Source organism: Lynx rufus, unplaced genomic scaffold (assembly GCF_022079265.1).
Source record: "Lynx rufus isolate CCGP_SWC_20201006 ecotype Redwood Valley unplaced genomic scaffold, mLynRuf1.p SCAF_2, whole genome shotgun sequence".
NCBI lineage: Eukaryota > Metazoa > Chordata > Mammalia > Carnivora > Felidae > Lynx > Lynx rufus.
The window spans coordinates 137371911-137443999 of NW_025814834.1; the positions used below are offsets into that span (position 1 = coordinate 137371911).

General features: G+C 38.5%; 1 protein-coding gene across 1 annotated transcript; it reads right to left on the reverse strand.

Annotated features, from left to right (window-relative positions):
- Positions 1–6177: 6177 nt before the first annotated feature.
- PALMD (palmdelphin) lies at positions 6178–38153 on the reverse strand. The gene is made up of 7 exons (XM_047085113.1): positions 37992–38153; positions 32034–32158; positions 14226–14340; positions 14052–14085; positions 13820–13933; positions 11124–12221; positions 6178–6477 (listed from the first exon to the last, which is right to left on the reverse strand). The coding sequence occupies exons 1-7, from the start codon at positions 38094–38096 to the stop codon at positions 6434–6436; spliced, it is 1635 nt and encodes a 544-aa protein (XP_046941069.1). The 5' UTR covers positions 38097–38153; the 3' UTR covers positions 6178–6433.
- Positions 38154–72089: the final 33936 nt, after the last annotated feature.

Here is a 72089-nt window from a genome sequence, read left to right on the forward strand (position 1 = left end):
TTCAAGATTTAGCACAAAGTGAAGACATTTTTTGGGTGAAAGACAGCTAAGAGAATTTGTTGCTAGCACATTTGCAGTATAAGAAATGCAAAAGGAAATTCTGCAGGCTGAAGAGAAGGGATACTAAATGAGAGCATGGATCCTCAGAATGGAATGAAGAACACTCAAATGAATTTACCAATGGCAAATATTGGTAAATATAAAATTCTTTTTGTACTTTTCCTACTTAAATTCTTTATAATAAATATGTCCGTTTTAAGCAAACAATTGAAAAATACATTGCTTCAATGGGTTTGTAATATATATGGATGTAATATAATAACAAGTTAGTGTAAAGAATGGGAGGGGATAATAGACCTATATAGTTGTAAGATGTCTGCATTTTATTTAAAATTATACAGTGTTACGTCTCCAGAGGCAAGAGAAAAGCAAAAATGGAATATTGGGACCTCATCAAAATAAAAAGCTTCTGCACAGTGAAGGAAACAATCAGCAAAACTAAAAGGCAACTGATGGGAGAAGATATTTGCAAATGACATATCAGATAAAGGGTTAGTATCCAAAATTTATAAAGAACTTAACAAACTTGGTACCCAAAAAACAAATAATCCAGTGAAGAAATGGGCAAAAGACATGAATAGACACTTCTCCAAAGAAGATATCCAGATGGCCAACCAACACATGAAAAAATGCTCAACATCACTCATCATCAGGGAAATACAGATCAAAATCACAATGAGATACCACCTCACACCTGGTAGAATGGCTAATGTTAACAACTCAGACAGAAACAGATGTTGGCGAGGATGCGGAGAAAGAGGATCTCTTTTGCACTGCTGGTGGGAATGCACACTGGTGCAGCCACTCTGGAAAGCAGTATGGAGGTTCCTCAAAAAATTAGAAATAGAAGTACCCTGTGACCCAGCAATTGCACTACTAGGTATTTATCCAAGAGATACAGTTATGCTGTTTTGAAGGGGCACATGCACCCCAATGTGTATAACAACAACCAACCATAGCCAAAGTATGGCAAAAACCCAATGTCCATTGATGGATGAATGGGTAAAGAAGATGTGGTATATATATACAATGGAGTATTCCTTGGCAATCAAAAAGAATGAAATCTTGCCATTTGCAACCACGTGGATGGAACTAGAGAGTATTGTGCTAAACGAAATTAGAGAAAGGCAAATATGATTTCACTCATGTGAGAACTTTAAGAGACAAAACATGAACATAAGGGAAGGGCAGCAAAAATAATATAAAACAGGAAGGGGGACAAAACATAAGAGACTCTTAAATATGGAGAACAAACAGAGGGTTACTAGAGGGATTGTGGGAAGGGGATGGGCTAAATGTGTAAGGAGCATTAGGGAGTCTACTTTTTTTTTTAAATTTTTTTTTTCAACGTTTATTTATTTTTGGGACAGAGAGAGACAGAGCATGAACGGGGGAGGGGCAGAGAGAGAGGGAGACACAGAATCGGAAACAGGCTCCAGGCTCTGAGCCATCAGCCCAGAGCCCGACGCGGGGCTCGAACTCACGGACCGCGAGATCGTGACCTGGCTGAAGTTGGACGCTCAACCAACTGCGCCACCCAGGCGCCCCAGGGAGTCTACTTCTGAAATCATTGTTGCACTATATGCTAACTAACTTGGATGTAAATTAAAAAATAAAATAAAATAAAATAAAATAAAATAAAATAAAATAAAATAAAATAAAATAATGCAGTGTTAGTTCTTCGAAAGTTCTAAGTTCTAATGCAAATAGAATGCATATTGTAATTCCTAGAGAAAAAAATAGGACATATATAAAAAGTCAATAGAAGAACTAACATGGAATTCTAAAGTTATTTAAATAACTTAAAAAGGTAAGAAAGGAAAAATAGGAGCAAAAAACGGGATAGGGAACAAATAATAAAACAAATAAATAAAACAAATAAAAAAAATAATAAAACAAATAATAAAATAGGCCCAAACTCAACCATAGTAATAACTACATTAAGCATTAGTGGACTAAATACTCCAATTAAAGAGCAGAGAATGTCAGACTGATAAAAAAGTAAAAAAAGTAAAACCCATGATGTGATTTAAATATAAAGCGGTTGGTAAGTTGAAGCAAATCAGTGGACGCTTACCATGAAATAGTAAGCATGAGAAGGCTGAAATGTTTGTGTTTGTACCAGATAAATTCATTTCCACCCAAGAGTATTATCAAAGATAAAAGGAGCCCTTTCTTAATGACTAAAGCATTCATTCATCAAGAACACTACAGTCATGAATATGTATGTGCCTACAAACAGACTTCAAAACACATGAAGAAAAAGTTGACAAAATTAAAGAGAAGCACTAATTCATGATATAAAACACTCAACAAATGTGGATAAAATCATCTAAGAAAAACTGACAGTTAACATCATACTTGATGGTGAATGACTGAACATTTTCCCTCTAAGATCAGAAATGAGACAAGAGTGCCTGTTTTCACCACTCTGCATCACCATTGTATTGGAGGTTTTAGCAAGGGCAGTTAGGCAAGAAAAAGAAATAAAAGGGACCCAGACTGTAAAGGAAGAAGTAAAACTGTCACTTTTTACAGATGACATAACCTTATCATATATGTAGAAAATTCTAAGGAATCCAGTAACTATTAGAATAAATGAGTTCAAGAAGTTTATAGCTGCAGGATGCCAAATCAATATACAAAAATCAATTGCATTTCCAAACACTAGCAATGAACAATCTGAAAGTGAATTTAAGGAAACAATTCCATTTACAATAGCATCAAAAAGAATAAAATAGGAATGGGGTGCCTGGGTGGCTCAGTCAGTTATGTGTGCACTCTTGATCTCTGCTTGGGTCTTAATCTCAGGAATGTGAGTGCAAGCCCCATGTTGGGCTCCCTCCACACCAGGCAGGAAGCCTACTTAAAAAAAATAGTAATTTTGGGGAAGTGGAAGACTGGCACACTGAAATCTACAAAATATTGTTGCAAGAAACTAAAGATCTAATGAAATGGAAAGACATCTCATGTTCAAAACATTTATGGGTGTACATCAAAGGCATACAGGAGCCAACCGAAATGGCCCAAATTGAAACAATTTGAGCAGCAAATTGTGTTGAATTGGATTATAACTCAAATACAAAGTAAACATTCATGAGTCCATACTGGTTTAAATTAATGATTGAAAATAAATAAATGAATAGATGGGAAGAAGAGACAAATCTGTGCAAAAGATTTGGAAGTGATTTATATAGATACTCTGCCTTCAAGGAGAAGGAGCCTAACTCCCTACTCCCTTAAGTGTGTAGGCTGTGCATGGTGATTTCCTTCCAAAGCATACAGTATACGAAGGGGAAGAAAATAACAATTTTACAGTGGAGCAACCTGACAAACACATTAGCTGGGAGATCAAGGGCAACATCATCAGTAATGAATCATTGAAAGTATGTACCCTTGATATGATGTGATGAAAATGTCACTTTACCTCTGTGATCTTTCTTCTCCAAAATTCACAGCCCCACTCTAATTATGAGAGAAACATCAGACAATTTGCAATAGAGGGACACCCTGCAAAATACCTGACCAGTAATTTTCAAAATTGTCAAGGTTATCAAAAACAAGAAAAATCTAAAAGGAGCCTAAGTAGATACGATAGTTAAAAGTAATGTAGTTTTCTCTGTGGGATCCTGGAACAAAAAATGGACATTAGGTAAAAACTGAGGAAATCTGAATAAACTATGAGATTTAATAATGTATCATTATTGATTCATTTAATTATAACAAGTTTACCATATTAATGTAAGAAATTAGAGGGTATGGAGTATGTGGAAACTTTGTATTATCTTCTCAATCTTTCTGTTAATCTAAAACTGTTCTTAAAAACAATGTCTAATGTAGTTATCTGTGGAAACAGTGACTCCTGAGAGTGTGTGTCTCCTTTTAGGGACAGGGTGAAATCTTTGTATAAAGGATTGTTGCATCTTATTAGATGGAAACAGTTGTTTTTTGGTTTCTTAAATGTTCAAATGTATGTGTAAGGATAAATCTGGAAGCTGAGTAGAAAAATGGGTGGAATAGGGTGACTTGGGTAGCTCCATTGGTTAAACACCTGACTCTTGATCTCAGCTCAGGTCATGAGTTTAAGCTCCACATTGGGCTTGGGCCCCACACTGGCCATGAAGCCTACTTAGAAAAAAGGGGGGAAAAAAGAAAAAGATAAAAGAAAAATGGATGGGCTGTGTTAGTGTAATGCTTCATCTTTTATTTTAAAGTTTATGTTGAGAGAGAAAGAAAGAGGACAGGGGAGGGGCAGAGGGAGAGGGAGAGAATCCCAAGCAGGCTCTGCACTGTCAGGACAGAGCCCGACATGGGTCTTGATCCTACCAACCAGGAGATCATGACCTGAACTGAAACCAAGGGTCAGATGTTCAACCAGCTGAGCCACCCAGGAGCCCTGAGGTTTCGTCTTTATCTTCACCATTTAATGCTTCATCTCCAAATCCATCTTATGCCCTGCTTATGATCCTGACCCTGCCTTTGCCAGTTGACGCAATGTTAGGTTTGCCAATAGAGGGTGCTGGAGGGCTGCTGCGAGGCAATAGTGCAAGGCACCTCACTCCCATTTTTCAGTTTTCCTTCCTTTTCACTGAACACAGGAGTCAGTGGATTGGTGTGTGGGATAGTACAGCCTCACCTCAGCTGCCTGGACTGACCAGCTTCAGCTTTGTACTCAGGCCCCCTTTGCCCACCTGGCAGCCAATTCCACAGCAGCTCCAGCTTCACCCATAGGTAAAAGACCAGCTCCAGCCTTCTGTATCCTCTGGCCATGCTGGGCCACTTCTATGCACCAACACTGGCCCATGCCCATTGGGAAGGGGCCAGAGATCTGCCGGCCAGATTCTGGCTCATGTTGCCTGAGGCCAGCTGGTATTACGCAGTCCCTCCTTGCAGACTACATCTCTTCCTTTCTGAACCATTAGTTAATTCATTCTTTATTGATCACTTACTAGGTGCCAGGCAGTGTTCTAATAAACACTTGTGTGCAAACAAACAAAAAAACAATGCTTTAGTCACAAGGATGGCAGACCTACAAAAGAATGTGCAGATGTGACAAGTCACTTATGGTAAACTCAGAGCCATGGGAGGGAAGGAATGGGACCATTGGATAGGGTGTTTGTGTTGAAGTGTCTCTGAACTTTGAACCTCCAGATTTCCCAGATCCCAGTCTCCTCCAGGAGAGGAGCTGTCTCCTGCTATAGAACAACTGCCCTTGCAAACAATCCATCTGAGGTTGATGTTTGGCAGGTTTAAGCTTGTCCTCATTAGGATCTGCTTCTTTACCTCTCATTACTTCCACACCAGTAACCAAGATAAGGTCTCATCATAGCCTCAAAAGAGAAATTCAGTTTCTGCTCTGAGAGGAAACAGACTAGTCACTGAAGGACTTGCAAGACCTGAGTAAAATGCACTGGTATGATCCAGGGAAGATGTGTGAGGATGGATTTTGAGAGCGTTAGGTGGAGGGCAGTACAATAAGGCAGAGTAGGAGAGAATTGGCATAGGAATATTCTTCTTCAAATTAGGGTTTAACATCTTGGCAAGAATACTTAGAAATGACATACTGTACACATTCTTATCAAGTTTTAATATTAGGATTCTAACATGTATACAAAAATTGGTCAAACATTAGACTAGATTTATCTTCTTTGAGAACATGTGAGGTCCTCCATCCAGTAGTCTCAGGTCATAATCAGTCATTGCACCATGCAGTTCACACTGAACTGAATGAAAGAAAAGGTAATATTTCAAGAAGAATGAACATGTCAGTTATCATATGCAAAGTGATGAGGACTATCAAGATACTACAAATCTAGTCCCAAAATGTGAGGATGATTATTGTATGCACCTTTGGGATGGATGTGAAGAATTTGAAGTCTCTACCAAATCAACTGGTCCTTAGGAGAAGAATGTCTTAATGCCTTGTTGACTTGGGATATCATGCTTATTTGTTAGAGCTGTAGATGAATAATTCTGTGATGAGGTGTAGTGGCTTCCTATGATCTTTCAATTTTTGTATTAGCAAAATTACCATGTCAGTTAAAAGAACATAGGCTATTTTAAATAACTTTATTCTTAAATTTAACACACTCTTATTAGAAATGCTTTGGTATCAATACAATAAAAATATGCTGGTTTCTCCCCCCACCCCCAACAAATTGTGTCAAGTAACTAGAAAAGTTAAGCGTTTGTTCTCCCTAGCTGTTTTGGAATTTTTCACAAATAATGATTACTGCTTATCCACATGGCTTACTATGGCTATAATTATACTTTTTTTGAGTCTCAGGAAAAAGAAACAAAATATCCAGAAGGGAAGTTGGCAAATGTTTCTTAGGTTCTTCTCCAAAGGATGTTTGGGTAGATGATACACCTCTCAGATAACTTTTTTCCCCAGTTTTGCCATTCTCATCCTTAAAGCTGAAAATTGAAAAAAAAAAAGTTATAAAAAAAGCTTTAGTTTTCACTCTAAATGACCATTTCATAGAATGCAGGAAAGTTTGAAACATACCTCAGATGATTTTATCCAATAATGTGAGCATTGTTTTAGTAGCACAAAAAGATAGTAGAAATAATAAGCTATGGTTAACTTAGGACTGAAACAGGTTCAGAACTAGAAGGAACCTATTTCTATAAAGATTAGAAAAATTAGTAAGGCAAACACAGCATAAGTTGAGTAAATATAGGATTAGTGCACAATTTCACTATTAGCCTTAGATAAATTCCTATATGTCAGTGACTATGTTTTGTCATATTTCTGAGCTATGCACTACTAAAATTAAAAACATGACTTTAATTCATGATTGAGTTATCTTTTAGGTCATCAAAGTTGGTTATCCCAAGGGGCTCCATTCTTGGATATAGAATGACAAAAACAAATTTCTTGTGAGTGAAAAAATGTGAACCACTAATTAAGAGTTGGAATAATTATAAAATTATATCTTTGTCGAGATATGTTATAAGTATACTTTTGGGGCACCTGTGTGGATCAGTTCATTAAGTGTCTGACTTTGGCTTGGGTCATGATCTCATGGTTCAAGAGTTGGAGCCCTGCATTGGGTTCTGCACTGACAATGCGTAGTCCACTTGGGATTCTCTCTCTCTCTGCCTCTCTCTCTGCCCCTCTCCCACTTGGACTCTCTCTCTCAAAATAAACTTAAAAAAAGATATACTTTCAAATTACAGTATACCTTTTGAGCATATTCCATTGCTAATAGTAAATATGAAGTAGAAACCATTTTTTTAAATGTAGATTTAGAATTCACAACACTGCTCTGATGTTCTGGTATCATGTCCTTAATATTTAGGACTTTAAAGTATACTGCCTCAGTCATATTCCAAAAATTGAAAGATGCTTTCAAGGCACTGATCATTATATTCATGTGTAATATGGCCCAAGAGCCAGCTCTTTAACTGATTGCAAGATTTTATTTAATGAAAAAAATATAACAGGGAAGACATGTGTCTCATTTTCCGGTCATATATTAGTTGTCTATTAACAATGAAATGACCCCATCTCTAAGGAGCTCTTTTTTTACAAATATGAGAAGTGATGGGGGATCCAATAATGTAAAAAGACTATGATAATTTTTATTGTTATTCTACTTATATGAAATGTTTTCATTTAAATGAAGTCAAGGAGCATTATTTGCCATGAAACCTTAAGGAGAATGATCATTTCTAGTGTCAGGGTCAAGAATATTTCCTTGAATTTAGGGCTAGCTGAGAGAATTACCTTTGCTCTGTAGCCAAGAGGATGGTCTCTATTGCTGGGAGATGTTGGATGGTCAAGCCTAAGGAGATGCCTATACTTCAACAGCAGGAAGTGAACTGAAGGCAGAAAGCAAGGCTTTATATTTTCTACTCTTGGATTTTATGGACCTCTGCCTTGGCCATACCAAAAAAAGAGAGCAGGGGAAAAGTCCATTTTAAGGGACTTTTTAAAGGTATCTTTTAAGGCAGGGACAAAGTCTTCCTCTTTACAATTACTCCTCAACTTGAGATTCAGTAAATCAGGCACAGCCTTGGTGCTATGGACATTCAGTGAAGTTCTTGAAAGACATCCTGGATGTGCACATCCTCAGGAGTGAGGTAATCCAGTAGCTCACTGTCCCATTTCTTTAGGGGTAAAAAAAAAGAATTCTAGATTGTAACTGTCTGCTATTTTTTTTTGTGGCCTATGGCAAGTAGATGGTGTGAGTTTCAAGTGGATGTGTAGGGCTGGAGCATGTTGACAATAGGAAGGTGTAGCAGGTAAAAAAAATCTGGGCCCTTAGCTCCCCTTTTTATTCCTCCTTTCTGCTCTTTTCTGATCTTTACTTGCTCTCCCCACAGCAATTCAGACATATAGTTTTGGCTGGTTGAACGTGGTGGAAGAGAGCTTGCCTCCTTACACTCAGCATTCCTTGCTTCCTAATGATTGCCACAGGTTGGCAATTTTGACACCAGTAGCATGTGAATCCCTTAGAGCTGAGGTCCCCCACCTCTATCATCCTGAAGTGATGCGGACATATCTAAGAGGGGTGACTAGATCTAGGAGTACAAGAAGAGGTTGGCAAGGACTATCAAAGAAAGCCAGCTGCCTAGTTGGTGGGAATAGTAGAGGAGTCCCAGTAAAAGCGCACTGGGGCCACTCACTGGTGGATGTGTGTGGCATTAAGCTATACTTTAGAACATGACCATTTTATATTTACATTAGCCAATGGACTTTGCTGAGTTTTCTTATCATGACTTCACCCGTTCAAAAGTTTTGACTGAGACATTTGGATCTTCACTTTCTCCCCTCTTTCTTACTCCTTTGTGCTCTTTTCCTAATTCAAAATTGCTCTTAGATAAGGCTCTCAAAACAACATTTACACTAAGAAAAAAGAGACTAATAATTCTTAACTATTAGGCTTTCCAAGAATATTTATATTTAGTAGGTGACCTATTCCATAAGTAAAGGAATTGACTGAAATGATGGATTTTCAAGTATTTCAGTAAGCATTTTTGCAGTTTTAGGGGAGAAGCTCAACCTATGTGGTGTTTGTGAAATTGAATTGCATAGGTGGCTATATATTCTATGTATGGGAATGCCTTCTGGGGGTGAGAGCATATGTCAATATGATGTGCTTTATATATAAAATATATATAGCAGCTCTATATTTAAAAATATAGCAGCTCTATAATCCATGCACTGAATTGGAAAACAGGAATGTAAAACAATATCATGATGGAAGGCAAGGAATTTGGAGCATTCTGTTTATAATAGGCTTTGATTGATAGTACAGAACTTTGTATTGTTACTTTGTCTGGAAAAGGTCTTCCTGTTTTCATTATTTTAGTTCAGTGGCATGATTAGTGTTGTCTGGAAACATTAGTCACTTCCTGTCTTTTTCTGTGGGGTAAATGTGTTGACATGGGTAGGGAAGAAGGAATAGGGGCATTCAGGAGGAGGTGGCTAACATCCAAGTGCAAAAATGGAAGATTTTATAGTAGGGAATGTCACTATTCTTGACCATAATCAATGTGTTCCTTCTCTTCTAAGTCTACTGTGTTGTTCTTTTTTTTTATATTAAAATTTTTTTTAACATTTTTTTATTATTGAGAGATAGACAAACTGTTAGCAGGGGAGGGGCAGAGAGAGAGGGAGACACAGAATCAGAAGCAGGCTCCAGGCTCTGAGCTGTCAGCACAGAGCCCGACATGGGGCTCAAACTCACAAACTGAGAGATCATGACCTGAGCCGAAGTCGGACGCTTAACCACTGAGCCACCCAGGCACCCCTACTGTGTTGTTCTTTTAAAAATGAATTTAATTCACAAAATTTCTTTAGCAAGCAAAACTCATTGTCAAAATGGAAAGGAACTTTTAGTTTTAGCAGGTTTTCATTGTGGGGATGTATCACACAGCTCTGATTTAGAAAGGTAAGTGTACGCTTACCAACAGGTTAGAAATTCTTCAGATAATTAAAATTTCAGTTGGTATGCCTAATTTAACTACTTAAAAGAATGGAAGAGGCCCATTTGCTTGTGTTATTGTCAACCCAAAATTGAGCTTATGGGTTGCAAAAGAACACTTCCTCACTTGTGCAAGTACTACCACACTTCTATAGAATTATCAAGTTCTGTTTGCTGAGTTAGCTGGAGCTTAACATTTATTGCTTTTTAATGAGAATCTTTCCACTAGAAACATTTAAAATTATCATCCCACTAACACATTCAGAACCTATATGTCTGAGTAATTTGACTTAGGTCTTTAGCTAAGGTTAAGTAGAGCTATTATAATTAATTTTGTCAGAATCTTATTTATTTTTTTATAAATGAGAAGTAGAATATGATATTCAAGCGATAACAAGGAATTTAAAATTGATGAGCTGTCACTTTTGTAGAAAAAAGTGTAATTTTCCATTTAATGCTAAAAAAGCTAGATAGCTATAAAACTTTACAGAAACCGAGAAGTGTAAATAGAAAATAGAAAAAAATAGAAAAAAAATTGCTAAGTTAGGGAAGACTATGGAAAGTTAGATGTTATAGATAATGCAAGAGAAATTGGCATTCTGTTTTAAAATGTAGAAAAATTAAAGAAGTAAAGTTAAACTATAAAAGCATAGGGAAATGAGATATAGCAAAGTAATAAAATATCACACTGAATAAAATTTGTTTCTTGTTTTTTCTTGCAAAATTAAGGCAACTTGTTAACTTAAGTAGGAAGTTTAAGTAACAGGCACAAACAAGTAGCTGGCATCAGATTCTGGTGGGAAAAGATATGATATAGATGATTCAGTATATTAGTAATCCAAATACATTCACAAGCAGTACCGTACTATGACAGAAGACAGACTTCAAGTTTCTAAGGTCAATCAATGCAATATCCAAATAAGGCAACAACTGTTTTTTTTTTTTCATTTTATCTTTTGAAGTGACTTAATCAGATCATTATTAATTAAAGAAAAGAAAAAAACCCTTAGTGTGTATTATTCTATGAGGTGGTCAAAAAAAGCTGAAAGCAAGAGGGCTTGTTAACAACACAAAAGGAAGATTGTCACACGATTAAACAGCAGTGGCAAGCCTTGTTATTTTCATTACCTGTTAAGGACGGGTCCTCGGTCCCATCTCCAGCTATCTGAACATCAAGTGGAGAATGTTGAACCGGGTTGCCTAAGCTTTCTTCTTGCTCTTTCCAAGATATGGAATTTTTGTGGGGAGATTTGTGGTTTGTGTTTTCATAGGGATTAATTTCTGATCTCTTTCTAGGAAGTGGTGTTGGTTTGGCAGGCTGGTAAACCTGACTGTAGGGAGCTACAGGATGGTAGGATGGTTTCTCAGCTTCTCCTTCACCCTCCTCCTCCTCATCATCAATCACAACCAGCTCAGCATGGATGATCCCATCATACCCTGTCAGAAGCTTCTTTTCTTCTTCATTGTCTTCTGCCTGCTGGTAGCCCATGAAAATCATTGTCACGGGTTCTGTATCAGCCATGTCAGAGGGCAAGGAATGAACGATATTGTATCTGATATCTTCCTCATCCTCCTGGCAAGCAGGAGAAGAATCCTGGTATTTTGGCTTCCCAGCTATTGCTTCGCTGGGACTCATTCTTGCCTTTGGAGAGGGTGAATATTTGTCCTGCATCACATTTGATTCTTCCCAAGGAGTCATCAGCCTCTTTTGTAGGGTGTCAGGCATCTCCTTGGCCTGTTGAGTCATTGATCGGGGTTGAGGTATCGGTTGAACAGGGCTGATATGATTGAAGCTGTTGTCCTTCTCCTCTGAAAGTCCATTGTCCATAGTGTATACAGATTCATTCATATCATTACCTAGTCCGTTAGCTTTCATCTTTATCCTTTCTTGAAAATTTGGTCCAGGAGTTATCTTCTCCCTCTGTGGAGTTGTAGGCCTGCAAAATGGATTGGCATATACAGGCTCATGATACTCTGTTGGAGATTTAGAGTTTCTCTCTGAGGCTTGTCTTAAAAGTTCCTCTACCTCAACTGGTGCCAGGCCATCGGTGCCATTGTATGCTGCACCATGATTAGAGCTTACTGCATATACTGACTTCTGCCCGTCGTCGTAAACTTTTATTCCTGTACCTTTAAAGTCATCTGATGGGAGAGGTATAGAAGACAGGACTGTACTTTCTCCAGTTTTCAAGTCTTTTTCAACTTTAATTTCCATGGCGTACAAAGCTGTCAGGAGAGAAATTTGATCTTCGATTTAGTTAACTTTTTCTCTTATACAGTAGCCTGCTTTCACAATGTATTTTTATGTTAAGTATACCCTTTGATATTCTTTCATGTGAGATGCTGTTGTCTGTTTTTAAAATTTTTTATTTTATTCATTGATTGTATAAGGTCAATGTAAAGGCCAGCACCGTAATGACCTAGGTTTTTATGTAAGGATGTATGGAATTACTGAAAAAATGGGACTGAAAAGCTGGTTGGAGAAGAGAAGCTGATGATTCCATTGGGAAACCAAAAAATATCCTCTTTGTAACTAATAAATCCAACAAGACAGATCGCACTCTTACATTATCCAATGGGAGGAGTCAGACCTCTTTGTTAGCTAGGAAGAATGGGTTGCACCAGGCATTACAGCAGGTAAAAGGTCTAGCACGGTATATTTTATTAAGTCACATCCTTGCTGTGTGGGCCAGCAGCCTGCTGAAATCATAGAGGAGTGTTCTAAAGTTTTCACAGCAGGGAAGCTGTTTAAATGTAGAACTGGTATTGAAGAGGGAGGAGGAAGGCAAGAATCACATGCTTCTCCTTTTGCCTTCTTTTTGTGTTTCTTTCATTCCAATTTTCAAGTAGGAGGAAAAAAATAGAGCAATATAAGCTGAACTGAAGCAAGTGAACTGGAGAGCACTGTGTGGATGAGCCCTGCTTCAAGGCGCAGGCAAATTCCTCATGACTGGAGTTTTAAGAACTATTAGGAATCTGGGCCCAATTACAATGTGGCAGTGCTTTGGCTTCTGCTCTGGCCTCCCACTTTCCTTTTTGGACCCATCTTGATTTCATACCTCCTCGGTAGCCCGGTGGTTCTTGGCTCCCCCCAGCTACCCAACTAAAACTGCAACCCTCCCCATTCCCACTCTCCATGTCCCCCACCTCTGTTTTATTCTTTAGTATTTTCACAGCCTAATTTGGTATTTTTAATCTATTTACTTAATTTTAGGTCTGTTTTCTCCTTTAGGATGTCAGCTCCAAGAAGGCAGAGATTTTTGCTGTTTTATTCACTACTGTATTCCTAGTGTAAGAACTGAGCTTGCCCTGTAGTATGTGGTCACTAAATATTTGTTGAATATTTAAATGAATGACTGCTACCTGCTTATAGAGTGTAGCTTCCTTTTCTGGTCTGAAATTCAAAGGTTCCCTCTCTGGCCCCATACAAGCCTTCATTTTTTCTGGAGTCTTGGAAGTATTAGTTTTATGAAAACCATTCCACATGGGGGTAAATAATGCCTAACTTTCCCAAGGGATATTTTTACTTTCATAAAGGATCTTAGTAATCTAAGAGATTGCCTACTAGATGGAATATTTGGGGAGAGATATTTTTGAGCAGGGGAGCTTTGCTTTTAAGAGTTTGTCTTTCTCAATCCTTTATCTTCTCTGTCCCTATAACTCCATTATCCCTACCTATGCAAGTGACTCAGATACCTCATGGAACTTTATAAAATGGACTGTTGCTTAACCTGAAGCATCAGATGTAACAGCAGGTTGTTAATATCTGACATTATAAAATCTGAATTTGAGAACCTGCCTTTGGATACAGATTTTTCATGTACCTTTTCTATTCTGTTCATCATCTTCTGTTCCTTCATTTCTTTCCTTCCTTAATCTGGAAGGCACATAGGATTTTGGAAGGTCAGGGATATTAGCATAGATGTCTTCAATTGACTCTGTAAAATTAATATTAATTCAAAATACATTTAGAATATATTTACAATAATGGGAAATGTTTCTGTGGGTTTATTAAAAAATGTAGTTAGACATAGAATAGACTGCTCAAAAACATACCTTCTGATGTTTCTTCCATTTCCACCTTCACAGACTATAAGAAAAAGAGTTCTCCATGATTAAAACAGTTCAGTTTAAAACAGAAATTCTAAGTGTGGATATAGTTTGAAGAATTATATACTGTTTGTAGACTCATTCTGGGAGGGACTCATAGTTTTAAATGTTAATGCTCACCCTTATTATGTCTTCTGTTGTCCTCTCAATTGATTTCAGTTTCTTCAAAATTGCCTCTTCATTGACTGAGATTTGCAGCTCAGCCTTTTCAAGGTCTTGGATCTCCTTCTCAAGTCTGACAACAGAAAGATGCACTTTTTACTGCTTAAGACAGTACAAACGTAGAGTTCCCAAATATGTCTTCTCCATATATAAACTTTCCTTGGAATATTGCATGTAAATATCCAGATACCTTTTAAGAACATAGCATTACACTAACCATCAGATTTAGTACATAGAAGGTACATAACACCTGACTTTGATGTAACAAGCTTCAAGTTAAAACAAACATCTTTTTTTTCCTTAGGTAAACTATTTGAACCTTGCCTCATTTTCTTCTTTGCAATTACAAATGTTATTTCCAAATGAAATAGAGAAATTTCTTTTATAAAGAGACTTAAGTTTGAAGTTGAGCCACAAGGTATGGTTCATCTGTAGTTATTACCTAGGTTACCGATTTTTCTTACCTGAGTCTCCATATTATTTGGAGAAAACATTATAATAATTTTTTTGTAGCTAATCAGCACTTTATAAGATTATAATTATTAGACTTAATTTAATAATCAAAACTATCACTTCCAAAACCCTGTATATCCTAACATTGAAAATGACACTTCATTTTAACTTCACAGTTTCCTAAGAATTGTGACATACTGTAGTGAATAATAGGGTGGAGAGATGAGAAACAGACAAAACTTAGTATGATGGCCTCAGATGCTGCTGTTTATAGAGGCTACATTTTCTGAAAAACAAAAAACAAAACAACAACAATAAAAAAACCCACACATGGCCTAATGAAGTGTAAGGGAACTTATTGGGGCCAAGAGAGAGCCATTTGAAATTGGACTGTTGCAAACATTCTGACCTGGAATCTTGACCAGAGTGCAGCTGCTTGTCAGATTCAAGTTAACATCGGGGTGTGATGTCATGACCTCTTCCTTTATAAAAACATACAGCCACCAGCATTCATGCAGTTAGTAAGGCTGACCCTTGGCTGCCATGGATTACATGTAGTTTCTCAGCCAAATACTCTATGTTGTAAAGTCAGCTGCCTCAGAGGATGGCTGATTAGATAGAGCAGCTAGTCCAGGAGGTGACAGCCATGGGTATTAGCATCTGCTATGATAATTGTCAGTTTTTGGCTTCCTTCTTTAAGATGGTTATGGATTTGGCAGTGCAAAAATATTGTGCTATTGGGGTGCCTGGGTGGCTCAGATGGTTAAGTGTCTGACTTCGGCTCAGGTCATGATCTCATGGTTCATGAGTTTGAGCCCCACGACAGGCTCTGTGCTGACAGCTCAGAGCCTGGAGCCTGCTTTGGATTCTGTGTCTCCCTTTCTCTCTGCCCCTTCCCCCCTCATGTACATGCTTTCTCAAAAAATAAACATTAAAAAAATTTTTAAAAATATTGTGTTATTGTCACACCAATAAAAGCCCAAGGTGTGGTCTGCCTGACCATTCTCCCACTCATTGCTACAGTTTCAAAGTTCTGACTTTCCTGCTGCTGCTGGCCATTGGTAGTTGGCCATTTGTAGCTAAAGAAGTTTTTTCACCTATTATAGAATTCCAAGTAAAATATAGTACTTCGGGTTTCTTAGAAGTTACTGAGGTGTGACTGACATTCTATTAAAATCAGTCTCCATCCATGGTAGCACATCTGTCCATCAGTAGAGTTGTGGGGATATATGTTGGTTGGTAGAATGGAAAGGTCCATACTAAAAGCGATAGATCTGGATTATTCTGTGTCTGCTATTCACTGCTTGTGACAACCAATTCCTTTAAACTCCCTGAAACTCGGTTTTATAACATGTACAATGAGAATATGGTACCTGCCTTAAATTTTATACAGAAATTTGGTGAAGTTAAGAAGAGATGATGTATATGAGCACATTGAATATGGTTGATATCAGATATGTATTATTATGGTATAATTGTTAAAGGTTTTCTACAACACACAGTGTCTCTTTCTCCTTCCATGCCCTGTCTCACGGGATCCTTTATCCAACAGCATGTTAGAGACAGTCTAATGAGGGTCTTTTGAATAGAAAACAAGGATGATTATATCATTGCTGCAAGCAGCTTTTAGACTGCAGGATTCAGCTGTGGAACCGGATGGATCTGGGTTTGAATACTGGTTCATCTTCTAACTTCTTGTGTGACCCTAGACAAGTCACCAGACCTTGCTAAGGCTCATTATCTTCATTCATTTCATTTATTCATTTGTTCATGAAAAATATTTGTTTAGCATCTATTTTGTAGCAGGCACAATCCTAAGTGCTAGGTATATGACAGTAAACCAAACAAATTCCTGGCCCCAAGAAGTTTATATTCTAGTGGGAGGACACCGACAATACACTAATAGAGGAACTGGCAAATTTTTCTATAAAGGGCCAGATAGTTAATTAATTAATTCATTAAAAATTAATTAATTTTAGGCTTTACAGGCCACACATACAATTTCTTTTGCTTATTTATCTTTTTTTCCCTTTTACATCCCTTAAATAATAATAATAATAATAATAATAAACATTCCTAGCTTGTGGCTATATAGAAATAGCCCAGGGCTAAATTTTGTCCTGGGTCATAGTTTGCCAACTCCTGCAAATGTATATACATACATATTTACATATGTATATGTAAATACATATACAACATTTACATATGTATATGTAAATACATATACACACATTTATTTATGAAGAAAAATACTTCCATTAAAAAGTAGGATAAAGTAGGATAAGGACTATAAACATAAGGGTAAAGGGATGAAGAGTGCCTGGGGAAGAGGCACTGTTTGCACAGTGTGGTCAGGGAGGGGCTACTTGACAAAGCGTCATTTGAGCAGAGATATGAAGGAAGTGAGAGAAGGGTACATGAGGGTGGTAGGGGAAGTGCTTTATGGAGAGGTAAGAATAACCACAAAACTCAGGGTAAGAGCACGGGGAATAAGCAGAGTGGTAAGAAATGAAGTCAGAGAGGTGGCAGGTGACTAGATCATATGGGGCCTAATGTATGGTAAGGCCTTTAGGGAACCACAGGGAATACTGAGCAGAAGACAAAACAGGTCATGACCTGAAATTTAAACAATCACATTGGCTGCTGTGTGGAGAATAGGCTGGAGGGGAAAACCACGGAGGTCAGTAGTTGTAACACTTCACAGAAGATGGCTTAATTCAGGGGGGTTGCTGGTAGAAGGGTGAGAGGCGATTAGAATCTGGAAATATTTCGAAGGAAGAGTTGCCAGGATTTGTTGATACATTACATGTGGGGTGTGAGAAAAAGAGAGATGTCAAGGGTGAGTCTGATGTTTGTGAATAATTGGAGAGATGTGAATTTAATTGCTCGGACAGAAATCTGGGAGGGAGAAGAAAGAGAGTGGTGCTGGATGTGGTAACTTCGAGATAGTCAATGGTGACATGGAGAAAACAGACACAAACGTTGGGAGCTCAGAGAAGTCTGGGTTTGAATGTAAATTTGGGAGTTGGTATGTATAGCCATAGGCATGGATAAGATTTCCTAGAAAGTCAGGGCTTCCAAGGACTGAATCCTGGAAAAATTAAACATTTAGAGATCTGGGCAATGTTACTACTTCATAGGGTTTAATAAAGAATTAAAGAAATAGCATGCACTCAGCAAAAGCTAGTTTCCTCCAGTTTCTGCTCCTTTCTATAGCTGGGGCACAGAGATAGATTCTTGATCTGTTTGGCCAATTACATCTCAGGGAATTAGAAATGCACTGGTATTTATAGTTGTTTTCCTCTGTAGAGAGGCCCATGGGTAGTGTAATGCCATATGATTCTCATGGATGTCTTTAGACTAATATGGTAAGAATACAAGGTTGAAAGTCTGCTAACCTCATCAAAGTATCTGCTAATGAATGTTTTTGAAGGTTTTCAAGTCACTGGGTGAAAGATGCATTAATATGAGGTTGCAGTCAAATGACATATCAGGCATGTTTATTAAAACCAAACAGAAACAAACGAACACCCCTTTCTCTTCTTTATCATTTAGTTACAGCCAGCTCTCTGTTACACAGGATAAGAAGGAATCCTTTTGGTGCTAATTACTTAGAATCACAAACCTCTACAGGAGATGCTTAGTGATACAGAGCATTTCCTAAAATTCTCCCTCAAATGCAAAACTCTATATCCTATTTTTATATGTTGATTTGATACTTCTATATATTATTTATGGACAATATAAATAAGATCAAAAGATAAATGTTACACATTTGTTGTTCTAGAAAAGCATTCTGACAGATCAGAATGCCAGTGGAAGTGATGGGAAACCCAGGAAAGAGTAACAGAGCATGGAACTGGCTTTGGCCAGCCTCCCCCTCACAGGGTCGGAACTGAGAGGGGAAAGCATGGTAGCAGTCCGGCAATGGAAGAAGAGGAGGTCTAACAATCTCCACACCAAGGAGGAGGAAATGTGCCTCCTCCCTGGAAAATGTGCCAAGTTTTTGAGGATTGCCTGTTCTTAAGGAACATAAAACAAAAATTGCAACTGGTACGTAGGCACTATTTTTGTATCTCTAGCATGGTGGGTCTCACTGACAGTGATTTCCCCCTGAGGACATCTGGCAATGCTGGAGACATTTTGGTTGTCACAACTTGAGGACTGCTACTGACACCTAGTGGGTGGAGGCCAGAGATGCTGCTAAACATCCTACATGCACAGAACAGTCGCCCAACAAAGACTTATCTGGCCTAAAATGTCAATGGCGCTGAGGTTGGGAAGCCTAAAACAATGCCCAGCTGGTATAGTAGGTACTTGATACATGCTTCATAAGGGATTTTTAAAATATCTGTCTCTCTGATAGTTTTACTTCTTCCTCCTTGTTTCTCTTTTCTCATTTACATAATATGGAATCCAAACTATTATTTGTTGAATAAATTTGATCATCCGTATTTTTATTTAATATTACCATTTGGGTTAACTTCCTTTTCAAATTTCTCTGTATCTATATCTATATTAATTTCTTTTTCTGGCTCAGTGACTCTTCATAGTTAGGAGGATACTCAACTCTTATTTAAAGCTCAGAAAAATTCAGGGCTTAAATTAGGGACTCATATGTAATCCTTTTCCAAAAGCTTTGAGTAGAGAGAAAAATTTAACAAGTATAAGTGAAATATTGGGGAATATTTATGTGTGTGTGTGTATATTGTGTATATATATACACACATATATCTGTACTGTGTGTATATGTATGTATATACATATACATGTATGTGTATACATATTTGTGCATGTGTATGTATATGTATTTGTATGTATATTCATCCATATATACCTGCACATAAACATACATATGTGTATTTATATAAAACTTTAGTTTGGTATATATAAAAATAAAAATATGTATGTAAAGCTATTTTTTTTTACATGGAAAGCTTTTGGCGAGGTCACTAGGGAATAACTTTCTAACCTTCACCTGCTTATCTCTCAGCTGATGGGTTAGAATTTCCATAAGTGCTGCCATGCCCATTTTTACAAGGTATTACCTTTCTGAATGGGAACTGAGCTCCCAGAAATGCTGATTCAGTTTGACGAGAAACAGGCAGCAGAGAAAGAGAAATACCCTTCTTGGTGCCTCCTGGGCTGTTAGGCGGGGCCTGATGGATGAGTTAGCACCTCTCATGATTTCTGAGAGAGGGTGGGCAGGCATCATGTGCCAATTTAGATAAGCAGAGTACATGAAAAAGGATTTGTAATGCTATCCATTATTGGAATCTTTCTTCTCCCTGCCTATTTGCTGGGGAAAAATAGGGTTATTTTCAAGAGCTCCCTATGTGAAAGCAGGTAGCTTTCATTTCATGCACTGTTCTAGTAATAACCTCCCTTAATCATCACGAGATAATGTCCCCAATCCAATTCCAACATGCAATTTTTTGTCTTAGGAAAAGGACAGCACATAAATGCTGGATGCACCAAGAAGGGGTTATTTCAGAAGGCAATTTTTCTGCTGCTAAGTGTCCATTTATCTCTTTCAGTTTTTGGTGGAGTTAACAAGGACTAACAATCTAATGGAGTTTACCACTGGGGCCAAAAAGGCCAGGACTCAGAAGAGTTATGTTCTACCTTCCATCATTTTACTTGCTAGCAATTATAACAACATTTAAAATGTATTGAGTATCTATACCGTATGAGGCATTGGCCTAATTAGTCCTTCCAACAACCCCCGTGAGTACCATTATTAGTTCCATTTGACAGAGAAGCAAGCTGGGCACCTTGATAGCCCCCTGGCCTGGAGGCTTACAGGTAGCTTGTGGCAGGACAGAATTCGAAATCAAATCTCTGCTGACAGACCCTGAGCTGTTAACAACTTTCTAATTAACCACTATGGGAACAAAACTTTAAAAAATGGGTTCTTATGAACCTAGACACAACACTCATTTTGCTCATCAGTATAAAAGGATTTCTTACTTCCTATCATAATAAAGAAACAGAAGATTGAAATCGTAGCTGGGGTTTGGCCACATGTAAAAGTGCTGACCCATGATATACAAAGGTAAATATTTCTGTCCTGGTATTCATTAGGGTAATTTTGTTATACTAGGCATTTTTCTGCTTAGTGGACAAGTCAGTGTGACCAGGATTAAAGTGAAGGTTTTGTCACTTTTTTTTTTTTTTTTTGGTTGTTTGAGTTTGGATTTTGGTAGAGGTTCTTACAACAGTCTCTGTTTCAGAGTCTGGGGTTTCCATAAGCTATAGCCACTTTATAGCCAGCCTTTCTTTGTTTGGGCACAAGACTGTTGTTCAAAGTAATAGAAGTGTTAGGTCTTAAATAAAAGCTGGCTGATGTAATTTGATTATAATACTGTAGTTTGAAGGTAATCACTGATGCTGTGTTTGAAATTAAGTTTATGACTGGCTTTGGCTATACACTCCCAAAGGACTGATGAGCTGTTTGCTGTAATAGGCTGGGAGCCTATTAAAGGCCAGGACTACACCCAGAGATGGCCCAGTGATCATTTCTCTGGGATGGTCTGAATCAGCAGGACTTGGTCCAGGTTGTGCCACCACTGATATACCTCTGAAATTAGTTGATGGAATTGCTAGGACCACCTCACTGACCCCATCCAAGCTAGACAAAGAAGGATTCAGTTTCTTTTTTTTTTTCTTCAATGTTTATTTATTTTTGGGACAGAGAGAGACAGAGCATGAACGGGGGAGGGGCAGAGAGAGAGGGAGACACAGAATCGGAAACAGGCTCCAGGCTCTGAGCCATCAGCCCAGAGCCCGACGCGGGGCTCGAACTCACGGACCGCGAGATCGTGACCTGGCTGAAGTCGGACACTTAACCGACTGCGCCACCCAGGCGCCCCAAGGATTCAGTTTCTTTTGGGACTCACAGGTTCTCAGAATGTGTTCACCTCCAGCAGATGTTGAATTTGGTCTGGAGTGGTGAGCAGTTGTAATCTTTGACTCTTCCCTTAAGTGCAGATTCTCTTTCCTTTTTTTTCCCCACTGAATCTTGGGAAAACAGGAGGTGGCTGGTGGTTTACCTATATTTTGTGAGTTTTTGTGTGAAGGTCTACTTTTTTGTTTTCAGCTCTACCCATGGAAACAAGACAGTGAGCCCATATGAAAGCTAATGTACTTGGCTTACTTATTTAGCCCAACCAAGCTTCAGTTTTCTTCTTTGGTGGATAATAATAGTATTCACAAAAGGTTGTCTTAAGGAGGTAAATAAAATTATTTTTGTAAGCCTCTACCACAGGGTGTGACACAGAGGAGTTACTCAATAATGATTAGTTAGCCCTTTCTCTTCCTACTCTGGTAGGAAAAGGAGGGCCATCTATGACAACTCCAATAAAAAAGAAAACCTACCAGGTCTATTTGGAGATTTGTTCTTCAACTTTGATATCAATGATTTTGGAGCGAGTGTGGGTGTGAATATAGCTTTAGGGACACACCTGTCCTTTAAAAATACAGGTCTAGACAAGAAACCAAAATAGTACTCCAGGATTATTAGAATTTTCATAATATTTATGGGAATGGTGTCTAATTAACAAATGTTATCTATTTTGTAAATGAAATCTCCTCACCCCAATCTATTTCTCTTGTTCTTTTTAGTAATAGAAGTCCTTGAGTCTTATGTGTCTCGCCAGCTACGGACTACATTTCCCAGTCTCCTTTGCATTTAAATGGTGTCATGTGACTAAATTCTGGCTAATAGGATAGTAGCAGAAGTGACATCTGCAATTTTCAGGTCATAACTTTAAAATAGAACTGTTTGGCTTCCACTTATCCTCCCCTTCCTACACTGGAATGCAGATGTTGTGGCAGTGAGCTGTCTTTGACCATCCTACCAGAAGCATCACTTAGGGAGCAGCAAAGCAAGACAGAAAGAAACAGGGAGGGTCTCTCGATCATCTCATGGGATGTTGCTTCTCTCTCTCCCTTGAATGTCTCCTAGCTAGGATTGTTATGGGTGTGAGAGAAATGAATGTTCTAATCTTGTTTAAGCCACTGCGGTTATAGAATCTTTTAAAGCATCAAAATCAGTATGCTAATTATTGCATCACCTTATGGGGATGAACCTTTGCATAACCAACTTTATGAGATTTTTTTTCTTTGATTTGCAAAATTACTCATTGTTACCTTGCATTTCAGGTAGTTAGCCAGTAAAAATAGAAAAATAGATCATCTTTGCATCTAGTGATTGAAGAAGTTACATGTTTCTAAATCATCTACCAAATCTGACATGGTTTATATTGATGTTAGCTAGTTAATGCTCAATGGCTAAGGTTTACAATGATAAAAGAAAGATCTTTTATTTTTTAACTATGACTGATTAAAATGAATAGCTTTGGAACTCTAACAGATACTATTAAGTATATGTAGTTCATGACTTTAATTAGGTAATCTTGACTGCAGTGTGTTGGTCATATGTAATGGGCAGATAAGTTATTATTGATGGATCAGAGGTTAAAGATATTTTATCTTTATAGATACTTTGCTTTATGATAATATCAAACTCTATTTTGTCATAAAATTGAGAATATGCAGTCTAGTAGAAGGTGGGTTGATTTTTGTGTTTTATTTTTAAAACTAGGGGTCTGATAAATTTCATCAAACATTTAACACACCTTTTTTAAGCACTTAACACATGTCAGGCACATTTTATTCACCAAACTGAAATAAAACTATATAATAAAAAAAGATGAAGAATACTTCTACGCACAGACATAGGACATGAATTGCCTTACAATCAGCCTTGCCAACAGGCATGTGTATAATAAGGAAGATCTAACCCACTAGTGCAAACAATCACATGCTGTGGGTAAGCATGCCAGAGAATTAAAGGGCATTTGGCATACAACAAACACTCAGTTTGGCCTAAGCCAGATCTATTGCCTCTAATCCTGAGCATTTAAGAACAGGAGGAACAATGCGACACAGCAGCTTCAAGATAACAAGAAGCAGAGAGCTAGCCCAGCAGTGACATTGAAACAAGTGTCACTTGGCTCTGATAATTGGGAACAGAGCAGATGTTTAGAAAAGCTGAATAATTTATAGTTACATGCGAGCAGCTTTTGCATGGGTGAATCTCATCTCCTAATATAACTCTGTAAATATTAATAATTATATTATGGGCAGATGATACTATCATGAGTTGAAACTGCCATGTAGGCAGATAATGTTAGAAGATAATCATTTAGTAGAAAAGCAAATGCTCTTCATCAGAACAATATTTTGTAAATTAAGGCTTTCATTTTCCATGAAAAATAAGAAGCCAAACTGGTTTTCAGAGAATCAGCCCCTTTCATGGGCAGGTTACAAACAAGGTTTTCAAATGAATGCAAATAAATGCACGGTCTGGAGGTTGGTGTGGTATGGTAGACTGGTTAGTTATGGGCTTCTTGAGTGCTCTGGTAGGACAGAAGCTGGGTGTGTGGTTTTTAATTAGAGCCTGTAGAGAGCCTTGTCGTACATGATAAATACTTAATAAGAGCTAAATATTTTTTTTAAACTTAAAAATTTTAATGCTTATTTATTTTTTGAGAGAGAAAGGGGGGGGGGCAGAGAGAGAGGGAGATACAGAATCCGAGGCAGGCTCCAGGCTCTGAGCTGTCAGTGCAGAGCCTGACGTGGGGCTCGAACTCACGAACCATGAGATCATGACCTGAGCTGAAGTCAGATGTTTAACTGACTGAGCCACCCAGGCACCCTGAGCTAAATAGTTTTAATAATAATTCAAATCGACCTCTACATACATAGGTGCCATGAGGTGCCTTAGCCAGGACATGGCAAATTCGCTGCAAATGTGCTTATCCATGATTTTGGAAAGCTTTTTTTTCTTTAAAAAAAAAGTTGTAGGGGAAAATATTTTTAGTGAATAAATTACTTGTTACCATATTATGAAATGGCAAAACATATTCAATGATGTATGCAGCCATTGACTCTCTCTGTTCAGAAATAATTACTGGCTTTATGCCTTGTAACCCTTAACATTTATTTCCAACAGTATTATAGAGCAGCCACTATATTTTCAACTTTCTATCCACTTCATTTTTGCTTTGCTTCTAGTATTAATTGTTCATATTTGATACCAAGAACAGGACTCTATTATTTGAAGACAAATAAATATAAATTCCAATCTTAATATAACATAGAATAACCAACAAGGACCAGTTAGCCTGGGGTGGTCTAAATGGGCTAAGTGACACTTAGCTTGTGGCAGACAAAAGATGCATTCCAAGGGGTGTATGTGGAAGCTTTCTGAGCTGATAAATTTAGTCATAGATCTGGGGTGGGGGACAGTCTTGGAGAATGGGGAAACCTAGGTCCTTTGGTAGCATATTATACAAAGAATTTCTGCCTTTGAACATTCTTTGTGACAATTACTCCTCTCCCACTTTCTCCTTTGTTCATTTGCTCCTTTGTTCCTTCATTACTCATGTCAACACAGCCAAAGATTTATGACGTCCATGCTAGTAGTTTTAAATTTGTATTTCAAGTTACTGAATATTGTTTTAAATGAAATAATGTAAAATCACTTTGAAAAGTTAAAGGATCTAAAGAGAAGTAAACATAACTAAAAATTTGCTTTGAGGCACTTATGATCTCAATCTCCTTTACTTAAGACAAAGATGGGTTCGATGTGGCAGGCTCTCTATAAATCTTCATTGAAATGAATCAAGAATGAACCGAGTGAGTCCTGGTGGAATGGGTCTGGGGTCAGAAAGATCTATGTGTGACTCATGGCTTGTCTGCTACTAGATTTATAGCTTTCTGTGCTTTAGTGTCCTTACATGTAAAATAATGCTAATTAGACTTTCCTCAGAGAATTGTTTTTCTCAGAGTAATGCTCAGAGTATATAATATATGCTGCATAAAGGGTAGCTGTTATTATTGAATTGCAGTGGAGTGGTGTTATTCTAATCTGCTTTTTAGACTATCACAGCACTGGTGGGGGTGGGGGTGTTTATGCTGGGTAATCATTTAACCCTATTTTTACTAAGCTATGGATGAGATTGGCAGGTGTGAATCACAGAGGATGCTGGGAAGTGGGGGATAAGGAAATAAAAGAGCATAGGAAAGAGGGGAAAGATGAGAAAGTGAAGTGAGGGTGAGGTGTTACAACACGTCATCAAGAATGGCCTCAAAAACCACTGTCATGTGACTTTGCCCTTGACTCAAGATAGTTGGGTGGTTATCCTTTTTTATTTTTTAAAGAATTTCAAGGCTTTAATTTTTACTTCATTAATGTTCAAGTCATTGTCTAGTCTTTAGCTGGACCCTTTAATAGATGGTATTTTCAAGTCTGACCATCCATCCATCCATCATCTATCATCCATATTTTCCCATTCATTCATTTTTTAAGCTACATAATCACAGGTATTCCTATTATGTGCTAGGCATTGTACTAGGCTTTTTTTTTTTGATGGGGTTTGGGGGTTAGATTTCTTCCTCTTTTTTTGCTGGAAATTTGATTTATTTTGCTGTTTTTGTTACATTAAAAAAATCTCCTGAGTTAAAAATAATCACAATATCTGGGAAATTAAAAACAACAACAGATGAACTATTGCAAATCTGATAAACCAATTAGTCAAATATGGAAAGTGAAAAACATGCTTGGAATGCTTTTGACTCATATAATTGCTTCAGAATAATTTCTTAAGTGTTTCTAGGCAACAGCAAATTTAAGAAGAAGAAACAAATGGTAGGTTTCTCTCTCTCTCCCTCTCTCTCTTTTTTTGTGTGCCTTTCCCCCCTTTCTCTTCTCTCTCTCACATTGTCACAAGAGCAGCTTGTGCCTCTCCCACAATATGATGTTAGATATGGCTGGTTGGGTCAGAATGTGACATTTTTCATGCAGCATTCCTCACTGTGTTGGATGAGACATCAGTTTCATTAAGGTACAGTTGGCCTGCACAGGTAGATGAGAGCATTAGGTAGGGGGTTGAATTTGGATAGAAATCACAGCGAGCTGAACTTTGATAAACTATAACCAGCATCAAAAGCATTTAGCCTTTATATTTCTCCATCGATCCTTTGGGTTCTGTTTTTGAAATTGAATCTTGCCTGCTATTTTTTGAGTTAACAGAGTAGATTACTGCTTTATATGATCTTGAGCAGAGTGCATTTCCTAATATTGCATCTCCATTTGTAGTGGCACTTCCCTTATGTGGGATGGTGGCAGCTGCAGTAATGACCCACTCCTCAGATTTTCTCATGACATACAATCACACAGAAATCCAATCTTTCCTGCATCTTCATATTAGTACCTTATGGGGCAGGCAGTGTCTACCATTTGGAGACAAATTAAAGCTCATTAAAGAAAGGCAGAGGGTCAGAAGGGTACTTTGGAATATTAAAAAAAAATCCTTACTAGAGAACATTTAATCATAAGTAGATAATCCTTCTCAAAGGGAAGGCAGTGCATTTACATCATTCTCCCTGGCAGTTAACCTTTTGCATTTTATGCTTATGACATTTCTGTCAGGCACTCTGTGTGCTCCAATTAAAGTCAGAGGTCTTTGGACATAGTTCAAAAAGTAGCAAGCCTCTGGAGGGCAACTTGATGCAAGGCATTTTGGCAGAGGGAGGACAGCTGGGCAGCCACATAGGAAAGAGGAATCTAGAATGTGAACGACACAGCTCCTTTGGATGCTTCTGAGGGTGTTTGGAGGGGGGGCTCATTATGGGTGTTGGCTATTGGATGGAGGAAAGCAACAGACGTGACAAAACAGGAATTCTAAGCCAGCCTATAAATTTGTACACATGGGTGTCTGGACTGAGAGGTCGGTGCTGGATTTGCACCTGTGCCTACAATCAGGTAGTAAATGGTTCAGTGGTCACAGTAAGAACAGGGCTCATTTGGGAGGCAAATTGAAACTCTATTTAAGCAAAGCGATTCAGAAGGAGATGTTCAGTATCATTTTACTCCTGGGAACATTTCCTCCTAAGGCACAGGCAAAATACCCACTAATATTGTTCCAAAGCTAAGAATGTGACTCAGAGACAAAAACCATGGAAACCTACTTATTTTCTGAAACGTTGCTGTTCTGAAAGAAAAGATGAGAGGATGAATAAGCAGCCATGTTTTACTTAAAGGTTATGTGTGAGTCAGGGAAGCTTTGAGTTTTTAATATGGCAGAGACTCATATGAGTATCTATGCATATAAGAGAGTGAAATCATTACACGGGTTGGAAATTAAAAGTGCTGTAAAAGGGTAGCATTTACAGGATTTAACTTTTATAAAAATTTTCTACAGGATCTGAGGCATAATTTATTTTTATGATTAAGACATTTAATTAGATTTTAAATCCTGAGTCCTAATTTTTTAGCTGTATGCGATGGGGCAAGTTAGCATCTACAAATGTCATTTTTCTCACCTATTAAGTGTTAATCTACCTCATAGCATGGTTGTGAGAATTCAGTGAGATAATCTATATGAAATGTTGAACACAGTGCCTGGTCTGTAACACATGCTCTGTAAAAATTAACCAGTATTGTGAGCGTTTTAGTCTTCAAGTCATAAAGAAAACCCATCCATTATTTCCAAATGGAAAGAATTCTAATTGCGTGGTAATCTCAGTTTACTCAAAGGAAAAGATTCTTTGTACTGGCATAAAGAAATGAGACATCTTGGCCAAGAGATAAAAATCCCCAGATAAAATTCCAGGCAGTGTCCTTCTTCTAACTATTTTTGACTCCTAATAAGGACTAGGGTCTAATATTTTTTGAACACCTACCATGTGTCAGGTACTCTCCAAGCTGATCACTCATGAAGTCCTGTGAAGTCACTATAATTGTCCCACTATTACAGACAAGGAAACAGGCCCAAAGAGATGAGAGAATATGTCAGGCTTATAGGTACTGTGGTTGACAGAGCAGGGATTTGAATGCCAAAGGCCATGCTCTTTCAGTTCCTCTCATAAGACTGGGAGTAGTAGTAGGAATGAAAACTTCAGGAGCAGTCTGGCCCTGCTGCAGACTCTGAGGTAATAGCAGCGTTTCTATTTTGATGTTCCCGTTAAAATCTTATCCTCTAGCTGAGAGGCCTGGCAGGTGGCAAATGTCACCCTTGAGCAGGCACCTAAGTCAAGTGACAAACAGTCATTCAGGGTTTGGGATGCTTTCCCTGCTTAGGGAAGAAGGGTGGCTCTGTCTAGTACAATTCCATCCTTTGACTTGGTTGCCTCTTGGAGCTAACGGGAAAATGTACTTTCTTTAGCTGGTAATAAAAGCTTCTTAAGCACTGCGGGTAGCTGTTTTGGAGACACACTGAATTTAAAAACATGCACCTGATTATTTAGCACTTGTAGAAATATCTGAGAAGAAAATGTTCAGTTATCAGGTAAAGCTGCTTTGGCGACATGATTTCTTTAATGCTGGGCAGTAGTGGAGGCTGTTTAATACAGACAAGGCACAGATATTATTTTGTCTCTGTATGTTGCTTCAGAACATTCTGTTCCCTGCACATTTTAAACGAGATAAACAGCCTTTGTGCATCACAACAATGCAAATTCACGATACAAACTCTTTGCAAATACATTTGTTTTTAGGACCATTCCTTAAACAAAGCAACTTGCTACGAGGTATTAGATGTTTTACTATTTCCAGAACGTGTACACCCACAGCTCTCCTTTAGTTTTATAGCAGGAGAGCACTGAATGGGACTTGCTTTGAGGCCCAAGTTTACCTTTAATGGCTCTGTGACCTTAATTAAGTCCCTTATCCTCTCTGAGCCTATTTCCTCCTCTATGCAATGGAGGTGTTAATGCTTTCCTTCTAGGATTGCTGTGAGAATGAAATGACTTAATGGAAGTGCAAGTGCTTTGTCAATGGCACAAGGCCATTTAAAAATAAATCATTCCTGTTATTTATATTTGGGGGTTAAAATCATTTGGTGCTAATAAAGGAGCACTTATGGTTAATGACATCCTGAAGATCTAAAACAAAGTTGTAGTGAAGTCACAGGGATGAAAGCACAGCATAGGGAATCCAGTCAATAATATTGCAGTGACATTGTACGGTGACAAGTGGTGACTGTACATGTTGTGGTGAGCATTGTGTAATGTATAGAACTGTCGAATCACTATTTTGTATACCTGAAACTAATGTAACATTATACGTCAACAGTACTTCAATTAAAACAGAAAATAAAAAAAAAATAAACTCATTAGAAGATGCCAGAATTGTGTAATGTGAGAGCAACATGAAAGAAGATCCGGAGAGTGCTAGGAGCTCTTTGGAGAAAGGAGAACCAAGGGTCAGAACATGCTTTAAAGACTTCCTGTAAGAGATAATATGTTTTCGGACCATAGTGTGTGGTCTAAAATGCTGTGTGGCATCACTTTATAGGTAGCATAGGGTAGTCATGAGTTTCTGATCCACCACTTTGTAATTATGTGAATTCTTTACCCCTTATGTGCCAAAAGTGAAGATAATGACAATGCATCACAGGGTTATGAAGGTTAGATGGGATGATAATCTGTAAAGTACCTGGCAGGTAATATGGCTGGTAAATATGGTTTGTCTTCTTCTTCCTGCTCCTCTTCCTCCTCCTTTTTTTTTTTTTTTTTTTTTTTTTTTTTTTTTTTTTGGTCAGATAGGAACTCTAACTAGGGAAGCCATGGTCGGTACCACTAGAAGCTTATGTGCTTCTCAGAGCATTCAGGCAAGGTCTGAAAGCAATCAGTAGAACCCTAGTAAATTCTCTGGGATTACTTACAGTGCTGCCCAAACTTGTTAATGGCGTCTGAGTCTGTTAGCCACTTCAGTTATCATCAAGTGCAGAAAAAGTTGTAGGTATTCAGTATGGGCAAAGACTCTTAAATAAGAGGGGGCTCTGAAGAGAAGCAGGGATATGTCTGCAGAGCGCAGGGTATGCAGGGATTAAATTCAGAACTCCTTCAGAGATAAGGGTTCTGTGCTAAGGATGAGAAAGTAATCATCAGCTAAGCCAGACTTTGGTAAGAAGCTCTTGCTAAGGGATGCCTGACAAAGGATCAAGTTTTCCCAACTGTAGAGTTGATTTATTGAGTTATTTTTAAGGAATTGTTATCTACCATTCAGAAACACTTCACATCTTTGAGCAAACAACCGAGGGGTTTATAAATATAAACACTTCAATGATTACAATATAACTTTTAAAGAATTGTTAATTTAAAAAAAAATCTGAATAAGGATGAGTAGTCAGTGATTTTAGCTATTAAATGTACAAGCGTGTGAAATTAGGCAAGTAACGTGAGAAACAGTTAAAAAAAGGAAGCTTTTTTCCATGCTGTCAATTTGAAGGCCTAATGCAATCTGTCTGTATAGTGTGGTGAGGATGGGCAAAATGTAGTTGTACAGCTAGTGTATATTTTTACCTTTCAGGTCTTTCCTATAGTTCTCACTAAAGAGGACAAATTCACAGTGAGTGAGATTTTGAAAGCTACCTATATTTATTTCAAAGATCCATAGGCTTTAAATTATTGTCATTATTATACCACAAGAAATTCCATCTTTTTTCTGTGTGTAGGTTAGAAAATGATTCTGACATTTCCCACATCTCTTTCTTTCATGCTATCTATATTTTGTGATAATACTAATAACCCCATCTTCCATTCGAGCTTTTCAATATATATATTTTTTTTCATGTTCATCACTTTTTAAGCCAAGGCAATTTAAAAGCTTTACTTGTTATATCACAAGTTGCTGACTTGGTACTGATTGTGGGTGATGGGCAGGGAAGGACATTGAGAAGTGAGGTCAACATCTGGGACCAAATAATTGGGAAGGTAGAAGAGAGAAAATGCTAGTGAAGTATTCCTACAGTGTCTTCTCTTCCAAAACATGGTTGTGACTGGGGAGAGCCCGGGAGAAGGGTGATGGACACACAGTGTAAACACATCCAGAGAACTGTCACCTGTCCTAAGGTGAGAGTAGGGGTTGGGGCTGTGAATAAGGACTGTTTTTTGACTACCCCTTATGTGCCAGTTGGTGCTAGTAGCTTAGCACATATATTTTTAATTTGCTCAACAACTGTAAAAGATAGATATTGTTACTACCATTTTGTAGATGAGGAAATAGGCTCGGAGAGCTTTGGATAAGTCACCAATATGTATTTAAAAAATAAATCATGTGTTGCTATGTGTAGGTGGCATTTACAGTGAAATTTCTGTCATCTTCTGGTGTTGCCTTAGTCTTTATTAGAAATCCAAATGAAGATGTCATTATGCCCTTAAAAATAAGAATGGATCTTATACATGCAACATGGGCAAAGTCAAAATAAAGGGAGTTATGGAGTAGGTCAGTGAGGGCTGTACCTGAGGATGCTTTGTTCTAGAACCTGGATCTGGTGCTGGTCTTGTTGATTCTGCTTCTTCATCTCTTCCTGTTCTTTTCCGCTGCTGACTCCATCTAGAAGCCATTTCTCCCTTAAGGCCTTTTTCTGATATCAGGAAACATAAAGATGTTCTTAATCAATAATTTCCTAAATCTCTAACTACTTTGAAATCTTATGAATATTAATAGTGAACATAGTAAAGAGAAATGTTTTTTTTTTCTCACTGCGTTACCTGAATAAATCTCGTGTTTTCCTTCATTGCACCCTTTGTAACCCCCTTCCAAAGCCAGTTTTATGTATCTAAATCCTGTTTATCCTACACGTTCTAGAGTAGGTTCTTCCTTCTCTGTGAAAATCTCTGTCCTTCCCCCATCCTCACCCTCAGAGAGCTCTCTTTCTTCAGAATCATGCAGCACTCTGCTTACCTACACTGTATGTCTAGCAGTTGTACAGAGATCTTATCACGTGATGTCTATTACTTATTTGATTAATGGGTGTACATCTTGTGTCTTTGAAGTAAAAGGCTCCTTCCTTGAAGCCATTTTTTTATTCATCCCAATGACAGTGTACAGAAAATGCTCCAAAATTTTTTTGTGTGGGATTAATTGAAATGAGGGTCAAAACAAGAGATTGCTATTGTGTCTTAAACTAATTCGATGTTAGTCTTAAGTGGTGTGGTCAGCACTTATTGCTTTGCCCACCCAGTACCTCTTCTGTCTTCTGAGAACCTCCCTGGTTCCAGATACCTAAGTTTAGTACAAAACTACTTGTTCCAATAATACGATGCACAAAATTCACTGATCTAACTTGAATTTTTGTCAACTTTAACAAAATGATAAATATTTATGTTTTATCATATGGGAAAAAACCCTTTGAATTTGCATGAAAGAATTATAATCCTGGATCCTGAGCCTGAGAAAAAGCAAATGAGAGATGTGTAAATTTTGGAGAGGACTTAGCTAGCACCCTGTCCATGTCTTACGTAGGAAGTGTTCGGTATTAATTCCAAAGAGTTTGAGTTTCTCCTTTTCTTCCTGAAGAAAACTGTTCTCCCTATATATCTAATCTACCTGTGTAAACTATTTGTTTAATAATTACTTATTGGGGATTTGTGCCTAAAATGGTGAGAAGAATGGGAACTCTGTATTGTCTGAGACTTCTTTCTCTTACATCACAATTAAAATGAGAGCAAGTAAAAAGAACTTTTGCCTTTTTTAAAAGCATGCTAGAACTAATACTACTGGAATCTAAATATCTTTGAATTTTAAACAAAATTTAAATAAGGTTGATTGTGCTAGGTAAGTATCACATGATGGTTATTTTAAGTAAGGCAATGGTCTCCAAACCAATAAGAAATGTTATACTGCTTACAAATACACATTGTATGGAATTATACTTTATAGAGCTGATAAAACCTGGCCTGCTCTAGTTGAAGCAGGGAGGGGGCCCAGAAGCCTGTGGATGCCCAGAACACACAGTTTGAAAACTACTAGATTGAGTAACAGCCTTATCCCAGATGATCATGTTCATTTTGTCCTTTTCAGAGTTTCAAGTGATTGCATGTAGACAACACCTCCCATAAGAGTAGTTTGTATTATTCCAGTTTGTAGCCAGAGATTCTTTGCCCCAGTGTTACCTTAACCCCTAATTATGGCTGTTGAGCTGTTTGCGGAAATGTTCTCCCACAGACACAGTTAAAATGTTCTTAATAAAGGTCAAGATCTATCTCTTGAGGTCAAAGATGTCAAGAAAATCTTAGTACACTCATTTGAGGAATTTACTTTGATTTTAATTTATCTTTATTTGATGGAATGTGATGATAGTTAATGCATAGTAAAGAAGACAGATGACACCTATCAAAAGTAAATTACAGTCCTTACAAACCACCTACCAGGACAGTTTCAGTCATTTACATCCGTATCACTACAAGAAGCACTCAGATGGGATGGTCTTATGATGCTGAGATACAGAGAACAGAGAATAATTCATGTGATGTGATTATGTGAACTTGGGGCTACATTCTTGGTTCTTAGTCTGGTTAGGAACAAGAATAATTTAAATTTTATCTTTGTAAAACTTTGTTCATAATTCACAAATTGTCATTTACCTCTGGCAAAGAACCCTTTGCCTCTGAATATAAAATACATAATTTGGATGTGCAATTAAAATGATATGGTACAATTACGTATTGTGACAACCTAAAGATAGTTATTTTGCTTTTATGTCACAGTTTAGACTTGTGCTTTCATCTATGAGGTCGATGTAAAATCTGTTTCACAACAATGACATTCAGAATCAAAAGCCATATTAACTGTATGAAAATATAAGTGACATGTGGGTAATGGATATTTGGGCAGTTAGTTTTTTTTTTAGGGAAAGGTTTTCCTGAAGCACCTTCCATTCTATACAGCAGTTAGAGTAGACTTTAGGAATAAATTAGTTCTTTATACCATGGATCAAATGGACTTCCAGAAAAGAAAAGTTTTCTTTTTTTTTTTTAATTTTTTTTTATGTTTATCTATTTCTGAGACAGAGAGAGACAGAGCATGAGTGGGGATGGGGCAGAGAGAGAGGGAGACACAGAATCCGAAGCAGGCTCTAAGCTCTGAGCTGTGAGCACAGAGCCCGATGTGGGGCTCGAACTCAGGAACTGTGAGATCATGACCTGAGCCGAAGTCGGTCGCTCAACCGACTGAGCCACCCAGGTGCCCTAAAAGCTGTATTAACTGTATGAAAATATAAGTGACATGTGGGTAATGGATATTTGGGCAGTTAATTTTTTTTTTAGGGAAAGGTTTTCCTGAAGCACGTTCCATTCCATACAGCAGTTAGAGTAGACTTTAGGAATAAATTAGTTCTTTGTACCATGGATCAAATGGACTTCCAGAGAAGAAAAGTTTTCTAAGTTGAGTGTATTTTGTGTGTCTTGGTGACAGATTGTGGTCATGTTACTAGGCAAGGAGACCTATAGTGTACAAATCTCAGAAATGTTTGAAAGTTAGAATGCTACTAATATCCCCAGAAACTCCCTTTCTAGCATGTCACTGGTATGATTGCCAGGTTCCAGAGCGAAAGAATATCAGAGTGAGTTCCTACAATTATTTGGAAATGTATGTACTAATGACACAGAAGGAGCACTTTGTAAATGTTTATGTTTGTGAAGTGTAATGAAATAGTTTGCAATCAGGAAAGTGCTGAGAACAGGTGGATGAAGAAGAAAATTAGAGACTGGCAACTGTAGAGGCCAGTAGAGCTTTCTTGACTTGGTGAACATATTTTAGAATCAATTTTAAAAATATTTCTGCACATTTCTGAACCCCATTTTGGAATGGTGCCTAGTTGCTGTTTGGTGTGGCCAACCATTTTCTGCAAAACTTAGACGAATGTGACTCTATTCAAACTGCCAGTCTTTCCTCTGTGTTCCTTTTGCAGTTTTAGTCTTGCACACAGCACTCATCACATAATGTATGTCTTTATAAGTTTCTGTGTCAGTTACCATTTTAAGGATACAGGTCAAACTTTATTTTGTATTCTTAGTGCCCTGCTTAGTACTTTACACATAATAGGTCCTTAATAAATGTTTATTGACTAAAAGGTCCTATATACACCTATATAAATCTTACTTATCAGTTAAGACTCAGCTTAAATCCCACACCTTTAATAGACCTCCTTTGACCACCCCAGATTACTGCTTATACTATTATTTAAATTTAAGAAATTATCTTTTAACCTGTCCTAGTTATTTATTTAATATTGGGGTTCCCACTAGGTTGCAGGCAGAAGGGCTACAGCCCTCCAGGGCCACTGCTAGTCTCTATGGCATTAATAAAAAAATCAGGAAAAATTGCTGTTTCTCATCTCCACCCCTTTGGGTCAGTGCACAGCCTGGGAAGGTGGATAGCACCTTTGTGCAGAGAAAAAGAAACGTCATCCTTCAGACAGAAGCAGACTGATGCCAGAGTGCACAGTTCCAAGGGAGCATGGGCAGGGTTTTAGCACTCCTTTCTCAGGTACCTTTGTGCAGTACACAATCTGCACAACTGTGTACAGCAATCCAAAGCATGATAATGTGTTGATTGGATTGGATTAGAAGAGGTATCCTGGGTTCCAGAAAGCAAACCTATATGGAAGATCATGTATTATTTTTTTGGACTGGTTTTGGCAATACTGAAAAGAAGCACCACTTCAGAAACAGAACTTTCAGTGAGTCAGAGTTTCCATTTCTTTCCTTTCCTTTCCTTTCCTTTCCTTTCCTTTCCTTTCCTTTCCTTTCCTTTCCTTTCCTTTCCTTTCCTCTTCTGTTTTTATTTTAGAGAGAGAGCAAGAGCAGGGGAAAGGGGCAGAGGTAGAGAGAGAGAGAGAGAGAGAGAGAGAGAGAGAGAGAATGAATCCTGGGCATGCTCCACGCTCAGCATGGAACCCAGCATGGGGCTCGATCCCATGGCCCTGGTATCATGACCTGAGCTTGGACACTCAAGCTCAACTGACTGAGCCACCCAGGTGCCCTGGAGCCAGAGTTTTCTTTGTGAAACTTGCTTCCTAGAGTGAACTGAGGGGATATTTAACCCTTTCTCTTACTGTGAGCTCTACTGTTGTTTGGCTACACATTCTACAAGAATAGCAATTGTTGAATGCTAGACAGCTTTCTGTTTACTCAGAAGCAATCATTACTTTATTGTGAGACTCAAATTGTGTGTAAACTGTGTGTGTGTGTGTGTGTGTGTGTGTGTGTGTGTGAGAGGGAGGGAGAGAGAGAGAGAGAGAGAGAGAAAGGGAGAGAATGAGAGAGAGAGAGAGCACTGATTAACAGAAATGGTTTAGCTCAAAAACTATTGTGGATTTGATTTTTGATTTGAGTTTCATTCACCAAAGTAACTTGGTAAAATTTGTTTTTGTTTCATTGATTTTTCTGATTATATACACTGCATTTCTTGGCTATGTCTACTACTTATGTAAATTCACTGTGACATACTGCAAGGATAGCAGGCTGACTATACTTTGAAATTATCCATCAAACTTTGGAAATGTCAATTTATATAGAAACAAAGGAGCAAACAGAATCCAGAGAACTGAGGCTAATTGGAATCTTAAATTATGTTTCTTTTCAGAGGTGGTTACCTGACCCATCAGAAAGATGGAGTTAGCTGAATTCGGCAAGTTTACCTTAAGTGTGTAGATTCCACAAGTGTGCGGCATTGTTTCATTGAGGGATTCATTAAATCTATTGATAGCAGCCCTGCCAGCTAAGTAGCTTCCTGCTTGGACCTGTTCACAAGGAGCTCCTGTTTGTCATTTGGTTGCATCCTGTGACTAAGCTACGTAATAAAATGTTGAAACTCAATGTGCTTTAATTACAACATGACCACACCCGTGGAAGATGTAAAGTCTGATTTTAAAAATGGAGATTTATTTCTGGTGATGATCTCATGTTTTGTCAAAACAGAACAAAACAAAATAAAACAAAACCCCGAAGCCATACTCAAACAAAATTGGATTCATTGCACTGAGCTTTTAAATCCAAGCATCCTTGACCCTGCCAGACAGTGTCTGCTGTGTACCCCCTGGGGAAAGGCTGGCCTTTCATTGATTCCAAAAGGGACTTCCTAGCTGATTCTATCCCTAGGGATGTTAAGCAAGACTGTGTTCAGGGCCAAATTATCAAGGCTGGATTCTCAAGGTTAGCCAAGAAAATGAGGAAATTCAGTAATAAGGGATAAAGTAATAAAAGCATGCTTTCAACTTTCCGCAAGTTTACCAGAAGGTATTAATCTCATATGCAGATTTTCTAGATCCTTGTCCTGCCCTATGGTTATTAGGGTGTTAGTAGAACTATGCTGATTTTCTTTTCCTTCCTAAAGCATCTTTACTACAAAAATTTGAATGCCATTAGAATATTTGAATACAAAATCATTGAAATGAAATTAAAATAACAAATTACCTTCAAATGCTGGTGCTTTAATTTTTCTTCCTCTATTTTCAGACGCTTCTGTGAGATTTCTTCCTGTATTTTTCTTTTATCCTGAAATAAAAGAAGTTCCAGCATAATCTATTTTTTCAGTTTGCTTAAATATGTTTCCTTGGGGTTGTCGTCATTACTGAATGGCTGGCCAGGCGTATGCTCTTGGCATTAGTGGGAAGCCGCTTTGGAAACTCAGATTTCAAAGTGAAGGAGGGCAAAGTGAGACATTCAAAGCATTTTGCTGATGGAAAATGATATTAGCTGCTTATGAAAAAAAAAGAGAACTTGAAAATATTCAAGAGAACTTGAAAAGAGAACTACCCTCCCATCCCCTTAAAATACATATTCCCCATTAACGTAGCAAGATTGAGCTACTGAGTGATGCAACGGGAAAAGTGAATTTTAAGGAGGGAGTTTTGAAATAGACATGAGGAAACTCTGTGAGGAGAGAGACTGTTCCTGGCACAGGGCTGAAGAAACTGCTGGGTAAAAGGTTTGCTTCTGTGGGAAAACAGGATAGCTGGCCTACAGAGCATTAGAAAACTAGGAAGCTAGAGAGTGGAGTGTTTCCTCCCTGTATAATTTGCTATGTGAAGATAGAGAAAAAAGGGTTCAGATAATGCTTATAAACAGTAAGAGGGCTTTTAGTCAAGGTTACACAAAATTCATGGGGGAGATACTGTATCTTTCACCAAGTTTAAATTGCATTACCTCAAAAAACCTGGAAAGCATAACTGTTAATGCCCAGAGGTACTTTTTAGAAAATACAGCATATATACTAACTAGCCTGAGTTTGATTTCTGGCTCTGCCATTTACTAGCTCTGTGTCCTTGGACAAAGTCCTTAACTCCTCTGTGCCTCAATTACCTCATCTGAAAAATGGGGATAAGAGAATCTCCCTCATAAGATATGAGCATTAAATGTATGTAAACGTTCGTAGGACAGTTCTTGACACATAGTGCTCTGTAAGTATTTGTCTTAAAAAATTAAGTAAATACCACTTAACCTGTTAATCACAGAAAGTAGCACATTAATTCTGATAATGCTTCCATTAGCCTGAAATGTTTTCGAGATTCCCTCTCTGGAATTGTTTTAGGCATTTTACAAGCTATGCAAAAAGGCAGTTATTTCCTTATTTTTTTTTTTTTTGACCAGAAGTGACATTATCCTCTATTTTATAAGAGTGGGTTTTAAATCTGCTTTCAAAATTGAAAACTCCCAAAGGATAATAACTTGTTGCCAATGAAGACAACTAAAAGAATTTGAAGCGGGCTCAGAAGGTAATTTAGAAGGAAGTGTTCCAAAAACACTTGGCAGCATTGTTGAAATAAGTGCATGGCTTCCTGATGTGACTCCTTTGAAGATAAAAACTCTTTTTTTTGATGTATAAGTTCAGGTACATTTGTTGAAGAAAAACAACATGTTGCTCTCCAATTTTATGTCATGTTTTTCTTTGTGTGTTAGAAGAATATATGACTTCACCAGTTTCACTTTGTAAATTTCATGAGCAGCTCTTGTGAAAAAAAAAAAATTAGCTAGGCAACAAGTGTCGGTCTCCAGTATCACTGCTTTGGATCAAATCTGGTCTTTAGGAACAAAAACTCTGATAACCTGTGAGTCAATTCTCCACTGTATCTAGAGGCTGTAGCTGAGCAAAGATTAGTAATGTTTTAAATGTATTATGCCAAACATTTTGGTAAGTATTTTAAAGGAACTATTTCATCAAATCATCATAATAACAAAGATATCGTGACGATTTTTATTTTGGAAGAGGAAATGTAAGTTTTACTAATTAATTAACTTATCCAAGCTCTCAGAACTCATAAGTGGTGGAGCCAGGATTTGAACCCACGCAGTTTGAGTTAGTTCAGCCTCCACACTCTTAGCCAATTCATGACACCATTTTCCTGAATGAGAAATTAGTCCAGCTTCTCACAACTTGCTTCATTGTCCCCTCTATTATGAAGAACTGTGGCCTAGAGGTAGTGCCAGCATAGCCAGCAACAGGAGTGAGGGAGGGAAAGGAGGGAGCCCATTTTTGGTACCCTTTTTAGTGTGGGTGTGTAGTCATCCACCTCTCACCACTGGTGGCCCATAGAGAAGAATGTATAAGAGACAGTGACTGCTGAAGCCAGCAAGTCTTCCCCACCCCTGTTGATAGCCAGTTTGGGCTGGTTTCATCTTGGGGTTAGTAATAAGGGAAAGCTGTGGGTAGAGGGAGGCAGGGTGTCTGAAGTGTTTTGGCAACACAAGGCTTATACAGGGTTGCTAAGGAATACCAATGTTTTGTCTCTCAGAGGTAATGTGATGCCTCCCTTATGCCAGTCTAGGTAATTAAGAAGATAAGTTTATAATGTTATAGGCATGGTTCTCTTTTAAGATAGAAGCACTTTTTCCTCATAAGATATTCAACAGCAAATTATCCTTTTGCAAAATTTCACAGGGACCTATAGGAATTACTCAAAAATAAGATGGCAATAAGTTAATTTTATAAAGGCAAAATAAACTATAAGTCAACACTAAGTTGTATACCTACCTCTATTGCTAGTGTACTGAAAGTTACCAGAGCCTGCTAATTCCTTCCCATATTATCATGGAACAAATAGGTGTGAAATGCCATCTGCTCCCAAAAATTTTCCCAGTAGCTTGAACGTCTCTATAGACACCTTTTGTTACCTGGCACATCAGATACTTACTAATGTTAACTCTAATGAGTAACTTATATTGATGTTTACTTCTTTAATGTTCAACTAAGGAGGACTTCTGTTTAATGAACAGCTGTGTAGATTTTTAGCTGTCTGACTTAGAATATTTTAGCAGTTGACACCCACAAAGTCTAATTCTGTATAAAGCTACCTCTTGATTATTTTGAAAATGTATTTATCTTGTGCAAATAGAAAGCTACTGTGACCATCTATGATTCAATGATATTACCGTATTCACAGTAAGCACGATACTTAGGAGGGTATTTTAGAGATATTATTGATTAACAAGGAGCTAATATTCTAAAAATGCCTGAATCTGTAAAGAAGGCATGATTGATCCTGAGTTTTATTTATTTATTTATTTATTTATTTATTTATTTATTTATTTATTTATTTTTATTTTTGAGACAGAGAGAGACAGAACATGAATGGGGGAGGGTCAGAGAGAGGGGGAGACACAGAATCTGAAGCAGGCTCTAGGCTCTGAGCTGTCAGCACAGAGCCCGACACGGGGCTCGAACTGCCAGACTGTGAGATCATGGCCTGAGCCGAAGTCGGATGCTCAATCGACTGATCCACCCAGGTGCCCCGATCCTGAGTTACTTAATGGTTAATTTATCTAATACTGCAGTACTGATGTACACATGCTGTGTTTAAGGTGACATTAGAAGTTGTGCAATATTTAAAAATTATTCAGAAGCAGATGCTTTTGTCAAGAAACTTACATTCTCATAAATAAAGAAAATCATTAATTCAAGTAACTATATAGTCTAAGAAATAAAGTGACAGATGTCATTCCTGAGGCATAAGGGAGGTTCTGTGGGAGTTGAGGGGAGACAGGGAGCAGTTGCTTCTAGATGATATGGTTGGGAGAGGCTTTGATGTAGCATTTGAGTAGAGTATGTTGGATAGTTGGTGGGGACCAGGGGAGTGGGGAGGAAGGGCATTCAGGTTAAGGGCTTAATACGAGCAAAGGCCTAGAAGTAGAAAGTTGGAACATTATATAGAACAGCAATTCTGGAATCTATGTTGCCATATGAGTTAGTGGGAAATAAAATAGGGATAGCAGGGTGAGGGTAAGTCCTCAGAAGAAAATTGAATGGCAGGACAAGGGGTTTTGTATTTACTTATGTATTGAGATAAAAAGCAATGGAAGTATTCAGAGGGAGAGGATTAATAGAGTTAAAACCATGTTTTAAGAAATTTAATATAGCCTAATTGTGTAGTAGATGTTGAAGGAGGAGCACTTGAATGAGGATGGTCATTTAGGCTATGACTCATACATGAGACCAGGAAAGCTTGAGCAAGAGGTAGCAGAAGTTACCTATGAGGCTTTTATGCCGAGGTAGAGCAGGATTGCCAATAGACACAAGAAACTCAGAAGAAGGAAGAAAGAGTTGGGTAGGGAAGATGGTAGATTCACACCAAGTTTGAGGTGTCTTGGGGTGCCTGGGTGGCCCCTTCAGTTAAGTGTCTGATTCTTGATTTTGGCTCACGTCATGATCTCGCGGTTCATGAGATTGAGCCCCATGTTGGGCTCCATGCTTACAGAATGGAGCCTGCTTGGGATTCTCTGTCTCTGCCACTCCCTTTCCCCACCCTACTCATGCATGTGTGTGCTCTGTCAATCTCTCTCTCTCTCTCAAAATAAGTAAAAAAACTTTAAAAAGTTTGGGGTGTCTTTGGGTCAACCAGGTGGAGTTGTCTGGTGGGCAGTTGAAACATTGGTTGGAGAGAGATGAGGGGTCAGAGCTAAAGATGCGGGAGTTTTGGAAGGAATAGCTGAAGTCAGAAGACTGTCAGAGCATGATGGGAAACATATTTATGAAAAGAGAGGGAGAGCTAAGGCTAGATACTTCATGAAGCACCTACATTTAAGGAAAGAAATCCAGGTGGAATTTTATTTCGGGGTCAATCATATTATTTGTAATAGAAGTTGGTGAATTGGGCCAATTCAATGAGTCAGATGGTTTGAGATACATTCTGCTAGAAGCTGAGTATCTTATAATTTCATGACTAGCTTTATTGACATTTTAATTGCTTAAGGTTTCAAAAGAATCATAATAGAAGCTGCTTATTTGGATTTAACTACTTCCAACAATGCAGAACTTCTTGGTGAGGTGCAAATAATGGTAATCTTGAAAGAAAGGGATGTTGCTAGCACAATATTCCTAGAGAAGAATCCTTAGCATAGTGAGAGGTTTCCTAGATTTGAGTGAAACTATATTTTTTAAATTCTTTAAAAATTCTTAAAAAATTTTTTTGAAAAAGATGCACACATTTCAAGAGGGAAGATAGACCAGGAAGCCTGGGAAATTTACAAGTAGAAACATGGCTACACAATTACAAATGACCTCAGGTAAGAAGAAAAGAGCGTTACTATAAGCAAACCTAAACCAAATAGTTTGATATCACTGTGAACTCTCCATGCGCTCATGAAACCGAGAATGAAGATAAGCAGGTAGCACCTATTTGTAATAGTGTAAATAAGGTGGAAAAAAATCTGAGGTGATGTGAAGGTGAGAAGCATGTGAAAAACATTGAGGGCACAAAAAGCATGGGTGTATAAATAATTATATACATTTAAGTTATGTTCAGAGCAAAAAGCTAAAGTCAGTCATTGGACAACTGCTGAGATACATAGTGTAATAGCAACGTGATGAAAATAGAACCATTCTGTTTCTATTTTGCTTTCATATTTTTGATTAAGGAGAATAATATTAACCCTGGAAAGGATAGAACAAATAAGTTTGAAGGAAAATTGAAGCACAAGAGGAAACAGAGCACCAAGACAGAGCTGCTCAGACTCTGATGGGTTTCACCTCAGGGAGGAGAAAAATTTATAGGCACGACAGAAAAATATTGTCAAGTAATCCTGGAATCTTGAGTGAAGAGGTACCTGAAGACTGAAAATGGCAAATGCCCCAAGTTTTTGAAGAGGGACAAAAGGCAATTATGAATATTTAAAGACTGGTGAACTTACTGGTTAATCCCTGGCAAAGTTGTAGAATGAATTATTAAACAGTGTTGTATTTAGGCAAGCAATGCCTAAGAGATGACATTCTATTACTAAAAACAAAGCATTTAAAGCTAACTTTATTTCTTTTGCTTCATTTTTCAAGATCTGCAGATGATGAAGATTGTGGTGGTTGCAAAAATAGCTAACATTTGCTGATAACTTTATATGTGTCAGGAACTACTTAAAGCACGTAAATGTATCAATTTATTTAATTTTCTTCCAAATTTCTTTGAAGTAGGGACCACATTTATCTGCATTAGGTAGGTGAAGAAATTGAGGAATGAAAACATCTGGATCATGGGAATTCAGTACATCTGTGTTTTAGTGTAGCTTTGGACAAGGTTTCTTACTTTCTTCTTCTTTTTTTAACGTTATTTATTTTGAGAGACGAGGGAAAGCAAGCAGGGGAGGGGTAGAGGGAGAGGGAGAGAGAGAATCCCAAGCAGACTTCTGCACTATTAGCACAGAACCCAACTGGGTACTTGATCCTATGAGTGAGATTATGACCTGAGTCGAAATCAAGAGTCAGAAGCTTAACTGACTGAGTCACCCCGGCCCCCTTTTCTTATTTTATTCTTTTGGAAAGTTTTGTAAATGCAAACAGAAAAAAATAGACCATTGAAAGTAATTGTCTTAACATTTTTTTTAAACAATGCCTTATAAGAAGAGAGAAAACTAAAATTACACCCAATGAACATAAACATATTGAGATAACTTTCCAAATCAGAATTTCAAGGGTGAGGTAGGGGTGGGCTGGAAGATTTATTGGTAGAAACTGTTCCAGCTGGCTTTAGTGAACAGCTAGTTTTAGGAGTCAATAAAATAAAAGATGACCAAATCAAGATTTCAAAAGATCTTGTCTGTTAGGAATGTTGGACCCAAATTAATGATTAATTTTATTATTAATAAATGTAAACCATGGAACTTTATAGAATATGTTAATTGTAGAAGATTTAAAAAAATCCAGACAACTTTAAAGAAAAATATAAAAAACCCCCATAACTCCCACTGCTTTAGAATGAACTACCATTGACATTTTGGTGCATTTTATTCCATTCTTTCCTCAGTATACTCAAACCACAGATGCACACCCTTACACAAACACGCATGTGCAAACCACACGAGGGGGCCCACACACACAGATTTGTGTTCCACCTTTTGCACCTAATATTGGGTCATGATCATTTCTCATGAAATTAAATTTTATTAATAAAAATATTAAATTTTATTCAGAATATCACAAGTTGCTTAATCATCCTCCTTTTTTTCTGCCCCTTAGGCTGTTTTGAATCTTTTGGTATTATAAGTAGTTGTGTGATGTAGTTCCTTGTACGTAAAATTTGGACCACTTTTCTCTGATTATTTCCTCAAGATAGGTTCCTAAAAATTAGTTACCTAGGGGTATGGATGTTATAAAAATTCTTGATGTAGAGGTGCCTGGGTGGCTTACTGAGTTCAAGCCCCACATAGGCTGTCTGCTGTCAGCACAGAGCCTGCTTCTGATGCTCTGTCCCCCTCTCTCTCTGCCCCTCTCCACCTCGCACTTGTGTGCATGCTCTCTCTCCCTCTCTCTCTCTCTCTCTCTCAAAAATAGACAAACATTGAAAAAATTCTTCATACAAATAGCTAAAAAGACTTCAATGAAAAGTTGTTTTAACTTATATTTCTACTAACAGTATCCATCACCTCACCCTTACTACTTTTATGAATATTGCAAGTAAAAGATCCTTTAGCAATTTGAATAGAGCAAATAGCATCTCACTTTGATGTCTTAATGAGATTTCTGAGATTAGTGTGGTCAAATATTATTCATAATTTTCTTGGCCATTTGTATTAATTACTTTTTAAATTGCCTGTTTATGATGTCTACCCATTTTTCTGTGAAACCTATTATTTATTTACTTACCAATGTGTAAAAGCTCTTTGACTTAGGGATAGCAACTTTTGTTTGTCATGTTAGTTGTAAATAATTTTCTTGTTTGTCTTTAAATTTTATTTATGGTGTTTTTAGAAGTACTAAAAGTTTTTGTTCTCTATTGCCTTGATGTATTTGATATCTTTATCATCTGAGGTGCAGTAATTATTTGTCCATATTTTCTTCCAGTTTCCTAAAGATTTTTTAAAAAGCCTCTTTAAAATAGCTGAATTAATTTGGTTAAAATAAATTAGGAAGAACCTAATTTTTTTCTCCAAATTTTTGGCTAACCTGAAGCTTTATCAAAGAATTTCTTTTCTATTGATTTGCTTTTTAAAAATTTATTAATTTTATCATTTACTGACTTTCATCATTTACTAATTTTTTCATGTACATTAGAGTGTGATTCTAGGTTATCTGCATAGTTTCTTTAATTATTGGTTTTGGTATTAATATTACGTAGTTTAGATAATGTGCTGATGAGGTAAATTAACATTTTATTGGGTAAGTTTTTTTTATTGCTCTTGTCTAAGATGTCTTAATTAGTAGCAGTAGTTTTTTATTCCAGTTGGACTTTGGAGTTATTTTGTTAATTTCCAACAGGAACAAAATTGAAAACCCAACTAATTCCTTATCCCTCTTTACTCCCCATCCAACCAACCAGCCAAACAAACAAAAAACCATATACTCTGATAGAACTTTAAACGTTGCTTCTAATAGTAATTATCATTATCCAGAGATAATTAGAGATCAGTATTGCTATATATGATTTATATCTGCAAAATATATTATAGCTCATATAAAACTGGAGTTTTTGTACATATTTAGTAATCTGACTTATTTTTCAATATATCATGAACATAATGATGTGCCATATCATTAAAGTCTTCTAAATTGTTTATAATGGTTGCATATTATTCCATTATATATAATATATACATATATATTATTTTTTATATGTATATACATACATATACATTTATGTACTATATTTACTCAGCTAATTCCTTTAAAAAAATTTTTTTTTCTAATGTTCATTTATTTGTGAGAGACAGAGGGCATGAGTGGGGGAAGGGCAGAGAGAGAGGGAGACACAGAATTCGAAGCCCGATGTGGAGCTTGAGCCAATGAACCGTGAGATTATGACCTGAGCCAAATTCAGATGGTTAACTGACTGAGCCACCCAGGCGCCTCTATTTTCAGCTTTTAACAGTTTTTTGTTTTTGTAGCTATTAGGAATGGGATATTTCTTGTATTACATTTCTGAGTAATTTTTGTTTTTTAGAAAGCTATTGATTTTTGTATATTCATTGTATATCTGACTACTGAACTTTTAAGTTAGTACTTATTCTTAACTTTGCAGACACTGAAGCTGAGGACTAGAGGGTTTATTAATTTTCCCAAGTCACATGGTTGGTCTAGTGTTGGAACTGGCATTGAACCTAATTTTCTAGAACTCCAAAAATGATGCTTTTTATACCACTCCTTATCACTTCCAAAATTTGTCAGTAGAAATACAATTCCCCAAACAAGTGATGTCATAGCACTAAGCACTCTGCACAGGTCAGAGTGTTCTGTTCAGCTCTGAACACCAAATTTAAGAGTGACACTGACATTTCAAAGAGTGTCTAGAATGAGCCTGTGATATGAACAATGATTGAAATCAAGAAAATGAAGCCATATGGCTTCAGTGACTGGAGTCATGAGGATTGGATGAGAGTTTAAGGACACTAGGTTCTAGCACAGTATGTCACAACTCTTAACACAGAGGGCTCTTCTCGAATGGTAGAGTATATTGGGGGAGGTGTTGATACACCTGATATTGGAGGTGTTTGAGGAGAAGCTGGGTGAGCATCTTTGGAGCATGGCATAGCGAGGATGAGAATGTGGACATTCTCTGAGTTTTCTTCTGTTAGAATGAGAAATCTCTAGGTTTTCTCCTGGTTCTATGCTTCTCTCTGCATCCAGTTCTGAAATACCCTAACTTTTAAGTTATCCATGGGAATTGGATGTGGTTATCACTACTCCTTATGGGGTGAATTAAAAGCACACATTTTCTAAACCTCATTTTATTTAGTAACTTTAGTCTTCTTTCCTAGCCTGGCAACAAATTCTGACAGATCTCTAAATAGAACTCAGTTTGTGGTCTACTCATTTATTCCTTTGTCCTTTCTTGTTTGTTCTAATGAATAGTGACAAAACAAGGATAAACAAAAAACACAAATCAAGCCCCCTTCCCCCTCCCCCCCCCATAATCAAAGGGCAATGGTAAACTTGGTTGTGGTCTTCAGTGAAAAAACATTTTTTCAGCTTGATGGCGTTCATTCATTCATTTACTCATTCACGATGGTTGCTTGTTTTGCTCCAGTTAGTGCTGAGCGCAGTGCTGGGGAGCTGTGTGAGATGCAGTGGTGTCCCTGCCTTAAGAAATCCTGGCTAGAGGGGGGCCTGGGTGGCTCGGTAGGTTAAGCGGCTGACTCTTGATTTCAGCTCAGGTCATGATCTCACAGTTTGGGGTTCGAGCCCCACATTGGGCTCTGTGCTGACAGCTCAGAGCCTGGAGCCTGATTCTGTGTCTCCCTCTCTCTCTGCCCCTCCCCTGCTCATGCTCTGTCTCTGTCTCTCAAAAATGAATAAACGTTAAAAAATTAAAAAGGGGCGCCTGGGTGGCTTAGGTTAAGTATCCGACTTTGGCTCAGGTCATGATTTTGTGGTTTGTGAGTTCAAGCCCCAGGTCGGGCTCTGTGCTGACAGCTCAGAGCCTGAAACCTGCTTTGGATTCTATGTCTCCCCCTCTCTCTGCCCCTCGCATGCTCATGCTCTGTCTTTCAATAATAAATAAATGTTAAAAAAATTTAAAAACAAATAAAAAATAATTCCTGGCTGGAGGGAAGAGACTGGTGTAATGGAAGTGGGATGGGGAGAAGGTAACAAAGGCTTAGAGTACAGGATGCTCTGGGAAATGATGCTGTCCCAGCCCTGTTGATCAATTACAAATGCATCTGAAATTGCATCACATTTTTTCTGCCTGTACTCCCGGCGAACTGAGGAAAGCAGAGGAGACTGTCAGGGCTGAAGGACTGCTTAGGGTTAGAAATGTGGTTAAGTGAAAAATGTGGTTAAGTGAAGCAGAACCTCCATAGACTCTTCTCTTTGCTCCCCTTCAAACTCTATTGAGAGAGAACCACAGAGGAAGTTCTAAATGGGGTGAGGTTTGTGGTTTTGATGTTTCTTAGAATTAATTGTGATGCTGTGGTCAAAGACTCTGACAAGCAGAAGAATGGACTCAAGTTGTGCTATTTCACTAATCCCTTCACTCTTCATGGTCTTAGGTTTTCCGCCTACAAAATGGGGATGATGACACCTGCTTTTGCAAATACTTCTAGGATGTTTGGACAAATGAGATATAGATATGAAAGCTTTATTTTTATTTCTTGTAAAGCCTAAGCACCGTGTAAGAATAGGTGCTGTTATTATTGTTACTAATCTTGGAATTCTTTCACTTATGAGATGTCCTCTATGTTCTAGATCTGTGAGTGTAGGTTGATTCTGAGTAACGGTTGTAACTCATTTTAATATGTTGCATCCCCTCTATCAATCATAGATACAATTATACTTTGAAAACTTGGTGCTTAGGACAGGAACCAATTTTGATTTCCATTCAGAGCTTCAGAGAATAACCTGGTTCTATGTCTCTAATGGCTTGACTGAGTCCACTCTGTCACTGGAGTTTTATGAAAAAACAAACAAACAAAAACAAAAACAAACAAACAAACAAAAAAGGAAAAAACCCCAAACAACCTGTGGAGTACAGATCTTACTTAACCTGCTCCTATGGTGTCTTAGGAAAGTAGACATCCTACAGGGTTCCTGATGAGGGAACTTGTTGAGGCAGTAACTTTTCAGGGACCCTCTTCCCAAAAGGCACCAGTGTCATTGAAAGAAGTGAAAATATTTGGACTTTATTTTAAGAGAAACTAGGTAGTTTGAGACTGGAGATGAGGAAGTAGAAACCCTGTTTGACTTTCAGCCAGAACTATGCTGCACTTGTTTATGGTCTAGTTAGACTTCAGTGCTTACTTAGCCTCTGGTTTTTATTGATCACAGTTTTCTAAAGAAGCAGCTTTTGTTTTTTACCATCCAGTAATATTAAGAAAGTTCTCGGGGATCCTTGTCAGTAGAGGTCTTTGCAAGGTAGCATTATCATTCTGTAGCACACTGGAAAAACCTCACCCTGTTATCAAAAAGCAGTTTCCTTAATAACTATCAGAGTTATTATACCTCATCACATGCTCTCCTTTGTGGGTGGGCTATTATGTTTGGCAAAGAAATATGGCACAGCACATTTTGTTTGAAGAAACCTTTCCCTCTCTGGAAGAAACATGCAATTTCAGTATGGCACTGTGGAAAATTGTGCAGGGTTTTGTTGTTGTTGTTGTTTGAATATTCTAGCACAGGACTTCTTTATTTAGGAGATTCTTCCATTTCCACGTACCATTGTTAGGTGAATGTCTTTAGATGTTCATGACAGAAGTTCTTCCTGTAACTTTGTTTTAACCATGAGATACTTTGGCACAATGTATTTTAGCCATTATTATTTTAGAAAGTCCTTAGAATTCTAAATAGTTCAGTGATCCCAACACACATGAAGGTATACCTTCAGCAAAGATCTGGGCTGCTTGCTCTCATTTTCACTCTCCCTGACAGAATGAAGAGGGAAAAAAATGTGTATGGCTGGCCCAGGAGGCTGGTTTCTTGGGCAAGTGACCTGTCCAGACATACTTGGCACCATGCTGGGAAGGGCCCAGCACTTCATTTCACACTGTGCTGACACCATCTGGATATTTTGAATGCTTTTTGAACAAGGGTCTCCAGATTTTCACTGTGTACTGGCCCCACAAATTATGTAGCAGGTCCCGCTTTGAGGCCATTAACTGTCTTGTTAACTGCTAGAAGGTCCCAGATATTGACAAAAAGGAAACAAGATGAGGGGCAGCGTCCACTGGCGGGCCACACACACTAGAGAAACAACTAGAACCTGCCAGGACCTGTGTTTGTTATTGTTTTAATATTGGTCTTTGTATTGGGTAGATTCCTGTTTTATGCAAAAAATTTTCTGCCTCCCAAATTCCTATGTTTACAAGTCCAGAAAAAATGCTTTGGGAGTGGAAAGAAATAGGGAGTGGACCTGGGGAAATGTGAGAGCTCCTTATTATTTTGCGTCACGAGCAGCTTTGGCCGGCAAATCTGGCACTGTTGCTCAAATTCCAGTGTCAGGACTTTTCATGGCTCCCTTCCAAATGGAGTCAATCCTAGGCAGGTGCTTGTTGTGATTATTCCTGTTGTCTAAATTTTGACAGAGCTCACCTCCTTCACACCTGTGCTTAAATGTCACCCTCTCCATGAGGCCCATGTGCTAGTACCCCTGCGATCTGCAACTCACTCCTAGTTCCCTTATTTCACTTCCTTTCATTTAAATGCCTAAGGCGTGGCACACAGTAGGTGCTCAATAACCATTAATTGAATCAAGGAATGAGAGAATGAGCTGATCGCCCACATTCCTAGCAGTTAAAGATAAGCCTTGATGAAGAAAAAAATGTGAGCTTTATTCTTATTCCCTTTCTCCCATTGAGGTCTGTTCTCCAAAAGATTGATTGATTCTAGTTCTCTGAATTCTTCAGGGGTCAGCCCCCAAACAGTGCTATTTTTATGATCTCTAGCCAGTTTAACATCTAGGAGTTTTCCAGTCTGAGTGTCCCCATGTTATTTAGGAACAGAATTTTCTAAGGTCATAGTAGGAATGGAGATAAGAGAATGCGTTCCTCGCAGAGGAGGATGTCAAGAGCATATTACTAATCGTAAGGGGATCTTTCTGTTTCTGTGGGGAGTTCACCTGGGTCTTTTCACTGGTTTCACTGTGGGCCAAGTTTCCTTCCAGAGAGGAACTGTGTGGGGGATAACAGTCAGTCCTTCATCCCACTCTTCCTGAGAATGCTGGAGATATTGGTGTCATCCATTCCAGCATATTTTTTTAATTTTTACTTTTTTTATTTTTGAGGGAGAGAGAGAGAGAGAGAGAGAGAGGAAGGAATCCCAAGAGGAGCCTGAGTGGGGCTCAATTCTATGACCCTGAGATCTGGGATCATGACCTGAGTGGAAATCAAGAGTCAGATGCTCAACCGACTAAGCCACCCAGGTGTCCCCATCCCAGCAATATTAAAAATGAATTTCAAATTACTAGTCTATTTCAATAGCTCTATGTATGAAAATCAGCTCGTTGTTAAAATAAGTACTAACTTGAAAAGAGCCTCAAGAGACTTATCAATCAAAGTAATACCTAATCAATTTGAAGTAGTCCTATTTTTGAGTTGTAGCTGAAAACTGAACTCTTTGGCTAAGAGATACTTCTACCATTAATTCAGTAAAGGAAGAGTTGGTACATGGAGAAAGTAATGAAGGAAAAATGTGACAGTGTGCAAAATAGAATCCATATTTGGTATACCTGAAGTGATATACTGTCCTTTAACAATTGTTTCTGTGTAGTTTCATCATTTTTTCTTTATTCTCTAAGTCTTTGAGAAGACTTCTCACAATCTAAATTCAGTATACTGATGTGAGAAATGAATGGCACTATTACAGTAAATGAGTTTTCAGTCTGAGAGCCTACATGCCACATTCCATCTATCTACTGTGTTTAATCTGGTTTTTTTTTTAGAGAAACAAGAAGACTGGCCCTTGGTTCTGTCAAGTTATAGGCATATAAATTTGTTTTTTCAACTCCTTATAGTAGAAATAATGACTTCTTAGACACCCCAAACCAGGTGGAATAAATAAAACAGTGAAGATCATCTCATTTCACAGCCAGGAAATGGAGGAACAAATTTTAATATAAAAATCAAATAGATCAGAGAGTGTAAAAAAGTTTTTTGCGGGGTGCCTGGGTGGCTCTGTTGGTTAAACATCCTACATGGGCTCAGGTCATGATCTCGTGGTTCATGGGTTCAAGCCCTGCTTCAGGCTCTGTGCTAACAGTTGGGACCCTGGAACCTGCTTCAGATTCTGTGTCTCCCTCTCTCTCTGCCCCTCCCCTGCTCTCTCTCTCTCTCTCTCTCTAAAATAAACAAACGTTAAAAAAATGTAATAAAAAGTTTTTTTTCTTTTCTAACAAAGTCTGTGAGTTGCTGTGTTTGCATACCCTGGAATAGTCTTATGATTTTGTTCCTGAAGTATACAAACACTGTTTCAGTGTAAGGAAATAGGAAAACAGTTAAAATGAGAAGACTGTGTTTGAGCTTCAGTTTAGGTCAGAGATTTGGAAGATTTTAAGTACTTCCAAAAGTGAAACAGCCCCAGCAAATTCTCTGGATGCTGTATGTTTTCATTTTCCTGGAGGATGGGGAAGCTCTGAGGTGGCTTCCTGGTAAGGCAAGGGTGGATAAAGCTGGCATCTTCCAGGGCTTCTAGGAGGCAGATGAGTGGATGTGTTGTTTCCATGGACACACCACTGCTCCATTTTCCCCTCTAGGTTGTGACAAATGTGACTGGGTTTAGCCTGGTAAGGTGGAGGCTAGTGTGAATTTATTCCCATGAACTGTTTTTTCCCGTTCTCCCCCCTACAACTTCATGTAAACAAATTACTTCCAAGGTAGAATTACTTTGTGATCTTGGGGCACCTGGGTGGCTCCGTCAGTTAAGCATCTGACTCTTGTTTTTGGCTCAGGTCATGATCTCTCAGTTTGTAGGTTTGAGCCCTGCATTGTGCTCTGCACTGATGGTGCAGGGGATTCTCTCTATCCCCCTCTTTCTGCCCCTCCCCAGCTCTTGTACTCTGTCTCTGTCTCTCAAAATAAAGAAATAAGAAGAAAGAATTACTTTGTAATCTTACTTTGGAGATTTGCTTAATTCCTTATAATGGGATATGTTCAGGCCAAATGGAGTAATTAAAAAGTAGGGGTGTGTGTGTGTGTGTGTGTGTGTGTGTGTGTGTGTTTTAATCATCAGAAAAAGGACACACCAATACATTCAGGAACTACTTACTCTCTTGTCTGCTTGTAAGGCATTATGCCTCTATTTGCTTCGGAGCCCTCAGTGAAAATTCCTAGTCTTCCTGAATAATTGTGTGCAGTCGTATCTTTAGAACATGTACTGCTTCAGTGGGTGTTATAAGGGGCACTGGAGGTAATAAGGGCTGAAAGAAGGGTGTGCTACAATTCAAAAAAGGAAAATACACAAGGGGCTACTTGTGTATTTCATTGGCTACATGATATAGTTTAGTAAATTAGGAGGTAGAAGCAAAGGCTGAGCCTGTGCCCACACAACTCACACAGTGTAATAAAGTAACCTTTAGACAACAGCTGTAATGCACAAAGCCCATGCCAAAAACAACAGAACAGGGCCCAGTTCCTGTCCCTTAAAGCCTGACAGCTGAAATAGTGGCTGAGCTTAACGACAAAAAAAAAAAAAAAAGAACAAAACAAAACAAACAATGATCCAAACCAAAGTTTTCTGACGAAAGGAAAGTGTACTAATTAGAAGTTAGACATTTCAAAAGCATCGTCTTATGGAAGAGTGCCAGCCTTATTGGTGGACTTCTGGACTTCTGGTTCCTTACTATTGGCTGAGAAAATGTTTCAACGTATTGAATCCTTTCTGGGTGGAACTGAGACATTGTATCCATTTAATAAAAATTCTAAATTTGGGTTAACATTATTATTTATGCTATGGGAATTGGAAGAGCAAAGAATATCCTCCTACCTACCTTGATTTTGCATCGATTTTTTAAAAGTACTCATTTCTTCCTGACAGCTAACTTCAGTGGCAGAAAATGCTGAGAAATTAGAATGTGGATTTCCAAGTTGTTAAAAAATTCTGTCACAAATTATAGCTAATCATAAATGACTGTGCCACAGATTTACAGGTTACTGCCAAATACAGGATCTTATAAAATTAAAAAAAAAAGGTGGGTCATTTAAGGAAAGTAGTTTATTTCTTGCTTTGATTCTTTCCCAGAACAGACATAAGAAATGCACTATTTTCCTTCCCGGTATTAACAAGATATTTTCCAAATCCATTGCCTTGCATACAACTGCATTCCTTCAGGAGCTTGTTCAGTTTGTGACTCTGCTGAAAACTGATATCAAAGAATTAACCTGATATGTGCTTTTACCTACTTTTCTCTTGTTTAATGCTTAGTTTAAGTACAGCGACATTCGTTTTCATTCTGTAAGACTTTTCTGGAACATACTACCACACTACAAATAAAAAGTTTTAAGTTGTTTGTTTTATTTCTTTCTCTCTTCCCCTTTCAAAAGAGTTTAATTTTTTTGGTGTATTAACCATTTAAAAAAGTTTCTAAGTTGGGGATCTGCTTTTTGATCTAATGTCTGGCAAACACCAACTGAGAGAAAACCTGTATTTTTAAGCCACATAGAAGGTGAATGTCAGTGAACCGAACTGCCTTCATAGCTTCTGACTGCTGCTAAACACATAGGCACGGTTTTTGCGACAATAAAGAACATTGCCCTGCACTCAGGTTCCGAAGCCCAAGAATTATAGAGGGTCACGAGGGTTAAGAGAGCGACAGAGGCATGTCCATGAAGGATGACAGTTCCGTTTTTCCACTTACAGGGGCTCAGCGGCAGGGGCACTAGCAATGTGTCTGCTGTTCCCCTAAGCAACCACCTCCGTGAGTTATAACTGTACGCAGACTTACTGTGATGGCCTGAAGTCTTTCCTTCACCAGCTCAGCTTCTTCCATTCTAGAAGTCAAGGGCAGGCAGACGGCGCAGGAAGTCCAAAGCTACCATAAAGCAGGAGCCTCCTTGGGGAGAGGAGAGGGGTGACAGAGGAGAAGCCCTTTGCACCAGTGGAGGAAGGCAGAAATCCCCGGCTCGGCAGGAGCGTCTCTGAGCAGATGTACAGATCAGGCCAGACAGACACATGTAATGAGAGTGTGCCGGGAAGGCAGACCCTGAGGCTGCTGGCGAGAGCTGACTGACAAGTTTGAACGGCAGCCGCACCAGCCCTTTTCCTTCAGGAGCTGCCAGCTCTTTGTTGTAATGTGCACAGTTAGCAAGTCACATTTTCTTATTAACTGTTCCTTACCCAACTCGTTATTTTCCAGGAGTGGCACAGGAAGGCCCATGAGCTGAGCGTTTAATCAGACTCTGCTCTAGCAACACACAGCCATCTCTGTCTGTGTGGGTCTGTGTGTGTTTGTACAGAGTTTACCTGCACCCTCCTCCAGAGTTTACAAAGACAGAGCCTCACCTTCACTTGCCTAGGCCACTTGCTTGCCTTTCTTCCTCTAATTGGCTTCAGATAATAATAATAAATTCTGCAGTCATTTTAGAACTTAATATACTGGTAAACTGACATCACATCATCCTTCCTTCTCCCTCCTTCTCCTGCTTTAGCAAACTTTGGAATCTTTAGGTCATGGAGAAATCAAAGGTGTTAACGGGACTCTTGGCCCACCAGCAGCGTTCAGTGAGATTTGAACGTCAAGTACTGCCCTTGGTTATTTCTTGTCATGGATTTCCATGGGATGCTGTTCTTTCTTGGACCTTATTCAGAAATGACACTCTCGGCTTTCAGGAAGGTGCCCATTTTGACCTCACCAGTTGTGCAAGAGAAAGGAGGGAGCCCTTGAAAGTGTGACCAGACATTCTGTAACTCATGCAGTCCGAAAAAATCGTGTGGGTGTTCCCTTGCCCTTTAGAAAAAGAACGTCAAGTCCAGTGAAACTCTTAGCAGAGGCTGGAAGCTTTACAATTGACTTTGTTCTCTTTCCCCTGTGATTCCTGTGATTAAATTTTGATGTAGTAAACCCTAATTATCATCTACCTCATTGTTACGTGTTTGGATGCTATCAAGTACCTTCATATCAACATTCAGCTGAACAGGTTAAAAAGACTAGCCAAATAGTGAACATATGGTTTAATGTCCTTTGTGTTGTTGATTGTAATAATAATAGCTAATATTTATTGAGTACTGTCTATAGACAAATGCTTCACATACTGTATGTCTTACAAGGTGCTGGAAGATAGATGCTATTATCTCCATTTTATTATTTTTTTTTAATTTTTTTTTCAACGTTTATTTATTTTTGGGACAGAGAAAGACAGAGCATGAATGGGGGAGGGGCAGAGAGAGAGGGAGACACAGAATCGGAAACAGGCTCCAGGCTCCGAGCCATCAGCCCAGAGCCTGACGCGGGGCTCGAACTCACGGACTGCGAGATCGTGACCTGGCTGAAGTCGGACACTTAACCGACTGCGCCACCCAGGCGCCCCTATTATCTCCATTTTAAAAATGAGGAAACTGAGGCTCAGAGATGTAATTTGTCATAGCTATGAATGGAAAAACCAGAATGGGCTGGCTGACTTTATAATACCCGTTCACCAGAGCCTACCCAAGGAAGCAGGGCAAGGTGAGACACAGGCTGAAAGTTATATCAGTCTTTATGAGAAAGACTTGGAGCTCCATCCATCCTCGTCCTCCCTCTGGCTCCCAGAACACTTACAGCTGGATACAGACCCGTTCGGCAGATTTCCGTGGGAAGCTCTGGAGTAACTTAGTGGCCCTAGAGAGAAAATACTTTTCCATATTGTCATTTGGAGCTACCCAGCCACAGAGCCCTAGGTGAAACCCACCAATTTCAAGAGTCTGAAATCATACTCGAGAATAGTTTGTCCTTGTTTATACATACTCAAGTGAGACATTTTGGAAAGCTAGAGAATTGGAAAATTGATTAGGCATGGGCCAACTTTGGTTACTATTTGATGGATATTCAAGTTAAAAAAAGTCAAACCTTCAAACCTTTTGTTTTTGTTTATATGTCGGTCCTTGCTGAAATTAAATCCAAGAGAACAGTAGTGATAAATATCTCAGTCAAAATTGCATGTTTGCTGCCCAGAATGGATGGGCAGTCATCCAATTATTAGTCTGGATCTTTTCCTAAAAACAATTTACCGCTCAAATCTCATTTCTGCTCTGGGAGAGCCCAAAGGTTTTCTAGTGTAGGGGAGGATTTGATAAAATAAGACCAAGGAATTTAGGAGGGAGCAGAGTTGTGACAATTGATTTCTATCGTGATGTGTTTATTCATTTACTTAGCTGATAATTGCTAATATTTTTAGAGCATTTGCTATTCATTAATTCTGTACCTATTTATTGAGCACCTATGATGTGTCAGGCACTGTGCTAGGTGTTTGGGATACAAGGATGAGCAAAATTTCAGCTCTCTGGAACTTCTATTCTGGTAGGCAATGAAAGATAATAAGAAACAAAATAGAATAGGTGAGAAGGTGATTACGTTAGTTGGATTCCTTGAGAAACAATTGACAAGATGGGTTAAAAGTAATGGATTTTATTAGGAGAATGGCTGTATGAGAGAAGATGGGGGAGGTAGGCAGAGAGCGCTGGAGCTGGCAAAGCCTGGGAGACTGGTTAGACTGGGGTGCAAGTCTGACTCCAGTGAGGGACAGACAAAAAGAAAGTTGAGTGGAAACAGCCTGATCTGTAGTGCAGCCTAAGTCAGACTGGAAAGGCCATCAGAAAGTCCTGGAGCCAAAGTCAGCTACCAGAGAGGGCCTGTGTCTCCCAGGAACGAGACTGTTTTAGCATTCCTGCCGTACTCAGCCATTAGCTGGGAGTAGCTCCTGAGAGGCATGGTCTTGATGCAAACGTAAGGCTGGATTTCAGGGTGCAACAGCTGGGACCCTTTGTCAGTTATGCTCCTGTAGTTGGATGTCTGGGAGGCACATTTTTATGACAGCCATGGTGATAAGTGCAATGGAAAGAAAATAGAGCAAGGGAGAAGAATAAAGTTTGCTAATGAGTAGAAGGTTGCAATTTGGAATTTAGAATGAGTAGGGAGCATTTGAACAAGGCCTCCAAGGAGGGGTGGGAGTCATCCATGAGGATGCCAGTGGGAAGAACATATCCAGGGAAGTCTGTGCAAAAGTCCTAAGGTGAACTATACTTAGCAGAACTATACCTTTTAGGAGGCCCCAGGGCCACTGTGGTTTGTGGTTGGAAATGTAACAGGTTTCAATCCACACAGGGTCCCATAGAACACTGTAAGGACTCTGCTTTTATCTTGTGTGAGGTGAGAAGCCAGGAGATATTTTGAACTGAGAAGTGACGTGACCTAGCATATTTTGTAAGGATGGAAGCAGTGATACTAGGTAGGATGCTATTGCTGTAATCCAGTTGAGAAATGGTGGTTGCTTGAGCCAAGGTGATAGCAATGAGCATTTTGGGAATTGGTTGAACTGTAGAACTGGCAGGATTTCTCAATATTGAATATGGAGTGTGAGAGAAAGAGAAGAAGATTCATGATAATCTATGACTTTTGGACTGAACAAATGGAATTTGCCATCAGTTGAGATAGGGAAGTTGGTGAAATAGTTCTGTTTTTACAGAGAGGGTAGATACCAAGTGCTTAGTTTTGGACAGGTCAATGAGTTATCTCATGGAGATGTTGAGGAGAAATTGGATACATGAGTTTGGCATTCAGGAAAGAAGCCTCAGCTGGCTTTATAAAATGTATTATATCTCAGAAAGTAAGCAGGATCAGAAAATATTTAGAATTGTAGTCCACAAAGCAGTATAATCTAGTGAACTAGAATTCATTAAATGTTAACCGTATATTCATAACCAAAGTCAGTCTTTATAAAATAGATATACAATAGAACTCATCTGCTTCCTGATATCTTGTTAAAGCAATTTTAGTGAAGACTTTGTTGTTTGCCAACCAATATAAATGAGTATGGCAAGAGTTAGGAGTTACAAATCAATTACCTGAGCTTAAGGGATATAAGCGATTCTGTGACAGTGTCCTTTCTTAAAATGAATTCACTATCTGGTTGGAGAGGTAAGACATATGCTAGAAACAATTAGGGGACAAAAATAGTAAACAGCTGTCATTGTATTGTGATAAAACAAAGTACTAATGATTGCACTATTTGGGACCAGGAGGGTATAGCACAGGGAATATGGTATTGTGTAGCACAAGCAGTAAGTATGAAATGAGTTGAAGAAGATAAAGATTAGTGTAAGCTGCAGAAAAGCCACTGCAGAGAGAAAGCAGAACTTGAAAGCTGAGAAGTCATTTCTAAGTGTGAAAGGGAGGGAAACATAATGTGATAAAGGATCAGAAAGGGGATGGTCCTACCTGGGGCAGAGAGGAGAAATTAAGCAGAAAGACTGATAGAAGTATACATCCATACATGGAATTTGATGTTTAGGGAAAATGGACTAGGGGAGTGGGAGATGAAAGATCAAATTCATATTTTTTAAAAAAAAATTTTTTTTTTCAACGTTTATTTATTTTTGGGACAGAGAGAGACAGAGCATGAACGGGGGAGGGTCAGAGAGAGAGGGAGACACAGAATCGGAAACAGGCTCCAGGCTCTGAGCCATCAGCCCAGAGCCCGACGCGGGGCTCGAACTCCCGGACCGCGAGATCGTGACCTGGCTGAAGTCGGACGCCCAACCGACTGCGCCACCCAGGCGCCCCATCAAATTCATATTTTAAGAGAATAATACTGTTGGCTTCAGAACAGACAGGAATAGGAAAAGATTAGGTAGGAAGGTAGGAGATATGAAATGTGAGTGCCTGTGAAAAGAGTTTGTGGGCGCCTGGGTGGTTCACTCGGTTGAGTGTCTGGCTCTTCATTTTTGCTCAGGTCATGATCTCAAGATTTGTGGGATCAAGCCCTACCTCGGGCTCTGTGTTGACGGCATGGAGCCTGCTTGGGATTCTTTCTCTCCCTCTCTCTATGCCCCTGCCCTACCGGCTCGCTCTGTCTCTCTATTTCTCTCTCTTTCTCAAAATAAATAAATAAACTACAAAAAAAAAAAGTTTAAACATTTGCCAGTGTTCTGAAGAGGGAAAGTCTTCAGGCTTCTTCCTGTCTTTTGGAAGGTCTGAATCCAGAGGTCAAGAAATAGGACAAAATAAGTGGAATAGTACTTACGGTGCTAATTTAAATATTTTGTAACCCCAAAGTGATGGCAGTAGGAATGGTTTATAAGGGAGGAAACCAAAAAACATTTCAGTGAGCGTTAACTTGGAGAGAAGAATGAGAATTTGTAGGTTCAAAATTAAGTACAAAAGGGAAGCTTAGATTAGAGATTTTGCATTGAAAACCATAGAGAATTCATTTCAAGTAAAATAGTGGCAGGAAGAAAATCAAAGGAAACCAAAGGCAGGAAGTAAATATTTCTTGGATATATATGCGAGAAGAGTTTTCTAGAGCTCTTTTGAATGCAGATCCTGTTAAAAAAAAGTGAATGTTCCCTCTCCTTTTGACTCTTTTCTCTCTCATTCTATGTCCTTCTTTCTTTATGACTTCTCAGACTTCTGAAGGCCAGAAATGGTGTCAGCCTAAGGACAGGGAATTTCCTTTTTCATAATGTATCTCTGGAAGAATTGTTAAAAAATCCTGACCCTCAGATTTATTACATATGAACCAGGCCATCTCAATTCTTCTTACCTTTGACTGTTACTCTCTCACATCACTGGGAAATATGGGCTTTTTTGCATCCTTTCCTTCTCTAGTAGACCCCAGGGTGGGATTTAATTGCTATACACAAGTAACAAACAGGTATGTGAATAGGGGAACTACATAAATCACAAGAGATTCCTGACAATAATTTATTTTCATCGTAGAGTACTCTATATCATTGGGTTGGCAATATACTCATGTCTTTGTTAGGTAATTTGAGCTTTCTGGTTTAGAGGGTAAGTGGGGAAAATGCAATAGGCTTCAAGACAGTCTACAGTGCAGGTGCTTTTCTTACTCGAACCATCCATGGCATTGGACAGACTTGTTCCCTCCTCCTTTCCTTCTTCCCTTGGCCTCTGGGACCCCTGACTCTCTTGATTTACTCTTACCTCCCTGGCATCTCTTTCTTAGCTTTCTTTGCTCGTTCCTTCTCTTTTACACAACCTCTTGAAATTGGAGTGCACCAGGGCTCAGTTGTTGGTGCCTTTTTTTCTCCATTCATCTCTACTCACTCCCCAGGAATCTCATTTAGTCTCATCATAATGCCTTTGATATGCCCAAACTCTGAATTTGTTTGTATCTCCAGGGTAGACTTCTTTTCTGTCTAAGGCTGTTACCTCCACCTGAAACTCACTTCCCTCAGAGAGCTATATGGCTCACTGACTCACCTTTTTCTGGCCTTTGCCAAGATAGCACCTTCCCAGTGAGGCTTCCCTTTACCACGCTACAGATAATTGCCAAAACCTCTCTCTGATTCTACCAATTCCTCTCACCCTGTTCTATTTGTTGCCATAGCTCTTTTCATCTTCTATAATACTGTATATTGCACTCTTTTTGTTTGTTTGTTTATTACCCGTGTTCTTTTACTAGATGACAACTTCTAGATAGTGAAAAGTTCTGTCTGTATTCTTTTTTTTAATTTTTTTTAACATTTATTCATTTTTGAAAGGCAGAGAGAGACAGAGCGTGAATGGGGGAGGGGCAGAGAGAGAGGGAGACACAGAAACAGAAGCAGGCTCCAGGCTCCAAGCTACCCCCACAGAGCCCGATGCGGTGCTCGAACTCACGGACCACGAGATCATGACCTGAGCCGAAGTCAGCCACTTAACTGACTGAGCCACCCAAGCACCCTGAAAAGTTCTGTCTGTATTCTAAGTGTTTAGAACAGTCCTGGTACCTGTGGACACTCAACAAATAATTGTTGAATGGTGATGATTATGATCTACTGTTTGTCCATTTGTCTCAGGTGCTTTACAGGTCTACTTAATGGATTTGGAAATCAGCACTCAACACTACTGTACCCAGTAGGCAGTGAAACAGGATTTAATTCTAGGAGTGTCTAGTCTAGTCCCAAAGCTTCATCTCAGTCCACTATATCATCCCATCTCTGTTTTTCCTTAGTTGTAATAGATACCATAGCATGAGGTTTAACCACATATATCATTGTATGCCTAGAATAATATATGATGCATGACAAGCAAATTTGATTATTTTGATGATTTGTGGAATTGATTCTTTAAGATTGGACACAGTCTATAGCTATTTTTCCTTGGCAACTTGTTTAAAGATGACACTATGATTTTTCTGTTAGTGAAGTATTGCAGAAAAAAAATTCTACTAACAGAGAGTAGAAATGTGGTTAAACATGTTGCGTTCTCTTTAAGCATCATACAGCTCTTTCAGGTTGAGTTTCCTAGAATTCCAACAACTGATTTAGTGGAAAGAATATTTAAATTGTTCAATTGTTGGACTTTTGGGAATGAAAGAGGCAGCTGTTTTCAGAACACGGCCTCAAGTTACCTAACAGCCTATCAAAAATAGCCACCAATAAAAAATAACCTATGAATAAACCAAATATATGTAGCAAAATAATCCCCCCAAACCCCAATCAAACACAGTGAAGTTGTTTTATAATTTATTTTCCCTCTCAGGTGCACATCACGAGAGAAGTTAATGTTTAACATATTTGGGATGTTATGTTCTAGTTTTCTCTGCTTCAGTTTGTAAATGGACATGAAAATAGTTGGTATCATGAGAAGCATTAGGATCTCTTTAAACCAGGGAAAAGCAAGAGGCTAAACAGCTTGTCATTATCATCCCACCAAGGTAAAGGACTGTAGGTGCCCCAGCACAATTAATTCTCTGCCAGTTTACCACTCACACAGATAAACCTTGAGACACTCATTCCCTTGTACAGTGTGCACCATAGAAGAGATGAAAAGGACCGTTCAGTTTGAACTTTAAATGTTGTTTTGAGTCAGAGCCTTTGGTGAAGACCGCTGCCTTATTCACTTTCCTTCCTTTGTTTGCAGTGTAAGGAAGTAGCCCTCCCTTCAGCATTGTTTTTAGGTTGGGGTGTTTTAAAAAATGTTCCACTCTGATACCTACCTTCGCTTGCTGCTTTCACTTTTAGCCAGTTGATTCAATGTAATATTTAAAATAGTCCAACCAAAAAGTGTTACTGAAGTTAAAAGTATCTTGAATGGTGTCATGATATGTGATAGCACATACAAAACTGGGTGTTTAAATGGTCCAGGGTGCTTCTGTGTGTACTCAGCTTTCAGAGTTTGAGAAAGCTCAAACTCAGAAAACTTCTGAGTTAGGAGTTTTCTGAGTTTGAGATTTGCTTTTTGTTTTGAAAAATTTCTTTTTCTTTTTCTTAAGTTTGTGAATGTAGTTGAAAGAGTAATAGATTTTAAGTTTTTTAGCATTTGAGTACTTAGAAATTTGTGCCCTAGATTTGCACAAAGAAATATTGGGTGGGGCTCCTTCAGTTTACTGAAAATTTTGCATTTTCTTTTTACTTCCTCCATAAGTTTGAAGTTTATTTATTTATTTTGGGAGAGAGAGAGAGAGAGAGAGAGAGAGAGAGAGAATGTGTGTGAGCAGGGGAGGGGCAGAGAGAGAGAGAGAGGAGAGAGAGAACCCCAAGCAGGCTCTGTGCTCTCAAGGCAGAGCCTGATGCAGTGCTTGATCTCATGAACCATAAGATCATGACCTGAGCCGAAATCAAGAGTCAGATGCTTAACTGACTGAGCCACCCAGGTGCCCCTCCTTCCTCCATAAGTTTGAATTTCAGTTTTTGTTGGTATAGCAAAATAAATACCCTTCTATCTGTTTTGGGATCATAAATGCAAAGAGAGAGGTTGAAATTGATAATTGAGGGGCAATCTTCCCCATAAAGAAGTCACTGATTCATAGTTTGACTAGACTCCCAAATTTAGACATAGGTATTCCCAGTTCTAATATTTAGACCTCAAATACCTGTATTCCCTAAGAGGTTTCAAAGAACAGTTTTGCCATCACAGGAATGTAATTTGGAAATTGGATATTCAATTATAAAGCAGTGTCACTACTAATTGGAAGTTCAGGTATTCTGGGTTCCGAGTATTCATCTATCCATACATCACACATTGGTTAAACGTCTACTGGCTATGTAACTGCCATTGTGCTATGTGCTAGAGACAGATGAATAAGACAATGAACGCTTTTTAGTGGAAAAGACAGGAGGTAAACAGAAGACAAGTAAACACTGTGTGAAAAATGCTAGGTCACCAAAGTCAGATTTAGGGCAGAGGGAAGGCCAGAGTTCAGCCAAGTCATTCTAGCAGAGGTGACAGCCGAGCTGAGTGTTTGAGTCTTTTATATTTGGACATTTAGGAGTTAATTAACCGAGAGATCAAGTCAGGGTAGTGGGTGGGGAAGCAAAGGAGAAATTGTACAGTCACAGCTCCTGATTTTCTAGATGGTCATAGACAAAGTGAATAATTTCCTCAGGTACAGATTCCTTAGTGGATGATGGAATGACAAACTTAACAAATTGTCCATGTACACGCTTACAAATCCCCAGTTTATTACTTAAGGTATATGGTGTTCAAAGACTATACATAGGTATTCATATGTATACACATATTATAAATAAATTGATCTATGTATATTTGTTGATGATCCTTAACTAATTCACATACATCAAAATCTTGATTCTCTGCCATTGGAAAGTTAATAAATGTAGGTGGTTTTAGAATCAGAGAGGCATGGGCTTATTTTCCAGATTTTCCACTTACTAGATGAATGAACTTGGAAAAATCACTTCATATCTCAGAGAGTCTGTTTCTTTGTAAACTGATAGTAACAATAGTTGCCATATAATTATTTGCTCAAGGTTAAATGAATATTTAAGTAAAGGTGGTCACAGAGCATATAGTTATGTAATAAATAGTAACTAATTATTATTATTGTTATTACTTAATTATCTTGTTGTATAATAAGAATACTTATTCTTATTGTATAATAAGAATACTTATTGTATAATAAGAATATATTGTATAATAAGAATAATATTGTATAATAAGAAAGTCTGTTAAATCTTGCAGGCATGTTATTAATTCTTTCAGTGCTCTCACTATTTGCTGAATGCATCTTTCCACACATATAACCTAGTATTTTAATTGACTTGTTCAGGAGAAAGACCAGAATCTCATTCTTCTCCGTGAACCAAGAAGCTATCAGATATGTTCATTTCTAACATGGGAAACTGAGGCATAGATGGATTGACTAATTTGGGCAGGGATCCAATTCATTAAATGATAACATTCTCTGTCCAGCAGTCTTTCCATTAGACTGACTATGGAAATCTTAGAAGGCTTGGTCTGATTCTTTGTCATTATGGAAATATGTTATAAGCTTATCCAATTAGGTTGGCTTCTAGGCAGAGCCATCACTCTGAAAGTTAGGGTGCAAGCCAGTTATGTTAAAGTGGATTTACATGGCAAAGCAAGAAATGAGCCAGCTGTCAGTGTGTCTGCCCTTCAGTCCACTTCACCATTACGAATGATGCCTTTGAGGTTTTGTTCAGTGACAGATTGGATTCCAGACAATTGTAATTCTAGCTTGAAGATTTTTTGGAAATAAGTGTTTTGAAAGATGCCAACTCAAAGTTTACTTCTGAAATATTTAATGGGTCTCTCTTTGGAGAGATGGATGTTTTGTAAGGGCCAGTGATTTTTTGCATATGCCTTAGATAGACCTCTTAAAATGGAACTTAAGTGAAACAAAACCAAAAACCCAAACATTTTCATTTGGAAGTTTTAATCTGTTTTAGCACAGTATGAAAAAAAAATCTTTGTTCTTTCATCATTAGATACTCCCCTCTCCCCTTCCTCTTCTTTTGGTGAGATTCTAACTGTGGGATTTAGATTGCTTAATGTGTGCCCAGGGCAAAGACTGAAAGAATTGCATTATGCAGTCATGCAGTGGTGTGGGTGGGGTGGGAATTTAAGAGAACACTAAGTTCCAAGAATTACAGTTGCCACAAACAGATCTGTAGGACCTCCCTTAGGGCTGGAGGTTCGTAAGTCCTTATTTCCTGTGAAAATTGAAGGTCGAGGATAGCCCAAATAGTGGCAGAGACAGCTGCCATTTTATGCCCATATTAGTTGTTCATTATCCCTCTTTCAAAAAGAATCTCAGCAACAAAATTGCTCCTTTTAGTATATATCTGATTTTAATCTTGTAACAAAAATATTTTCAGAAGAGAAATTGAAAAACAGTATAAATGAATATTTCCTTCTTTTTAATTTAAAACTTTTACTATTGGAGTACAGTTGACATGTAACGTTATATTCTTTCAGATGTACAACATAGTGATTCAGCAGTTTTATACATCACTCAGGGCTCACCATGATAAGTGTAGTCCCCATACAACGTTATTACAATGTACTGACTATATTCCCTATTCTGTACTTTCCATCGTCTTCATTTATTAATTTTATAAGTGGAAGTTTGTACCTGTTAATCCCCTTCACCTATTTCACCCATACCTCTGGCAGCCACCAGTTTGTTCTCTGTATTTATGAGTGTTTCTGTCTTTGTTGTTGTAGTTGTTAAGTAAAATTCCAAAGAGCAGTCTACTCTGTTCTTCACGGACCTTGGAATTCTTAAAAATGAAATCCTAAGCCATTATGGTACCACAATAGTAATCAGCCCTCTAAAGGCAGTTCTGAATAGGGGAAGAATGGTAATTCAGATGGAAAAGAAGAGTCAAGCCAGATAACTATCTCTGGCTAATTTTGATCAAGGCTTTATTAGCTTACTACGGTTGGCCCCTTTGACATTTGATTTTTATCAAGCTCTATTCTTATTCCCCTGCTTTATTTACATATTGCTTAGAAATGGACAGAAATGAAATAAAAAATCACATCCATTTAGGGTGTGGGGCAGATCTGTTTTCCTTTCTTTGAATTTGCCAAATCTGTGTGTGTGTGTGGAAGCAAGAAGATGGATTTTATGAAGGCTTAATGGAGCAAGTATTAGGTCTCCTGGGGTTATTGAAGGTAGTCTACTTCCAACACAGCAATATAAACACTTTAATTTTTTTGTTGAGTTTTGTGTGACTGCTGGATCTTCTCCCCCTTCCCACAAATCTACCAAGTGCAAATGCACATGCTGACAAATGGAATGCAAACAAATGGTATGCAATGGGTACATGATGGGGGAAACGTACAGAGGGGCTCTTACAGGCCATTACAAATGGTAGCCCCCAAGTGCCAAGTTATTTATAGAGAGGAGGAGCAGTGACTTCTTAACTTAGGGCTCAAAATAAAGAAGGGTTTGTCTACAAAAAAGAATGTAATGATTCAGTTCTGTGCATTTGTTTATTGATGATCACTTTTTCCCCTTACGTCTTGACATTCCACCAAAGCAAACTGTATGATCTTCCCCTCGGGAACCAACTCAGAGCTTAGCTTTATTTACAAGCTTCATTATACTAAACAGCAAAATGTTCTAGCTGATTGAATAGATATTACATGGCAGCCCGCTGACCTCTGTATTTAGGAGAAATATTCAACTCCTACAGAGAAGTCCTAAATGTTAACTGATTCACAGTTTTTTTCCTCCTTTATTTACTATAGAGCAAACCACTGATTTTCCTTCCTCCCTCCTTTCTTTCTTTCTTTCTTTCTTTCTTTCTTTCTTTCTTTCTTTCCTTCCTTCCTTCCTTCCTTCCTTCCTTCCTTCCTTCCTTCTCTGTTTCTCTGTTTCTCTCTTTCATATGATGTTTCTCTGTTTCAGGTAAGATCCTGAAATAAACAAAGAACTTTTGACTGATAAGCTGAGCTTCTAAATTTCGCACTTCCATTCTCCTGAAAGGCACCAAGTTCATACCACATTAGAGTTTTACTTTGACAAGGGAATATGGTAGGGTGCAAGGTAGGAGGGAGTCTAATCTACTAATCATTGAGAATGTTGTGATATCAGGTCATGTGCATGTGGGCTCCTAGGCAAATAGGGAGACAACTGAGGAACGAATTCTTTGGCTCTGGGGCTCCAGAAACTGCTAGACACATCCTGAATAGTCAGGAAACTCACCTTGGTATAGGAGACTGATGAAAAGACTTGTACCTTGGTTTGGAAGGCTGATTAATTATTATAGGAGCGGAGAAGTTTTGTGTGTAAGACTTAACTGTCTTGGATTTGAACCTGAAGAAATCTGATCTCAGATCCTGGGTAAGAGCTATAAAAACCAACAGAGTATAGTGCCATTAGTAGCCTAATAAGAAACTCTAAAGAGCGGGGAGGAGAGGAGCTGCTTTATAGAAGAGGCCACCAAAGGAAGAGCGGAGAAGTCTAACAAAAGACTCAGAGTGTGTGGAGCCTCTCCACCCCCACCCCGGGTCAACAAGAATCGGCAAAGATTGGACCTTTAGGAGTGGAGTGCCCTCACAGACTGGAGGCTAAAGAGTCAAAGATTACTGCAACTGTCACTATATTCCTGATGATCTCCCTGGCTCTCTAGGACTGATGTGGCCTGGGGAAGAGCTCTCAGCACACAGTGGTTACTCCAACATCAAAATGTAAAGTCAACATTCTACAGAAGATTTTTTTTTCTTTTTTTGAGGAGAAAAACCTGGATTTTTCTAAAGTCATTTTGATAGGTATTAAAGTAATAGCTGAGTGTCTTTGTTTCCCACAACAATATCACTGGAGCTTTTATACCTTTCTCTGTCAAAAGCTCTTGGTTCTTTCTGCCAAACCAAGGAGTGCTAACACATTTGAATCTTGTAGCCAACATTCTAGCAGCATGCATAATTAATCCCATATCATGGCCAGTTTTCTTTCTCTTTTTCAAATGTGTACAGAACTCTTGGTTATTACCTGTACCCTCACTCCCGACAACGAAGTCCACGTGCAGCATGCACGCTGTTCTGCTCTCTTGGGCCTTAGGTTTCAGTAGGGAAAGACAGACATGAGAAAAGCAAATGCATGAGCACAGTTTTAGCTGGTGTTAAGTTCTATAGAGAAAACCAAGCAGAACTTTCAGTAGAGTTACTTGTTGGGGGTGGTGGTGGTGATGGGTGGTGAGCTAATTGAGACTAAGCAGTCATGGAAAGCTTCTCTGAGGAGGTAATATTTGAATTATTCCAAGTTGAAAACTCATGGATCTTTATGAATTGGATTCCTTTTTTCATAGTTCTGGACCTTTGAATTTGGCTCAATACTTTGGTTTTTCTCTGTTCTTTCTAAACTAGCCAAACCTTCTTGTGGTTGCCATATAAGCATTTAATAGGTTTGAAAATTGTGCATAGGGGAGAGTTGGTGTCTTTTTAAGAATTATAGTAAATATCTCACAGGTAGGGAAAACTGCATCTGGGTAATGGGTAATAGTTAAAAAATAGCCTCATGACTTTAAATAGCCAGACTTTAGCTATGAGCATAGTTATTTGAGAAATAATAGATTTTTTTTTTTTTTGCCAATGAAAAGTGACTTTGCTTTTAGGAATTTTATATATTTAGACCCATCCCAACATTGTTGGCATGGGAGTTAGGTCTTTTCGATGGCTTCCCAAAGAAGTTACCAAAAAAGTTATCTTGGTCTTTTCAGAATTTAGCAATGTGAAAAGAGAAATGATGTGGGCAATTCCTAAAAATGTTAGAGCCATAGCCTCCTCAGAAAATGTATCCCACCCAATGTCTTCATTGTTAACCCAACTTGCTTGACCTTCCTTTATGTATTTTGACCAGCTACATGGGTAATTGGATTCTGGGGCAAATGTTTCAAGGGTGATAGTTTCCACTCTATAGATTGTGAGGTATCGATGAGCCAGCCAGTGATGCCTTATCTCATTGGTAGGTACCAGTCAGGTGTTGTCCTCATGGCCCCCTTCCTGTGATGCTTCAGGAGACATCCATTATGGAGAGGATCCAGGGGTTTAATGCCACTACAGGCTTGCCTGGAGGTCATCCTGTTCTGATCTTTCCTCCTCAAGGAATTACATAAAAATATAGCTCCAAGACAGAAAAAATTTAGAGACCCTTTTAAAGCTTATACTAACTCAAAGATAGTGTTTGAATGAGGCCCTGATGTGGTCAACTGTTTGGTTCATTAATGATTCATTCCCATAGATATTTATAGGGAGGGAGCATGGGTAGGTGGGGAGACCCCAAAGCATGATGCAGGTCTGTCACCTGAAAAAGGAAAGGGGCAAGGAAGAAAGGGTTATTTAGGAAGAATTTCAGACCTCAGTGCCATTTTCAGAAAGTGTTGGATAGGTTAGTGGGGAGTTCCTGGACCAAGGTTGCCCATTAGAGGAGTCCTGCATTGAAACCACCTGCTTCTAGTTCTCTTACTGCTTTTAGTCATTCTGGGAGCAGCCGCAGGAAGCACTGCCTCAGAGTGAACAATGAACATCAAAACAGATCTGAAGGTGTGCACCTAGAGACCAACCATGCCCTCTAAGAGAGGTTTTCTTGAAGGGAGCTCTAAATGGTGCACCCAGGGGCCCCACCGCTGACATGCAGGTGTTTATCATGAACAACTCTTGGTGAGGGAGGATAAGTGAGAGGAAAACAGGTTTGTTTTTTGTTTGTTTGTGTATAAATTAGGAGTGTGGCTGCACACTTGATAAAATTGAAATACCTAAGACATCCACACGGAGACAGGTATACTAGACAGGAGTTGGGAGAAGAAATTTGGGCTGGAAAATCTAATTTTGAAGTCATCATCTTTTATAGACGCTATTTAAAGTCATGGGAATAGAAGAGAACATTTTAGGGGAGAGAATGTAGAGAAAGAAGAAAGTGTCCAAGATTGAGCTCTATGGAAGTCCAGTACTAAGAGGTCAGTACAGGAGGAGAAGCAAGGACACTGGGTAGGAGCAGCCAGAAAGGGAGCTGGAAAGCCAGGAATGTGTGCAAGATGAGTATTACAAAAGGAAGAACGTGAGACAGTGGCATCGGATGCTGCGTTTTGGGTTAAATTAGGAGAGAATAGAAAAGTGGAGGAGAGAATTGACACTATGGACGTCTATATTTAGTGTCACAGTGAGTTCCCAGGACAGTTTGGAACAGGCTAAAGAGACAGTAACAAATGAAGAAGCGGGGCAACTATGCATTTAAATCTCAAAAAATGGCCGTTTTTGGAAGCAGGGAGGTAGGGCAGTGGCTGGAAGTGGGTATGGAGACAAGAAAGTTCTTGATTTTAATGACTATAGATATTGGAAAATATTTGTCAGCCAGTGGGAATGATACTAATGGAGGGTGAGCCACAGATTTTGTAAGACAAAGGAGGGGTAGTTAATGAAGAAAAGTTGTTGAAAGAGGAGTCTGGGTCCTGAGTGCAGATAGAGGCACTGGCCTTTGCTAAGAGAAGTGGGATGGATAATCACTTGTGGTGTAATGTGTGAAACAGCGTCCTTTTCCAGGGCTCTGCAGTGCCTTGCTCCTTGACTTTCTGTTCATCCAGAGGACACTAGAAGGTAGTCTTCATTCTGTGTGGTTACATGCTCAGCTAGAGATTCTATTACCAGGAGGAAAGACAAATGGGTATTGAAGGACAACTAAGAGTCTTTGACACAAAACTTTCATTAGAGTTATTTCTAGGTACTATACATTTTTGTTGCTATTGTGAATTATATATATTATTTA

What these genes read in the sequence shown, in the direction of transcription:
- PALMD (XM_047085113.1), bottom strand. Translation starts at nt 38,096, where the DNA reads ATGCTGGAACTTCTTTTATTTCAGGATAAAAGAAAAATACAGGAAGAA. An exon ending in CAACAGAAGACATAATAAGG is followed by an intron (nt 14,086 to 14,225) that starts GTGAGCATTAAC and finishes TTTTTCTTATAG; the next exon opens with TCTGTGAAGGTGGAAATGGA. An exon ending in CGAGGACCCGTCCTTAACAG is followed by an intron (nt 6,478 to 11,123) that starts GTAATGAAAATA and finishes TTCAATTTTCAG; the next exon opens with CTTTAAGGATGAGAATGGCA.